Genomic DNA, 72,089 nt, shown 5'->3' on the forward strand with positions numbered 1-72,089 from the left:
TCTAGAGAGCTTCTTCACACCTGTGCATGATCCTTTATCCTGACCTTTTCTTGTTGCTAAGACACCAAACTTAGAACAAGTTATAGTATTGTGGCACAAGATGAAGCTTCTATTCTAGTGATTACCAAGAGATACCAATTACTCAACTTGTGCAGGTACCCAAGTCCTGATTGCTCCATTTCTTGCTTATCTTCCCTTTTTCACCTTGAGACTATATAGGATCACTCAAGAAACAGTTAGTCTCAAAAGACACAAGTTATGTGTGCTCCCCCTAAAGTTGTGCATCAAGTATTCGAATGACTTGCATCTTGCACATTGTAGCGTCCTCAGAACTTGAGGGGATCACAACATACCTTGGTCTAGGCATAATATATCAATTGCATCGCAAAAAGATACCAATTGAATAGATGACATAATACAACTTATGACTAGTGGAAACAATGCATGCCTCATGATATATAACCTTTTAAAAGCAACCTAGGCACGCTTCACACATGATGATCATTGCAACACATAGACTAATTGAAAAATGACAAGATCATGCATATAAAACACAATGTCTAAGCACACCATGATTAAGAAGTATTTTCTTAGGTACACCAAAGGAAACAACATTTTAAAGCATAAGGCACCTAAGCCAAGTTACTACCAATTGAAAGGCAAGAACATAGCTATGACCACAGTCAATGGAACTTCAAGATATTCAATGAAATTGCATAGTTCCATTCTCCATACCTTTGTCTTTTACCTGAATGCCATGAGATTCATTCTTTTAGGTAGTGTGAGCACCTGTTATCACCCATCTAGGGCTCCTTTTGCTCATGCACCTCATAGCTCGAGAGGGTGCATTGGAGACACAACATGGATTTTGGTATACACAGAGTACCAATTCAAAGTAATCATGAACATGGATTAAACAAAACTATCATGCTTGCACATAGGTTCCTGGACTCCTTGACCTTCTCCCGTGCACTTGGTGCCTCGAAGCTCTTCTTGCCTCCATCCTTGGCTTGATCGGTTGTCTCAGAGTTACGCACACAGAGTCTCACTTAAGCAATGTCCATCTTACTTGTGATGTCCGTTATCTATAGATAGTCTAGTCTTTGGACCATCACACTTGTTCACTTGTGTTGAACCCTGTTAGCTTTGCATTAAGCATCTGTTCAACACTTAGCACACTTGTTAGTCCTTTAATTGGGTTGTCATCTAAACACCAAAATCCACAAGAGAGCTTTCACTTAGCCTCGGCCAGTTGCCTCTGAAGGTCTTCAATTTCAATCTTTTGGGCTTCGGCCTGAGCTTTGAAACTTGCTTCGTCTTCTTTGACTTTGTTAACCAGAGAAAGTAAAATTTTATCCTTTTCAAGACCTTCGTTTCTCAAGTCAGTTACCTCTGAACGAAGATTGTTTAGAGCCATCGTATAGCCTTCGTCTTCATTATTTTTCTGTGCCCTAAGGGCATTACTAAGAATCAAGCTCTGCAAGAGGAGGAGAGAATTGAGTATGACAAATGAGATACCTCATTTTCCAATTCAAAATTAACTTTTATACCTTTATGCTATTGTATGCTAGGCTGTCAGCAAGTTCATCCTTCGATAAAATCGAAAGGCCATCTTCCAGCTTCGGGAATCCGATGCTTCTACCTATCTCCCAGCAAACGGATATTTCTTTGTTATTCGGGAGACAGTACATAAAATCTTCTTCGTCACTACCATTGAACACTAATGCCCCTTCGGATATTTTAATTTTTCGGCGTAGTGTCGTGCTTCTAGCATTTCTTCTTGGGATAGTTCTTTTCCTGAAGCATGACGAATAATGTAGTCAATGCTTTTGTTCGAAGCTTCGGGTGCAGAAGCTTCGATCTTTTCAGATGCAATCTGTTCTGTCATTTTTTCCTTTGGATCAGCAGGCTCCATCTCGGTGGGCATTGAAGGACCAGCTTCGGCATCAGCTTGAGCTTGCGTAGCTCCGGCTTCTGCTTGCCCGGTTTTGGCTTCGGCCTATAATTTGGCTTCAGTTTGAGCAACTTTCTTTGCAGGAGCAGGGCTCAGCGCCTTCGTAATTTCTAGAACAGCATCCAGCACGTTGGCCATTATCCTCCTCTTAGGAGTTGCATCAGAAGTTTTTTGCGCCTTCGGCAGTGTTGCCTCTGTCGGAGGGCTCAGAATTTTTGGCACTTGCATCATTTTTTCAGCCTTTGACCCTTCAGCCATATCAATCTTACCTTCGACTGCCTTGACTGTATGCATATTCGGCATCACGGTCGGCTCTTTGGCGCTCTATGTAATCGAAGCAGACTGTGTTGCTTCGGTTGCTGGAGTGAACCCTGCGCCCAATTCAGGCACCACGGCCGGTTCAATGTAACGCGACCGGTGGGTCAGAACCTTCACCTTTTTGCTCTTCGGCATAGGCTCAGTTGGGGTGACCGAAGCAGCAATCTTTCTCTTTTTCTCCTGTCCTCACAGTGAGTAGCGGTAATCGGGGTATATGAAGCCAATCGCATCAAAAACCCTGTTCAGCCTTTTCTTCCCTCGACCTCCGAAGGCTGCTGATAGAGCATTATCTTTGGGCTTGGAGTAAGCTCCAAGCAACTCATCACTGGTAGCTTCAATACACTTCAGCCAATCGTCGTTTGGCTCATCAAACTTCTCCCTGAATCTGAAGGTATACTTCAGTCGGACCAGACCACCTTCGCTAGAATTGGTGGTGGTCTCTTTTGGCATTTCCCAGCTTTCCACAAGCGGCCATACCCTGAAGGCTATATGTTCCTGAATTAAATCTCTTGTGCCAATGAAGGAGCAAATAGTGTTGAAAGCCTCTGACACGCTTCGACAGTGTCATCAATTTCCACCATTGGCCTTCGGAGGCCGAAGCGAGACCAGATGGGGCGCATGATGACTTCTTTAATGTCTTCCCTTGCTTTTAAATCATTCTTCACATAAAACCACTCTTCCATCCAGGCTCCGGGCCATCTCTTCCGAAACGTTGGCACCGGGTGGTTCGCGTTGGGGCGAGCAATAAATCCATAACAACCAAAGTTGTTGTGGTACTATTCTTTGCCAGTAGCCTTCGTCTCATATAAGAGTTCGTGCATACTGCAGAAGAAATTCACACTTGGCTCTAGCCCCTGACTCCTCACAGCCCAGACAAAAATCCCCATCCTCATTATAGCTTCGGGGGTGATCTGGTGAAGGAAGATCTGGTAGATCTTCAGCACTTCAACTACAAACTTGCTCAAAGGAAACCAGAGACCAGCCTTGAAAAAGCTTCGGAAAATAACAACTTCATTTTCTTCAGGGGCAGGGGCGGTGTTGTCTCCGCCAACTCTCATGATAGACATGTCTCGAAAGTACCTTCCTCTCATGTTGTCAAGATGACTCTGTTTAATCGTTGATTTTCCGAAGATTGTATGGCTTGGCCGCCAGAGCCGATCTTCAGAATCTTCGTCTCCACTTTCCACATCATAGTTATCGCTGTCACCAGTATCTTTAGATAAACCTTCCAGTATCTCTTTAGTAATCTTCTCTGTGTTTGTCTTTGCCATCGATTCAATAAATCCAGCAATATAAGGATCCACAACCTTCTTCTCCTCAAACAGCTTCGTCTCTTCAGTCAGCTTCATCTCCGCAACAACCTTCTTTTCCTTGGACATTTTTTCCTCAGACATGGTGAAAACGTGACTTTAAACCGAAGCTCAAGAAGCTTGAAAATCTAGCGAGAGCTAGTAAGCAAGAGCTAAAAGTTTGAGAAAAATAATGCAAATGGCAGAAACAGTGTATCAAATGATGCTGGTGCGAGTTCATATTTATACGCCTAGCGCGCTGCAACTTGGAGGGCCCCGTCTATCATTGATTGTTGCTATTCTAGCAAAGGGAAGGTGTTTTTTGGACCTTCGGCTTAAGGCCTTCGTTCACGTCGCAGTCTGAATTTGTTATTGTAACAAATTAATACTAGAGGGGCTACTGTTGGGGGGCCTTCGTCTTCCGAAGGTCCTCAAAAACATGATTAACAATGTTTCCCAAGTATAATATATGTACAGGAACCTTTGAACTCGGGATGAAGCTGTACATAATATGGAGAGCAGGGTTGGAACGAAGAATGAACCAGCGCCGAAGCTGTGCGTAAGGGAGCTTCGGCTCGATAGCAGAAAAAGGAACCAACTTAAAGAGGAAAAGGCTATTTAGTCCTCGATAGATTGTTCTTAAGCCAATAGTGAACATGAAGTGCATGACTGTAACTTCACACGGGCTGTGACCTGTGCCTATAAATAGATGAATAGTACCCCCGTACTGTTCACGCTGACTTGTACTCGCTCGTGCGTCACGCTTGTATTCGTGCCTTCTGTCAAACCGAAGGTACAAATGTAACTCAATGTTGTTCTTATTCATTCATGATTATATAATAAAAGATATATTAACGGTGTCATATGATTATTCATGTTATTTCTCATGTTTCATATGCTTCGTCTTTCATTAATATATGTTGTGATGATGAAGGTACGTCCTTCATGACCTTCGTCCGAAGATCGTTATATCCTTAGGGGAATAATGCTTCGAAGGACGAAGGGCATTAACCATTAACCTATTTTTGTGTTGCCTTGTTCTTAATTCATAGCATTTGAAAACAAGTCCCCAACACTCAAGTTCCTCCTGCACATCATGGAGCTGGATCTCCATGATATCGATAGTGTTATCCCGAATTTCCACCTACTGCTCTAAGGTCGCGATGCGCTGGCTCAACAGTTCCACCTGTAGGTCTTTTCCACCAATTCTGAAGACAAGTCGACCACGAAGTCCTCTTGACTGTCGAGAGTGATCTTAGTAGCCTGAGCAAGATCAGTGAGGTGTGCTATGGCATCGCTCTGCTGGGCCTGTAGGCGATACAATGCGCTCATACACTTAACAGTGATCCTCCCAACTTGGTCGGGAGGCATAGCCCACACGTCCTTCATGTGGCTCACTCTGTTGCACCACATGGGGTCATCCCTCTTCTTGGCGGGGAAAAGTCCCATTGGGTGCATCATCATCTCCAAGGGATGATACCCGCAGAAGGTTGTCAGGGCTTTCAGCGCTGCAGCCTCAGTGGTGTCGTCCGCCCTGAACTCGATAGTTTCGGAGTCAAGCGAACACCAACCCAGCTGAAGAGGGTGAGACTCCAGGGTCAGCAAAACCCTGCAACGTGGCACCCGATGCTCGTCGTATAGTTGCATTGTATACAGAGGGGGCGTAGGGTAACCGGCAGAGCAAAGCACCTCCCACAAGATGGATGGAAAACCCTCGTGAGAAAGGTAGTTAAAACTAAAACGAGTGTCTCCTCCATTGATGGGGGTGGGTGAAGTCATCTGTGAAAGTGGGTCAGATGTAAGTGTCATGGTAGTGGAAAGAAAAAAAATGTGCCCGAGTTGTTAAAAGGAGGTGGGTTAAATTAGATTCATCTACTCATTTCATTATTAATTATTAACCCTTTTTGTTACATTCATACTTAGATGCATCTTTCCTTGGTTTCTAATTTCTTCATGTTTTATAATGCATGCATGCTGGAAAGAACGTCTTCTCACCGCTCAGAGGGGTGCTTCTAGGGCATCCCTACTATTCTAAGACTTGCCTATATGGCCTACTTATATAGCCACCTATTTTCCCCACTATTCTTAAGGCCTTTCGTCCTAGGTCTAGCGTTCTAGTCCTGACGATCCAACACTGGTTTCTAGGCAAATTTTATTTTTGAAAAGTTGGTATTCACGACTTATTGATTTCTCTGTATTGGAACTCGGTCCGATACCAGATGTGGCAGAACTGCCCGAATTATTCTAGCTTAAGTGCCTAAGTCCTGCCTTAGAGGCAGTGACACACTTAAATCGGAATAAACCGTCGATTCCTCGGATCTGGTCCGATAAAGCCACTTACCAAGGATCGAATACCACTAGCTCACTCGAAAGTGAGGCACAGAGAAAATACAATAATCATGAAACCACAAATTAAGGTACTGGAGTTATTACATAAATCAGAGTTTTGACAAAGATAACAAGTTCATAATTAAACCACAACGGATAATCGATAGCGTCGATACTGAGGAATAGGGCAAGGCCTAGCCCACTACTCCTCCTCCTGGTCCTCTCCTGTCGAGGCAGCATCCCACTCAACCGTCCAACCCGATGGTAGGGTGGAAGGCCAAGTGACACCATCAACCATTTCCTATAGCATACCTGAAAAAAATATGCTACAAGCATGGCTAAGTATACTAATACTCAGCTACACTTACCCGGTGTGAGGACTCTAATCCTTTACCTCTAGACCATGCAGCTGTTTGGCTGAGGGGTTTGGTTTGCCAAAAGCACTAGCTGAGTCTAAAAACAATTTTTAGCTTTTCCAGTTCTAGCATAGTTACTTTAGCTAGGTTTGCTCCCTTCTAAGCATACATGGTAACAACCATTTAACACAATCAACATGTTATCTCAAGTAAAACCTCATTTCACTTTTTACTCAATGTAGTACAAGGGGTCAAGCAGTCTCATTAGCTGCGAGAAGCAGATGATTCGAATCGAGTTTTAACCTTGCAAGGTAAACATAAACACATGACATGTAGGGGCACTCTGTGCCCGCACATATCAACTGTCCCCATCAATTCCCTGGCAACAGAACAGGGCTCATGACCTTGGCGTACAATGCTCCAATTGTCCCCGGCTACCACCGTGCAACGGCCGCACTTATACCCACCATAGCTAGCATGGGAGAACCCATCTCATGTCCAGTGAGGAGTAAAGTCTGCGAGCAGGTTCACTTAGGTACTAGGCTTAACGGTTACCATATTTCCTGACATGTGTCTAGTACGTTCAAACGCTTTACTCAGGTATCCACACATTAGTCCTTAATTCCATTTCTGTCTCATAGACAAGGCATCCACCCTGAATCCAAGTCCATAGACCATCATAGATCCCATTATCAAGATGAATACAATCAATGCCTGACCTCGCGCGAGCACTAGAAAAACTCGACTTCTACTGAGATCCCTAATTAGCAAAACACCTACATGACCTAGCATACTAGTATCCATCTTAGAAGGAATCTTGAGTTCATGCAACTAAGGGTTTCAAGCAACTCCTACACTTAAGTGCACATTACAAACCTACAAACATTAAGTGTAGTAAAGTAGCATATATAAACGGTTATGCATAAAACCGGGGTCTGCCTTCAAAACCTGGGGCTGCGGGAAGATCCTCAGTGGCAGGCTCTGGAGCTGGCTCCTAGAGTTATTCTTGGGCAACTCCTTGCTCGAGGATGAGCACGTACTCTCCTTCAGCGAGGTTGCAATCTAAATGAATGCAATGAATAAGAGTTATGAATGCAATGGTATGTGATTAATCATTGAAATGCGAGGTGAAATACTCAAGTTAGTAGGACAGGTCTTAGTTCCATTATTTTAGATTTTTGGGGTATACTTGGTAATTAGAAATATGTATGGTTAGTTTAGGATGTTGGATTAAGGTTGTATTCAAAATCCTTCAAGGTCTTGGTATAGAGTGATCAAGGTTCCTAGCTGGAATTATCTATGACTTAACTTAGTGTTTCATTACTCCTTTCTTTTCCTTTTCCTACTTAGGCTTTTGTTTTGAGTAGGTTTGAACTACAACATGTTTTAAAAATTTCCAAAAATTCTGTAAAAATTACAGTGGCTTCTTACTGGTTTGCATAATTTAGTCTCAAAAATTGAGGCTTAAAATGATATTGGTTTTCTCTGCACAAAAATATTAAATTTTAGGGCAGAGGGGGTACTTTGAACTACAACTTTCTTCTAACAATGGATTTTTCCCTAAGGTTTATTTTTTGCTGGCATCTAGGGGTAATAATATAACTTTGTACCTAATTTTAGCCAATGATAACTACTGGTTGTTTTATGGTGATTTTCTAAAGTTTTAGGGCTTAGTGGTGCTTTCTACTACTACTATATTTGAAAAATGTCAAACAACAGATTTTCTAATTTTCCTAACTCCTTCTTTGCGCAAGAGCAATCATTCTTGAAGTTGGATAATTTTGTTCATAGGGAAGGGGTGGTAGAATTTCTTGGAGTATATGGTCTTTTTCATGGAGTAGGGAGTGAGGTGTATTACATCATATGTTTATCTTAGTTTCATATTTTTCTCTGGTAGTTTACATCATAAGTATTTAGATAAAAATTTGGTTGCTCACTGTTTCACATTTTTAATCTTTCTTCTGATTTATTTGAAGTATTGGCCATATTCAAGTTCTAATTGTTTAACTCACTGTGATGGTTTGGGGTGTTTACCATTTTTGCAGTGGTATACTAGTGGTTAGAGGTCTACTGAATTTTTCTTGCTATTATTGCATGTGCCCAATATTTTTAACTATGGCCTTTGTTGACTTCTTAATGCTTAATTAAAATCATAACCTTAGATTACACTACACTAGGGTTCCATATATTTTTCTGTGATCTATATCACTTAGGCATTCTAGGAAAATTATGGTCACTCTCTGATTTTTATTTTCTATCCCCTTTTTCATTTTTCTAAAGTTTGGGTAGAAATTGCATTTAATGGATATCTCTAGTACATTTTTGTATATTGGGGTGTTCATTATTTTTAAACAGTGTATATGCTAGGTAAGTATCTCCACAAATTTTCTCCAGTCCAATATAGAAGTATTTCTATTTTTCTCTGTATTAATAAAGTTTGGGTAGTTTTCTAATTTAAATTCAAACTCTAAAAATTAGTACAGAAAACATGGGGTTCAATATTTTTGTTTGACAGTTCATAATTTTTGGAACCTGGCAAAATTGGTTGGACCAATTTTTGATGTATAAAACTCAAGTTATGCATTTTTGAAGTTGACTGCTGTTATTTATTGAAAGTTTAATTCAAAATCGAAGGGAAAATTAGTTTGCGCTAAGACACCTGGTTTCCTTCACTTTTTCATTTACAACTAGATCCCCAGGGCAATATTCACTAGTATGACTTACAGCGCGAAAAACCCCTTAGGATCTACCCTAATCTAACCCACGGTCCCTGGTTCTTGGAACAGTACCCGCGGCCAAGATTACGGTGGCGAGACTCACAGGCGGCGAAATAGCTTCGGCGAAGTGGTCGATGACGTGGGGCGAGGTCGTGGTGTTCACGTCGGTGTGCAGGTTGTCGTTTGGGATGGTCGGAGCTGGTCGGACCTCGTGCGCAGGCGGGGAAGCTCGTCGGCGGCGAGGATTCCGTCCTAACCACGGCGGCATAGTTCAATCCAGTGAGCAGGGGAGCTCCACGAGAGGCTAGGGAGGTTGTGGGCGCAAGCAATTGGAAAATGGTTTACCTGGTAGCCCGGTTTACGTGTGGTGGCGGCTGGCCGAAGTCTGGCGAGGGCGATCCCTCTGCTCTGGTAAGGCAGGGTCTCGATTCTCGCTTGAAGAAGCTTCATGGCTCCACGCGGAAGCTGCCCAGGGGCTTGGGCGAGGCTAGGGGTCGACGGGAAAGGCTGACCACGGCAGCCATGCTCGGGCAGTGATGGCGGGCGGTGGCGCTTGCTTTCCACGGCGAACTCCGGTGGTCACTGGCTCGGGCGGGGCTTTCGGTGCATAAGTGAAGACGGCTAAGGCCTTCGGAGGCACTTATAGGTGGGGGCGAGACACAGGCGCACGGGACAAGGCGACCTCGCGCGGGGCGCGCGCTGCCTCGGCCAGTCCACGCTCGGCCGGTCAGGCAAGTAATCGAACAAGTGGCATCGCTCGGTCTGGTCATTTTCAAACGCTAATTAGCTCACGATCCTCTCGTAACTCTCCCAAATCCCTGCACACAATTTCTTCTTTGTCGTTTACTCTTTGTTTCTCTTACAATACTTGAGGGGATTAGATCTCGGATTTGCAAAATACGAGGGGTTGAAGTTTGGTTTGTCGCCCTGCTGGAATCCGAGACCAAGGTCAAGTCAAATCGTGTCAAACGATTTTTATTTGATTTCAAACTTTGCCAGAGTATGTTCAAGGTAATTTGACGCCACTTTTAAATTTGGGTCTTGTGGATTTGAGTTTTTAAATTTAGAGAACACGGCTGAACTTTAAGAAGTCAAAATTCAGATTCTGAATTTTCTGAATTTCCCATTGAGTTTCCACTTGAGGGGTCATTTTGGAAATTTTGCAAAACTCCTTTGATCAATCTTCCTTACTACATTTTGTAGCTTATTTAGTGCACTATAACTTTGTTATTTGGCCCTCATCATGATTTTATGTTTTTCATAGTCTTTTTACCAATTTTCCCCTTTTGCACTTAAATGGCTTAATTAGGGTTATTCTAGGGTTTTGAACACTTTTCCTCCCTTGAGGTGCATGATGAGTTTATGGTATGTTTCTTGAGATGAAAATTACATGTTTGAGTTTTTGCTTTTCAATTTGGTGCCCTTTTGTTCAATTACATTTACATGTGATAATGTTCACAAATGTGGGTGTGTGGAGAGAAAAGCCTGAGTAACACCTGAGGTGTTACAAGTTGTGTTGCATCTTTCGAAGGTTCAAGGGGTTGTCACGTTGGCCTTTCTTTCGGTGAGTGAGGAAGAACAAGATGAGGAGCGCATAGCTCCGGTAATGAGTTAATTTTTTCTTATTTTAATGGAGATGAGGATGGCAAGGAAGAAGACACCACTACAACTGCTCTAGCGGTGAAGGATGTTGTGTTGCCTGCTGCAGTTGAAGGAAGGCCAAGAGCCTGAAGGCCGAATTAATGCCTCCAATGACAACTCCTTCGACGATGGTAATGGTCGAGAAGACTGGTTGTACTAAGCCTGTTATGGTGGAAGATAAGGGCAAGGGGCCTGCAAAGATTGAAGAGCGTAAGAAGGCCATTGAGGATGACACACCACTTGGCGAAGGGCCCTTCGATCAAGAGCTCGGGGCCAGAAATATAGAGATCGCCATGCAGCTGGGAAGGTTATGGGTGCCAAGTAGTTAGCTGAAGCATTGCCTATGTTGAACTTGGATACCCTTTGGGGTCCACCATCTTCAGAGGAGGCTCGGATAATCTTGAGATGGAAGTGTGCCACCATATGGCAAACAATATTGGATTTCCAAAATTAGAGGCCATGCTATGAACCATGTCCTCCAAAGATTTTTCGGACTGCCTTGCTTACACCCATCTGAATGTAACTTCTATTGATTTTGTTTATAGGCTTTGAGTTAGATTTTTACAAAACTTAGTTAATTTTTTTATTTCTCACATGGCTTGTTCTTGAGCAAAGCTCTGAAAAACAAGAGAAATGTCAAGGGTGAAGCTGTCCAAAAAGAGATAGTTAATCTCAGATTCAAAGTATTTGGGCTTCGGTTTGACTGCAAAGAGAGGGAAAAATCCTTTAAAATTCTAGAAAATATTTTATTGAAAGTTGAACTGAAGTTATGGTTATATCCAAAGTGAAAAGCAAGCTCAAATAAACAATGGGGAATAAAGTGTCAGAGCTTGAAGCTTTAAATGCTGAAAAAGACAAGTGTATTGCATCACTCGAAGATGAACTGAAGCGAGCAAAAGAGGAATACGAACCTGAAATTGATAAGATAAGGCACACATCTGGCAAGGAAACATTTGAGCTTAGCGCTGTTCAAATGAAAATAGGGGACCTCAATGATGAAGTAAATCGTATAAGGCAGCTTAATGAGAACTATCGGATTCTGATGACTAAATTCTACACCCTCGGCAATAGGTGCTATAATGAATTGATCTTATCTTCTACCGGAGCAACATCTCGGGAGAAAAACTTTGTAGATGGCGACTTAGAGGGAATGACGCAGTGGATAGTAAGTCAAACTCGTGCCTACAAAAGCGTTCTCTCAACATGAGAGGACTATTGCGCATGGATAGGCGCCCGAAGCACCGCTTCTGTTCTGTTGAAGGCCGGATGTAATCACGTGAGGACTTGCACTAACCCTAACTTTAAAATTTCTGCCGACCACATCCGTAGGTAAACCATCAAAGCTTCAGAGTGGTCTAAAAAGTTCTTATCCGGTATATGGAAAAATAGCAGAAAGGAAATTAGCATCGAAGAATCCATGTAAAATAGAGAGAAGGTTCGAGTTTTAGTACCTTTGTTATACTTGCACAAAAAATATGTGTGTTATAATGTCTGACCATTTTGCAGGCTCGAAGGGCGGCTGAAAAAGCTGCAAGCATCATGAAAATTTTATAGACCAAGAAGGTCGAAGGTACTTTCCCTCTTTACCTCTGTTGGATTTCTTTGTGTTCATGTGGAAAGTTTGTCCTCTAACTTTTGTTGGGAAGTTTCTACTTCACAAGTCATAATTTAAGTAAAGCATACTAAGGCCAAAGCTGAAGATGCTGCTGTTGAAACCAAAGCAATAGCTGTTAGGACCGCGAAGAAAGCTACAGATGACACTATCTTCAAAATTTGTGAACAAATTTATGATGAGATGATGCAGGGCCATAAAGAAAACCGATGAGATGATGCATGGAACAATTGTTTTTATTGTAATATTTGTGATACGAAGTAATTGGACACTCGAAGCTTTTTCAGTGGCTTTGTTGCAATATAACCATACTTTTTCGCTTCTTTTTTACTGATTTGCTTTCTTCCTTTGTGATGTGTTAGTTTACTTAACACGTCTTTTGGAGCCGAACATGAAAAACACCTTTCCTTTTTTCACACGTTACAAAGGAATGCTCTTTGTAGAGATAGCTTCGGATTAGACTAAATTTTTGCTTCCACTCCCTCTAAAATGGCCTTGAAGCGTTTTCACCATTACTTAGGTGATCAAAACGAAGCTCTGCATTCCCTTAGGTACGATTTCGGTGCTTTTTGCACCGTTACTTAGGTGATCAAGTTTGAGCTTTGCATTCCCTTAGGAACGACTTTAGAGCTTTTTCACCATTATTTATGTGAATAAATCGGGGCTGTGCAGTCCCTTAGGAACGACTTCAGAGTTTTTTCGCCGTTACATAGGTGAATAAATCATAGATTTGCATTCCCTTAGGTAGGGATGAAAGTGGTAATTCGAACTATTAGGAAAAAATTAATATTTTAAAATAGATATGTATAAAATTTGATATTGATCTTTTTTATGTTATCTAGCACATTAGTACAAATATGAATAAAATATTACATAAATTGTTTTATGTGTTATTTGCTCCCTACAACACAAAAAGTTGAAAAAATTACCGAATTTATTTCTGAATCCATACCGAAATTTATATCTATTATTTAAAAAAATATATGATGAATTTGAGGTTTACCTTTTATGAATCTTTAGAAGCTGAATGTTAAAAACAAGAATACAAATTTGTATTATAGATTCTATATCCTATTTATTCGCAATCAAAGAAAAATGACTAAAAAACTGATTACCGAATAAATACCGTTTCTGACCGTTTTCATCCCTACCCTTAGGAACGACTTCAGAGTTTTTTGACCGTTTCTTAGGTGAATAAATCATAGCTCTACATTCCCTTAGGAACAACTTTAGAGATTTTTCACCATTACTTAAGTGAATAAATCGTAGATCTGCATTCCCTTAGGAGCAACTTTGGAGCTTTTGCACCGTTACTTAAGTGAATAAGTCATAGCTATGCATTCCCTTATGAATGAATTTCAGAGCTTTTTCACTGTTACTTGAGTGAATAAATCAAAGCTCTGCGTTCCCCTGAATAAATCGTTTCATCATTACACTCGAAGGTGCCAACTTACTTTATTATATTGAATTGCAGAATAGAAAAGAGTTTTGCAAGTAAATGTAAATGTGAAACAACTTCTGCTTAGTAGCTTCAGGTCTTCTTTACCCAGTCCCTTGGGGTCTTTAGTATATGTGCTTCGTCTTCAGGAACATATTGTTGACAGTATGAGTTCTGGACCCCTCCCTTCTATTTCATTGCTACAAATCTTGTACTAGAATTTGGGATGACCAGTAGGAACTTGATCATAGGGAGGTGGTCCCGAGACGAAGGAAGCAGATGGTGACCATGTGCTCATCACTGGATTGCTTCAAGCATTTGAAGACGAAGGTAAGTGCATCCTTGGCTCTTGTGAATGAGGCTAAACATACTGCGAGACACACGGTGAATAGTATGAAAATGTATTGAACACCACCTTCGACTAGGAAGGTTGAGCAGCTGGTGAAGAAAGTTCTTTTTGCTTGTTGATTGTATGGTGATAGGTTCTTTTTGTGTAGCCCTTGTCCTCACCACAAAACAAGCAAAATGGCTTCCTTGGAGTCGCATTAAACCTGCCACCAAAGCTTCAGCCTCCCCTTCCCCCTCTTGGAGCAGGCGGATGAAACATGTAGTGGGAAGGCTGCTGCTGGGAGCTTGCCTGTTGTTGGCTTGACTAGCCCTAGGATTGGGTTGGCTTTTCTTCAACCTACACCGGATTATGGATGCTTCGGACATGCTTTGGGTTGAGCCTTCCTCCAAAGCCCTAGCCGGCTCCTGTGTATCTGTGCAACTCCTCCCTTCTTTGGTGGAAGTCATTGTCAGCCCTTATCTATTCATCCATCTTCTATAAACTTCTCTAGAGAGTGTAGAGCTTCCTTGTGAAGTATTGGGCTGCTGGTCCTGGTCTGAGCCCCTTGACCATGGCTTCGATTAAAATTTCATCTTAAACTACTGGTGCTTGAGCCCGAAGATGAAGGAACCTTTGGACGAATGACTGAAGGTGTTTGTCTAGATATTGGGTGCACTCGAACAAAGCTTAGGCGGTAACGGGTTTTGACTGGAAACCGGTGAGAAGCATTTGTTTTAGCTTTTGCCACGAAGTGACAGTCCTCGGTCAAAATGATGAGTACCAGGTCTGAGCCACATTCCTGACTGCCATGACGAAGGATTTTTTCTATGAATGTTGAGTTACCACCATATGAAGATATGGTAGCTTTGTAACCCATGAGGAATTGTTTTGGATCAGTTAGGATATCATACATTGGGAGTGTGGGGGGTCTGTACAATGGTGGCCAAAGCATCGTTTGCTACTCTAGTGTCAGTGGAGAAGCTTCGTCATAGAGGAAAACTTGGAAGTTGAATGGTTCCTAACAAAGGTTGTCATGATTAAGGCCCTCATAGTTCTGATCCTTGTAGTTGTACTAATCTTGCGCCTCAATGTTGCGCATCTCTTTAGTTGCTTTATCAATCCTTTTCTGAAGCTCAAAAATACAAAGCACCTTCTCCCTGCACTTCTCCAACTACTGGTGGATTGCTTCGAGGTTATTGATATGTCGATCAAGCTCCTCGTCTTGTGGTTCCCGGCTGATAGCCTTCCTATTTCCATTCCTTGCTTCCTAGAGGAGAGCTTCGTCCCCTTGGTTAGTGTCCAAGGTCCTAAGGATGGAGCTAGTTGTTGTTGCCTTCTTTGGTGGCATGATGTAGGTTGATGTTGTGGTTGTGGAATCACCGAAGGTGGGCGCTAATGTTGGTCACTTGATTTTAATCCCCTGAAGGCATTGAAAATCAAGGCAACACAGTTAAGTTTTTGGACCTTTGTGCTTGATTTAACACTTCTTTGAAGTGTTAGCATGAAACACTAAGATCTTTAAAAAAGGAGATGTTAATAAAAAATACATAATAAAATGAGGATACAAAAAAAGTGTGGAACTCATCTCATATGCCTTAGCATTTTTATTCCATCTTTCTTTGTATCAAATAAGTTTACAAACATAACTTCGGCTCCTTCACACAAGGTGACACGAAGGTTTTTTGAAGGCTAAGCAACACGAAGCTAAGACCCTCGAAAGGTAAATTTATACATGGCATTGCTCATCTATTCATAGGGAAGACAAACAGTCTCGTACAAAATTACATTCATGCCCTTAGGGTTTTGCATACATGATTCACAAATGACCTTGGGACAGCATTATTCTTTCTCTTTCTTTCTTGTCGTACAAGACTTTATCTTCTTCCCCTTTGTCCCGTCGTGTCCAAAGCTTGCCTTTCGCCGAAGAGTAATGAACTTTGGCTTGCGACTTTGCTTTGTGCTTCTATAGACGAAGCCTCCATATTCGAGGTCTAGCTTCGTCTATCCTTTGTATAACTGAAATCACACTTGTTTATTTCAAAGCAATGGATGTCTGAGGACCTTCAGCACAGGTAGGCCCCCAACAGCTTATATAATGTGAATTCTATAGCCCCTCAATATGTCCGCTCATGATTGTTGACTTTGCAAAGTTCACATGCCTCAACTTTGTTGGCTGGATGTCATTATTGTCCTCATCAATGTCCAAATCCTCACTATCATATTCGGACCCCTCTGCCAAGCCATCTAGATTACCTTCAATTTCACCTCTAGCTGCCTTAGCCAAATGGCTGCTTTCAGCAATTACAACCCCTTCCTTCACATCAGCAACATTCTAAGCCATCGCCAGGGCGAGTTTAGAAGCTACTTTCTCTCCTTCCATCTCTAACGAGTTTGAAGGTCGCTCGCGAGTTTGAAGCACAACTAAATAAGTGTTGATTCGAAGCAAGCTTTGGAGGCAAAGAAAAAACCAGTAGCACGACGCAAAAGCAGTGATTGTCGTGCTCAACCACTCAAATTTTTCCTCTTTTTATACAAAAAGGCACGATAATCGATTACCTGCCCATCTTCTCTCACTGCACTTTGGTACCCATAAGCTATAAGCTCAAAGGTTATTTTTAACGACCTATGGGAAGGAGTTTTTGGACCTTCATTATAAGGCATCCAAAGTATATTTCACGACCTGAGCTTGTTATTAAAAATGAACTAATCCTGTGAGGGTCTACTATTGGGGGGCCCTATTGCCAAAGGTCCTCAAAGCATGGTATTATCTGCCAAATATGTTTCTAGGTACTATAAAAGAATAGCAAAGTTGGCCTTCGTTCGAAGTAGCGCGTGGAGCAGAGTTACAGCTAGGAAGCTTTAGCTCCGTAGGACTGGCACAAGGATAGGGACCAAAGGATGCAGCTTCAGTTCTATGGGCATCAATGTACAAAGCAAAAGTAGAGGAGAAGAATCTAGAAGCTTGATCAGCATGACAGAAAAGGGGAAAGACAATGTTAACCCCAAAAGATTTGTAGTTCATGTAAATAGAATCTGTGGGCATGATTGTAATTTTATACGAAGTTGTACCTCACCACTATAAATAGTGGCACAGTGCCATGCACATACCAAGATTTTGGGATGAGAGGGAACCAAGATTTTTCGATGCACATTGCCTTTGAAGCTCTATTGCTCTTATCTCGGGCTCTCCTTTGTAAAGCTGAAGGTATACATGTAATCATTTATGATATGTAACAATGAAGGGTAAAACGTGTAAAGATGAATTATTTTATCTAGTCCCTATGCGGTGACTCGACTGGATTTATATGAGGTCAAGTATGAAAACCATCTACCTGATGGTGATTTCCCACACTTGAACCCATATAAACCTAGGGGTCTAATGAAATCGAGAAGGATCTCAAACTTTTCCTTCACAACCATGATCGTAATGAATTAACATTCATGACATCACATGATACAACATTACATAGAAATTAAAGTAGATTGGAGTAAATAGAGTTATTACAACTTAGTCGGCATGAAGCCCAAATGTGACATAAAAAGTAGCATCACTGTAGTTATTAGTTTTAACAAAAGCACTTATTCAAGTAGCGCCCACAAAAGTTTGGGGTTTTCAAAATACAGTGCTAACATCAGGGTTGTCAACCCACCGAAAGCACGAGAGAAGAATGGAGAAGCCATGCCCATGGCTTAGTCATCTTCCATAACCGGGTATAAGTAGTGCTCACAGTATCCATGGAACATCTGGCCACCTACAACAACATTGGGAATAGAACCATGAGTACTAGAATGTATTAAGCTAGACAGACCCATCCAAAATTAGGAAATAAGAAAGCAAAAGACTCTAAGCATTATGAAAGCTTTATCTGGGTTGGATCCTTGCTTTGTAAGAGTAACATGAGTTAATGAAGTTATTAACAACTTAAAATGGTATCAAGTTCATTAATCCACTTTTAGAAGTTTAGTATTAATACATATTCTGCTGCAAAACAAGGTTTGCACCTGATTCTCTAGTTGTTCATTGCCAAATTTACTATAAGTCTAATTATAACTTTAGCGAAGGATCAAGTTAAGAAAGACTGTTTAAGATTAACCAAACAAGATTAACCCAACCCTTGATTTTAAATCATAAGTATCATCATTCTTAATCCCTATCATCGTTCTCATAAAAATCATAGTTCTTACTATGATGAGATAGCTCAAGTCAAGTGCTCACTATCCAGGAGCGATGAGATTTGAATCGTTTACTGACCAACTGGTAGGTAGTCCTAACACAAATCATACCCACAGTACTTCGTGAGATACGATCACCACCACACTCATTCCAGTAGCAGCCTAGCTGCACATCACAAATTCCACAGGGGTCACAATACCCAGGGACCACCCCACTATTAGAGGATCAAGGCGTACCATACACCATGGGTCATCTCGCCGTCACTCCTCACCCACACCTGTAAGTGCACCGCGAGGTCAAATCTGACTGGAATAGTATTCTGGCTTCGTGGTCAAAATTATTCGGCCAGCTAAGTGTTTAGGCATAAATTCAACATGACTAGAGGGACCATAATTGTATGGTCCTTAATCGACGCAGGCGAGATCACTATGGCCTACATTATCCCCATAAGACTCCACCAGTCTCAAATTTAACCTTTACACTACCATGGATATCACCTGATGACTTTATCCCAACCAAGAATGAGGTAACCACCTATATCTCGCAGGTGACAGGAAATCACCCGACTTCTACTGTTTAAGTGGGCCTAAGCATTTTTAAGCGTACTTAGATTAACCAGGTGGCAAGAATAGGGTAAACAAGGTAGTTAAGGATCAATGCATCAATTGTTTCCAAACAACTCCAACACCTAATGCAACAATCATAGGTAGGTAGTGAATAAATTTGATTACTGGAAATCATAGGAAATTGGATGTCGAGGCTCGCCTTTCTCAAAGGTACTGGGGTGGTGATCAGGACACTCTTGAGCTTCGGCTTCCGGTTCACCCTCTTCCACGAGAACTCCCTGCAGTTCCTCGACAATCCCTACCGGCACTTCTTCCTGATCCAGTATGATGCATGGATGCGGTATGAGGATAGGTGATGCTTAATGCAAGAGATGCATTATGCTTATGGGTGCATGCGGTTTGCAACATTCTTTATGGTTTACTTTTTAGAGGTTAATACAAATTGGTTCTACAAGATAGTCTTCAACATCCAAGAACATGTAGTCTGTCTTTTCTTGGTTGGTCCTGATTACCATTTTAAGAAATCATACAGCCCATTACCATTTACACTACAAGGTATTCCTACCTAGCAGGGTTGGAAGGTATACTCCTATTCCAAATTACACTTACACATACATGTGCACACACAGATTCAATATACTTCATTTATTTAAGAGTAGTTCATCTCTTAGTGAGAAGGACTTACTAATTAAGTTCTACTATCATAACATCAAGTGTTTTCTTAATTAATCAAGTCTTAATCATGACTAAACCAAGAATCACATACAATTGCTTAAATCCCTATACTCTACTTAATTGGACTTACATAGTAACTACTAATTAGACTTCCCCAAAAATACTACAAAAATTGCAGTGAGCAGTGTTCATCTACCATACTTCAGTACAAAAATATCAACTTACTTGGACTATTATTTTTGACTGCAAAAAAATAACAAGAAACAAGATGAAAATTTTAAACTACTTTGTATTACGAAACTAGCCAAATAGCAAGTATTATAATTTTCCATGATTTACTTAGCACAATAACATGGCACAAAAATTTACATAGACATTCTCATTGTAAATCTTTTTCCATGATTTTCTAAAGAAAACAACCTTTTCTGTTTTTAAATCCTAATTCAAAATATTCTTGTACAACCAGTGTATCATATTTAATTCAAGGGGGACAAATCACATAAGTCATGCTCACAAAAAGTTTCACATCGATACGAGAGAGTTTGCTATTTATTTACTAATTTCTAAGAAATTGGCAACTTCACTTTTTAATTCATAAAAGTTAGTTTCTCAACAGAACATACCCCTAATATAATTACCACAGATAGATAATCTTAGGAAAAACTTAACAAAATTAGAATCATATTTTTTACCATTATTCCAGTCACCAAAATTTTTAGAAGAAAAACTTGGTTTCCTTGTTTAAATCAAAACTTTGCATAAAAGTATTAGAAACTCGATATGCAACATTTTTAAACTATAGATCTATCACAGAGAAATACCACAAAATTTATTTCACGAATTTTTGTGTTCTAAAACTAGAGTTATGAATTTTCCAAGGTTATCTGTGGTTTAAACCAAAAGAAAAAACACTTTGCATGTTAGCCCTCAGGTTTCAATCAAACACAGATCTTTCATTACAGGTCCTCAGAAACTATTCCCTTGAGTCTATGATGCTTTTGAGACCCCCCCAAGTTTTACCCTATTCTCGCCCGCTACCCCTGCCAGCTTTCCTAGAACAGAGAGAGAAAGAGAGGGAGAGAGGCTTGAACGGTGGCTTACCAGTGTCGACGCGAGCAACGCAAGGTGCAAGAAGATGCGGGGATCGACAATGAAGCCAATGGCGTCCTTGGTTCCACAATTGGCGTCCACGTGTCCTGGCGAGCGCCACCTGGCAAACGTGATCTGCCGGTCTTGCAGGCGCGAAAGCGACAAAAAAGACAAGCTCCAAAGCATCGGCAACTATAGCCGAATTGCTCCCCTCTGTACTGGCTACAACTTTGTTATAGGGCCTAGGGTGATTAGGTTGTTGAATTATAAGCTAATGACATTCAAACTTGTGTTTGTCAGGGCCGCACAAATCAGAGGAATACTTCCGTCTACCCATGTAAAAACATGTCAAACGACTTCAAAAGTTTGCAAACTTTTTACACGGTGTGCCTCAAGAAATTATCTACAACTTTTGTAATTGGAGCAATTTGATTTGAAGATTATTTTTAGCTGAACATGTTGGCATTTGAAGAGAGGTAAAGAAATGGACTTAGAAAAATCAGGCTTTTCCTATTTTTAACACATTTCTCCCAATCTTTATTACTGTTGAACTTTATTTCTTTTATAATTTGAGTCCATCTACTTAGCAGTTTTATGGAGTTAGATACTTACTCCTTAGGTTTTGGTTCTTAGTAATATCCTTACTTATTAAGCAAAACATTTACTAAGCCACGCATATCACATGCAATTTGAGAAGCTATCATCACATGAAATCAAAAGGTTGAAAGACTAACCAAAGAAAACCTAATTTTCTTCAACTTGGTTTAGTTACATACATAAGTACTTCTTAATTATTTAAGATTCTAGAACATAGGCTTTCTATTAAATCAAGCACCAAATAACTTCACACCAAACAACAAGCAATTCAAGATTTGGATGTAAGTGATGAATGTTCAATGATGCTTATGATGATGCTTTCATGATGCATATGAAATGTGTAAGCATGCTTAACACCAAGGATGTTAATCCCCCTTAAGTGAATCTTGCCCCGAGATTTAGGATTACTAACCATTTTTTGTAAAAATTGGGGTAAACTTCTCGTAAATAGGCATCAGTCTCCCATGTTGCGCCACACTCATCGTGGTGACTCCACAACACCTTATATGTCTTGATATACTAAATCTGATCCAATCTTTAGATCTTTGGCTTCTACTCTTTCTTCGGGTAATCTAAGTCATTTCTTCAGCTGAGAGACGTGGAATACTAGAAAATAATGTTCATGTCTTCTGGCCACTAAATTTTGTAAGCCACTTCCGCTTTTCTCTCAATAATCTGGTAAGGACCTACATATCTTGGTGCAACCTTCCTATTGATCCCAAATCGTTGTACACCTTTCATTGGTGATACCTTTAAATACACTAAGTCTCCGACTTGAAACGTAAGCGGTCTTCGTCTTTGATCAGCATAGCTTTTTTGGTGATACTGGGAGGTTTCGATATTCTAGCGAATGACTCAAACTTTTTCTTCAGCTTTAGCTACTAAGTCACTCCCATAGTATTTCCGTTCTCCGGCTTGTACCCAATTTAACGGTGTCCAGCATCTCCTTCCATACAAAACTTCGAATGGAGCCATCTTGATGCTTCTTTGGTAGTTGTTATTGTAGGAAAACTCAACTAATGGTAGCCATGATTCCCACGATCCTTTCAACGATTGTACACAAGCTCTCAACATATCTTTGAGGATTTAATTTATCCTTTTGGTCTGTCCCGAAGTTTGAGGGTGGTACGCCGAACTATGCACCAGCTTAGTTCCCAAACCCTTATGCAATTGTTCCCAGAAATGAGCGGTGAATTGTGTCCCTCAATCTAACACAATAGTGTTGGTATCCCATGTAAATGAACAATTTCTGAAATATATATATCAGCATACTATGGTGGTCGGTAGGTAGTTTCGATGGGTAGAAAATGAGCTGATTTGGGGAGTCGATCCATAATCACCCAAATTGAATCATTGCCCTTTTGTGTAATAGGAAGTCCTATATTGAAATCCATACTTATCTCTTCCCATTTCCACTTATGCATAGACAATGATTGCAATAAGCTAGCTGGTTTCATGTGAATAGCCTTGACTCTGCAACAATTGTCACTTCTTGCAACATACACTACAATCTCCTTCATCTTGGTCCACCAAAATTTTGACTTTAGATCACAGTACATTTTGCTACTACTCGGATGAATCGATAGTTTGGATCGATGAGCTTCATCCAAAATCTTGGTTCTGAGCTCTTGGTCCCTTGGTACAACGAGACGATTGTCGAACCAGAACACACCCCTTTCATCAAGTTTGAAGCGACTTTCGGGTTCACTCGTCATCTTTTCCTTAATGTGAAATATACCCTTATCAGATCCTTGTTTTTGGATAATTTGATCTTCTAGTGAGCAACGAATTTGGATGTCTAGTAGCACTACTGGTTGTAGCAAATTAAATCCGGCTTCTTAGAGTGGTTGAAGACTATGGAAATGTGACTTCCGACTCAATGCGTCGGCCACAACGTTAGCCTTCCCTGGGTAATAATGTACTTGTAAATTGTAATCCTTGATCAATTCGAGCCATCTGCGCTGTCTCATATTTAGATCTGGTTGAGTGAAGATGTACTTTAGGCTTTTGTGATCGGTAAAGATGTTGCACACAATTCCTAGCAGATAATGTCTCCAAATCTTTAATGTGTGAACAACGGAAGCAAGTTCCAAACCATGTGTTGGATAGTTGATCTCATGTTTCCTTAATTGGTGCGAAGCATAAGCAATTACTTGTCCTTCTTGCATGAGAACACAACCAAGTCCAATTCCTGATGCATCACAGAACACATCAAAGGGTTTCTCAATATCTGGTTGAGCCAAGACATGAGCGGTGGTCAACAATGTTCATAAAGTACAAAAAGCTATTACACACTCTTTTGTCCAAGCAAAGTTATGATCCTTTTGCAATAGCGGGTCATGGGTTTTGCAATCTTCGAAAAATCTAGTATGAAACAACGAAAGTACCCAGCCAATCCAAAGAAACTTCTGACTTCTGTGACCGAGGTAGGTGCCTTCCATTCCATCACTTGTTAAACTTTACTTGGATCCATGGAAATTCCCTTCTCTAACAAAATATGCCCCAAAAATTGCACTTCCTTCAGCCAAAACTCGCACTTACTAAATTTAGCATACAACTAATGTTCCCTTAGCACAATTCTTAGGTGCTCTTCATTTTCCTTTTTGTTCTCAGAGTAGACCAATATGTCATCAATGAACATAACAATGAAGCGGTCCAGTTCAGGCATACAGACTGAGTTCATCAAATACTTAAAATAGGCAAGAGCATTCGTTAAGCCAAAAGACATGATGAGATACTCATACAACCCGTATCTGGTGGAAAACGTGGTCTTTGGAATATCCTGAGGTCTGATTCTGATTTGATGGTATCCCAATCTGAGATCAATCTTAGAAAATACCTTAGCTTTGGCTAGTTGATCAAATAGAATGTCAATACAAGGCAAGGGGTATTTGTTCTTAATGGTTACCGCATTGAGAGGGCGATAATCTATGCACATTCATAAGTATTGATCCTTCTTCTTTACAAATAAAGTCGGACTACCCCATTCCGATGTGTTGGGTCTGATCAAACCCTTGTCGGATAATTCCTTCAATTGGACCTTCAATTCTGCTAGTTCATTGGGTGGCATCTTATAGGGTCTTTGATAGATTGGTGCGGTGACGAGTACCAATTCTATGGCAATCTCCACATCTCGCTTAGGTGGGAGTACTAGTAAATCTTCATGAAAAACATCTAGAAATTCACATACCACTGGAATTTCTTCTATGGTGGTCACTTGGGTTGCAAACGATACACTAGTCAACTCGAGGAGACGAGGTAAGACTACCCGAAACAATCTGGTGCCTCGTGGCTCCCTAAGTGAAAAAGCTCAGTTTGCTGTGTAGAGGATGACACCGCAATTCCTCATCCAATTCATTCCCATGATTACATCCAAGGGCAAATCTTGTAAAACTATCAAATGTGCTTGAAAATCTCTTCCTTCAATCCTGAGGGTTGCCCCTCAAACTACACGACTGGTGAAAAATTGAGCCCTAGCTGAACTTATCTAGTATTTATGTCCCACTTCTACTTATGATTGATTAAATCAATGAGCAAAAGCAGTACTCATAAATGAATGAGAAGATTTGTAATCAAATAAAACAACTACAGGGTGGTGGTACATAAGAAACATACTGGCCATAACAGGTTCTCCATCAGCGGCCTCATCTGCTGTGGTAGGATGCACACGAGCGGGGTAAACATCGTTCTTCTTCTTAGGACGAGGGAAGAACTTAGCGAAGTGCCTCATTTTTCCACAATTGTAGCATGGTCCTTTGACTAGTTAGTGTTGGTTACTTGTCTCCAATTGCTATACACAATTGAAAACAAGACAACATAATGTTAAGAAGATAATTGACCTTCATCGTCAAATAGTTATCCATTCGGGATAACTCCTTCAAAGACGAAGGTTGGACTTTTAATCGAATAAATCAAACAACATTAGTTTATCCCTGACATTTCAACTTTTCATTTCTCTTATTTTGTATCTTAAATTTACAATCGTACGTTCGGCTCAATAGAATGAATTAGAGCGAAGGTGCAGTAAGAAGAGATTGCAAGAATGAGTCGTTTAGCCCTACAAAAGGTACTTTATGCAGGGCACTGTTCACCTGTTTATAGGGTATCGTACTATGGCGAAACCGCCTAGATTATTCTAGTTTAAGTGCCTTAGTATCACCTCAAGGGCAATGACCCACACTTAAGACAGAATAAACTGTCAATTCCTCGGATCTAGTCCTATTGAAGCCACTTACCAAGTATCGGGTACCATTTGCTCACACGAAGGTGAGGCACAGAGAAATACAATAAAGCATAATACCACAAATTGAAATAAGTACTTAGAGTTATTACATCATCATCGGAGTTTGAAAATAGTAAACATTGTTCTTGTTGTTGCGGAATTTAGCTAACAATAAATAAAGAGTGAGGTGAAGCCTGGTCCATCACTCCTAGTGGTCATCACCCACTGAGGCAGGGTTCCACTCGACTGTCTAGCCAAGTGGCAAGTTGGACGGCCAAGTTAACCCGGAAAGCATATCCTCCTCGAAGGTACCTGTAAAAATTATTCCACAAGCAAGGCCGACTATACTAATACTCAACTAGACTTACCCGGTGTTAGCAGTCTACTCCTCTACCTCTAGACCATGAAGCTGTTTGGCTGAGGGGTTTGGTTTGCCAAAAGCACTAGCTGACTCTAAAATCATGTTTTAGCTTTTCAAAGTTCTAGAATATTAATTTAGACTAGATGAGCCCTTAACTACCAATACATGGTATCAAGCATTATGTCAACCAACATCTTTTGCCAGTAATCTCATTTCCACTTATTACTCAATGCAGTACAATGTATCAATAGCTGCGAGAAGCAGACGATTCGAATCGATTTTTTAAACTTGCAAGGTAAACCTAAACACAGACATGTAGGAGCACTCTGTCTCGACACACGACAACCGTCCCCATCGATTCCCTGGCAGCAGATCAGGGACCACTGTCATTGGCAACAATGCTCCACTGACCCCGGCCGCCGCCGTGCAGTGACCGCACTTGTACCCACCATAAACGGAATGGGAGACCCTATCTCATGAACACATGAGGAGGTATGTCCACTGGCAGGTTCACTCAGGTACTAGGCTTATCGATTTACCATATTTCTCGACATATGTTTAGTACTTTCAAATGCTTGACACAAGTATCGACACATTAATCCTTATTCCAATTTCATCTGGCGGACAAGGCATCCCCATGGACCCTTGACCACCGACCATCATAGTTCAATTATCAAAGTGGATACAATCAATTCCTGACCTCACGCTAGTGCTAGAAAAGTCACTCGACTTTTACCAAGATCCTGAATTAGCATAGCAGCTACTCGACCTAGCATACTAGTATCCATCTCAAAGGGAATCCTTGTCACACCCGGTTTTGGAAGGTAAACCGAATGCGAACCATGTACGTGCCAGGATCAGAAACTCACGTACACGGCGATTACAAAAATGACTCATCGTAGCACAATGCTTCGAATAACAATAAAGAGTAAGTAATAATATGAAAGACTAGAGTCATTCACATAATATAATCAAAGTACACATAATAGAAACGTAGCCAACGTAAACAAACCCACCACAGGCAGGTGACTGGGGGAGGTCCCTAGCCTAATCCTCGAACTCGTCGAAGTCCTGGAACTCCTGGAGATCCACCTCGACGCCTTCTTCTTTACCTGAGCATAGATTGCACCAAAGGCAACCTGGTATTTTGTGAAAGCAAGGGTGAGTACACATCAACGTACTCAGCAAATGTTTCGTTTGGCTGAGGTGGACTAGCTTTATGTGGAGTTAAGCTCAAGCAGTTGCTTTTAGTTGGTCAGGTATTTGTTATTAGTGGAAGCCAAGTTTTAGTAATAGCCAACCCGTGAACCATTTCCTCATTGAGGAAAAAACATTATCATCATCGAGCCAAAACCATAAATAAAACCATTGTATCTCGAACCATCTGTATCTCTAATCAAAGAGGATCCCAAGGCTGCTCTTAACAGTGAGCACGACTGATATATCAGTTTCTAATCCTCAATAGAGGTCGAACACTTTACCCATGAGCAGTGATCCCTTTCCAGCCTGGGTTTGCAAGACCCGATCTTCACTACCAAGGTGAAGGGCCAGGGATACACTACGTAGCCTTTACAAAGACTCCCTTGGTGCATAGCTACTCGTTAGGTTTCGCCAGTCGTACAAACGCAGTACACCTCCCAAGGTGGGTGACTAACAAAACCAAATCGAATTAATGAACCTCTGCACCCCCTTGGTAGAGCGAGCACTACGCCCCGGCCCCCATTGACAGCCCTCCAGCAAAGCCAACTATACCCCCAGGTTCATCTAATTAATCAACTAAGGGCGTTCCATTCCACCCTCATGGTTTCACTGTTATCCCGGGTGGTCACTCCACGAACAGGTCCTTTCGGAGAGGTACTCAAGGAAAATGGCCCGAGTCCCCTAAAGTATCACAATATCATCATCATAATAATAATAATAATAACAATATCGTATGATAAATGTTCACATTATGTTCATTGATTAAAGTAAAGCAATAGCATGAAGCTAACCATGATAACACAAAAGGTAAACAAGAATAAGGTAAATACAGACTAGTCAATCTTTAGGTTTCAATAATATAATGCGGGACAATGAATTATGAAGTATGTAGGACATAATAGGTTAGAGGACACTTGCCTTCACCAAACAGATGCTCAGGGTCTTCAATTTTGTGGAACTCGAAGAGCCTGATCACTTGTTCGTCGAAGCTTGACTGTCGATTCCTTGAAGCTTGGAGATGGATCGCACTCTAATCGCAACGTGAAACGAAGACGAACAAGCACAAGCAAACAAATACATATATATGCATAATAACATTACACCATACAAGATAAAATGTTATAAAAACTTGCAACATAAAATAGAGCTTGATTCTATGGTCACGCGAGGGAAATAAACGTCGAACTCGAAGCTATGGTTGAGAAGTTAGCGAGTTAACGTTAAACAAGTATTAACAATAACTTTTAGTTCAAACGTGATCAAATATAAATATTATACATCAGTTAGTTCGATTAATCTTCTACACTAACAATGTCCGTTAATTAAAACATTTAATTAAAACAAGAGATTCTAAGCGAGATAAATTTATGACGCGTGAAACAGCACGACAGCGTGCAAACGACGCGTGGACACGCGTGACATAGCACGCTGATAACACACGAAACAGCGCGTGTGACGAGCGTGAACACACACGAATCAGCACGCCAGCGCGCGCGGAACGGCACCCGCGATAGACGAGAATAATTAAACAGGTGACACATTTATACTAAACGAATGTTAAATAAATAGAAAGCAGTTAAATTAATATTATCCATGTTATAATTTATTATAAAATCCCAAGATAGACACAACACCTTTAATCTGATTGAAATATTAATCTAATAAATATTAGTCGAGCAAAACTTAAGTTAGTTATCTAAAATATGAGACCTGACAAATTAACGTTATTAACGTGAGTGTTCGCAAGCGAAAACAATTTATTATCACGAGCAGACGTCGTGCGACCCGTGTCATCGACACGCGAGATATGTGCGAACGATGCGCAGCAAGGCGAGCGACATGTGTAAGTGACACAGGCGACGCACGCAAACGACGTGTGATAACGCGTACGAACCGCACGCGTGACACGCGCGAACGACGCGCGACAACACGAGAATAACGCCTGAACTATACGCACGAACAACACGGCAACGACGAGCGCCACACGTGCGAACAGCGCATAGACAGTGCAACGATGTGCATGACCCACAAGAGTCGCTAACAGACATCGTGTTTATACTAAATACTAAATAGGTATTAAATACCACATATTTAAAATCGCCTAACTAAAATCATAATTTTGGTCCGATTGAGGATTCAGTTTACTGACCGACAATTAAATAGGAAATTAATTAGCGCAGGAGGATAGACGTGGGGGGGGTAGACGGGAGTCGTCTAGGGGTAGACTGATGTCGTCTAGGGGGGTAGATGGGCATCATCTAGTGGTAGACGGATGTCGTCGGGACCCCGACGACACGCTGTGTGTACGCGAAACAATGCGCACAACAGCGCGCGACACGCGCGAGTCAACACGACTATGCTCGCGAATAGCATGCTGACGCGCAAACGAGAACTACTACATAGATGTCACCTCTATACTAGACAAGTATTAAATTTAAAACATTTGTGTAGTCATTAATCACACTATCATATATTTATAAAGAGTAAGTTAAAATGATAAATTAGTTATTTTAATAACTAACAGGTAAATAATTAATTCATTAATTAAATAAACATGTTTCGCGACCAAACAATGTTCCCAATATCAAATTGACGCTGCTAGAGTTGACGTGACCGAACGAGTTACGCCGCATGAGGCTTAATACATTTAAACCTATAATGAACTTATAAACAACGCGATACACGAGTACTGCTAAATTATGTCGTACTCATACTAACTACGCGTTAAACACAACATTTAAGTTGGCGTACACACACTAATAGGTATCTACAAACGCATAATTAAAATCATTAATTAGGTTCGATTGAATTGTTATTTTAATAATACACAACTAAACAAGTAATCAATTATTTAACGTGAAAGATATAGCGAAATGATTTTACTAAAGCGTGCAAACAACGATTTAAGCGAACGACGATTATAGCGAAGTGATTAACTAATGCGCGCGACACGCGTGAAACAGCATGAGGAAAACACACAAACAACGACGACAGCACGCGCAGTACCCGTGATCACGTGCGAAACCGCACGCGCGATACTTGATGAGTACGCGACGCGCTAAGTAACAATAGTGAGGCACGGCGAGGAGCATGCGAGGGTTGTGCGCAGGGGCTGCACTAGGCACACTTAGCAGCTGGTCGCTAGCCGCGTTCGCCATGCCAGAGCCGAGCCACATAAGTGGACACGAACAGCCGCGCCACGAGCTACACCGAGACGACCGACGGGGACGCGACGCGGCGGTGCTTGGCGAAAGTGGGTGAGGGAGCGCGACGAGGCTCTAGCCCACGGCGCGGGCTGCAATGGCGCGTGGATGGCAAGGGAGCCACAGGGGCGTGGGCTGGGAGGCTCGCCTGGGCACCGGTGGGCGCGCCACGGTGGCCGCCATGGCCGAGCCACACCGAGCTGCCGCACTGCTGCGGGTAGGCTGCACAAGGATGAGAGCTAGCCATGCCGATCAGCTGCACGGACTTGACACTCCTACACGTGGGGCCTGGGAATGGCGCAGCGGGTGTGCGTCAAGGGAAAAGGGCGAGACAAGGGAGAGAGAGACAGGAGGTGGAGTAGTGCAGACGTGGAGCGCGTTTGGCGGCGGGAGACGCGGCGACTGGGCGGATGGCGGCACAGGCAAGATCGTGGCGTCGACTTCCGTTTTCCATGCGCGTCCATGATGTTGTTGAGCATCCATTTCGCTAGGGAGCGCGCGGGGAAGTGGAAGCCACACCCTAGCGTGTGGGCTCTAGGCCGCGGCGGCTGGGTGAGGCTGGGAGCACGGCTGGGCGAGCGTGGGGAGCTAGGGAGCGCGGCGCGCTGGGTGGGCTGAGGCGACGCGTTGCGCTGGCGTGGCTGCCTTGGCTGCGGTGCGCCGCGCGCGCGCTGCTGGGTAGGGGTTGCACATGGGCCGGGGCAGGCCGGCAGAGTGGCGATGGGCCGCGGGAGGCGAGCTGGGCCGTGGGAGGGGAGCTGGCGCTGGGTGGGCTGGCGGGGGGAAAGGGGATGAAACGGTTTTCTCTTTTCTCTATTTTCCTTATTTCTTTTGCTATTGTGTATTTAGGTATTGGTTTATAAATTTTGAAATTCAAATGAACTTCGAGAATTTTGAATGAGTGCCAAGTCACCACATATGAACATACCAAGGAGACTGCTATTCTGACTAGCTATGTAACAAACAATGCCCCTCTAGGGTTTTACTATACTAGGCTTACACATCGATATAAAAAATAATTCTTCACTATTTAGAAAAAGAAAATAAAAGTGAGAAAATGAGAGTGTAACACCTGAATTTGATGGATATTAGAGAAAAAAATTTATACCCCCAAATTCAGGGTATTATAGATCTGACCCCCTTAATAGGAATCTCACCCCCGAGATTCAAGAAGAAGCTAGCAAGAAAACGAGGTTGGTTCATAGGCTGTTCACAACTTTCTTGAGTTGACTTTGACTCTACAAGCTTAACTTGGGGATTGGTTTGCTTTGACTTTCAGATGCTTGAGACCGATCGATGCAATTCTTGAAGATCTCTTGGACATGTGGGTTATGACCCACACACGCTTCCGCTGCGCCACTTTGTTCTTGCTAGTCGATGTTGATCACATTGTCTTCATTGGGGTTAGTGGCTAACCCCCTTAACAGGAGCGTTGGTATGCACTTGGTGAAGATGTTGCCGACTCTGATCTTGACTGATTAAGAGAGGTTGGAGGATGCCAACCGAACAGGCGCAAGAGGGAAGGGTATAGATAGAAAAGGTAAGCATAGATGGATTAAAATAGATAGATTAAAGAGAGAAAAGGGAGAGCACCCAACTACCTAACTCTATAACACTCAGCTAGTAAATTGATGTAATTGCGGACCAAGGGCCACAACACATCAACACTCATCACAAAGAAGCAAATCAGTAATGACACAAAGACAAACAACACAAGCATGCAACAACAAACATCTCGTTGCTATACATAACTTTTTATTAAATGGTGGTGTTAGGGACTTGTCCTTAAATGCTATGAATTAAGAACAAGGCAACACAAAAATTGTCAAACGTTAAAGTCCTTCGTTCTTCGAAGCATTATTTCCCTCGGGATATAATGAGTTTCGGACGAAGGTTATGAAGGACATACCTTCAACAGTACAACAAATAATGAAGAAAGATTCATAAAAGGTATGAGAAATAACATAAACGCTTAAATATTATTATTAGCTCATTTCTATTTTATTATTATGGAAAAATAGAAATGATAACAATTTACAAGTGTACCTTCGGCTTGAAAGAAGATAAAGGTACAAGCGTGACACAAAAGAAAATGCCAAGTCAGCGTGAACAGTACGAGAGCACTGTTCATCTATTTATAGGCACGGGACGCAGCCCATGTAAAATTACACCCATGCCCTTTACATTTACTAATAACTCTATAGTAATTCATCGGGGTCTAAATAGCCTTTTCCCCTTTAAGTCAGTTTCCTTTTTTGCTATCACGCCGAAGCTCCCCTGCGCATAGCTTCGGCTCTGCGCCATCATTCGTATTCTTTGTGCTTCTTCACACTGTGGTTTTGACCTATGTCCGAAGGTACCTGTTCATGTATCATACTCCAGAAACATTGTTAAATCATGTTTTTGAGGACCTTCGGAAGCCGAAGGCCCCCAACAATAGCCCCTCGCAATATTAATTTGTTAGAATGATAAATTCAGATTGCGATATGGACGAAGGCCTTAAGCCGAAGGTCCAAAAAAACACCTTCCCTTTTCTAGAATAGCAACAATCAATGACAAGCGGGGCCCTCCCACTTGCAACGCACTAGGCGTATAAATAAGAGCACACCGCGAGCTCATTTGACACGCTTTCTTGCCATTTGCTCGTGCTTTCCCAATTTAGCTCTTGCATACCAACACTTGCTTGGTTTTTTAAATTTTCTAAGCTTCGGCTTTGAGAACACCTTTTTCCAACATTTCCGAAGATGTCTGAAGATAAAAAAGTTGTTGCCGAAACGAGGTTGAGTCTTTCTGAGGAGAAGAATCTTGGGTTTCTTGAATCAATAGCAAAGACAAATATAGAGAAGATCACTAAGGAGATTTTAGAAGGTTTATCTGAAGACACTGGTGATAGTGACAGTTATGATGTGGAAAGTGGGGGCGAGGACTCCAAAGATCGACCGTGGCGACCAAGTCACACAGTCTTCGGAAAATCAACTATTAAGGAGAGTCATCTTGACAATATGAGGGGAAGATATTTTCGAGATATGTCTCTGGTGAGGGCTGACAATGGAGACAAGACTGCTCCTACTCCCGAAGAGAATGAAGTGGTGATCTTCTGAAGCTTTTTCAAGGCTGGGCTTCGAGTCCCCCTAAGCAGTTTTGTGGTTGAAGTTTTGAAGATATTCCAGATTTTTCTTCACCAAATTACTCCTGAAGCTATCATAAGAATGGGAAGCTTCTTATGGGCTGTGAGGAGTCAGGGCTTGGAGCCAAATGCAAAAAGTTTCTGCAATATGCACGAACTATTATATGAGACGAAACCCTCAGGCAAAGAGCAATACCATAACAATTTTGGCTGCTATATCTTCGTTGCTCGCTCTGGGTCAAGCTGCCCCGTGCCGACTTTTCAGAAGAGATGGCCCGAAGATTGGATGAAGGAATGGTTCTATGTGAAAAATGATTTAAAAGCACGAGAGGATATTAAGGAAATCATCATGCGCCCTATCTGGCAGCGTTTCGGCCTCCGGAAACCAAAGGTGGAAATTGATGAAGCAGCCGAAGAATGCCGAAAGGCCTTTGGCATAGTTTGCTCTTTCATCGGGACAAGGGATTTAGTGCAGGAACACATAGCCTTCAGAGTGTGGCCACTTGTAGAGAAATGGGAAATGCCAAAGGAGACTATCAACAAATCTGACGAAGGTGGGCTGGTCAGGTTGAAATACACCTTCAGATATGAAGGTAAGTTTGTTGAGTCAGATGATGATTAGCTGAAATGTATCGAAGCTACAAGCGATGAACTGCTTGGGCCATATTCAAAGGCAGAAGATAACGCGTTATCTGCGGCCTTCGGAGGTCGGAAGAAGAAGAGGCTGAATAGAGTCTTTGACGCTATTGGGTTTATGTACCCTGATTACCGCTACCCGTCGTTGGGGCAGAAGAGGAAAAGTGCCACTTCCAGGAAGGATGCTGCTCCAGCTGCTCCAAGCGAGCCCGCGCCGAAGAGGAAAAAGGTGAAGGTCCTTACTCACCGGTCGCGATATATCGAACCGGCCGAAGTGCCCGAATTTGGCGGTGAGACCTCTTTGGCTACTGAAGCCAAAGAACTTGCGTTTACACAGAAGATTGAAGAACCGGCTATAAAGCCGAAGGTTAACAAAATTGAAGAGCCTGGAGTCGAAGACAAAATACCAGTTCTGAGCCCTTCGGCAGAAGTAACAGTGCCGAAGGCGCAAAAAGATCTTAGAGTGACCCCAAAAAGGAAAAGGATGGTCAATGTATTAGATGTACTGGAGACGATAAAGAGTTCAAGCTCTACTACAGGAAAAACTGCCAAAGCTCCAAAAACGCAGGCTGAGACAAAACTGACTGAAGCCGAAGCTGCAAAAAGCCAGGCCGAGACTGAATCTGGGCCTACAAAGCCTGCCAAGGAGAAATCCTTGGAAACCGGAGAAGAAGAAATGAAAAAAGAGGCTGCAAAACAAATTCTGCCTGAAAGAACTGTCTCTTCAACTCCCGAAGCATCTTCCAAAGTACCTGATTATATTGTACGACATGCTTTGGGAAAAAGGTTATCTGAGGAGGAAAAGCGAGAAGCTCAATATTATGCCTACAAATTAAAATATCCAAAGGGGGCATTAATATTCAACGGGAGCGGAGAAGAAGACTTCTTGTATTGTCTCCCAGACAACAAGGAAATTTCTGTCTGCCGGGAGATGGGTAAAAGCTTCGGATTCCCGACTCTAGAAGATGGGCTTTCAGTGCTATCGAAAGATGAACTGGCGGACAGCTTAGCATATAATAGCTTAAAGGTATGATAATAAATTTTTTGTATTAAAAAACCAAGATTTGTTTTATTTTCTTACACCTAATACCACACTTCTTTCGCAGGCCTCATTCTTAGCAACGCCCTCAGGGCACAATAAAGTGCCGAAGATGAAGGATGCACTATAGCTTTGAACAACCTTCGTTCCGAAGTAATTGAACTAAGGAACGAAGGTCTTGAAAAAGATAAGATTTTAAAGTCATTGTTGAAAAAAATACAAGAAGACGAGGCTACTTCCAAAGCCCAGGCTGAAGCCCAGAGATGCGAAATTAAGGATCTTCAGAAACAGCTGGCTGAGGCGAAATTAAAATGTGCTATTGCCGAAGCTGACCGAGACGCCAATGACTACTGGAAAAATTACTGGGAAAAAATAGTTATAGAGCTTCGTTCTTCAAAAGAAAGATGCTATGAAAAATCTGTAGCATGTGTACAAAAGATAAAATCCAGCTTCGCCAATATTGGCGCATACTCGAATGAAGACAACTTCGTACTGGGCGATCCCGAAGGTCCAATCGAATGGATCAACGGCGAAGCCGAAGCCTTTGAGGAAGTTTTGAATGGCCGTGGAGATGTCTGCGCCTTCTCAGGTGCCAGGGAAATTACGGCTATCTTGGAGAAGACAGGATGCGAACACGTGAAGATTCTGGCTCAAGCCGAAGCTGCTTTCTCTATTGATGACACGAAGGATCCCTCGGCCGAAGCAAGCTTAGTTGGCGGAAAATTCTTTACTGACATTTGGGAAAATGGAGACTGAGGGATAGCCCATGAGGTAATAAAAAAGAATAAAAAAGATACTCATGATACAAGAGAAGCAACGAAGGCAGCTGAGAAAGCTGCGGAACTCGAAAGACGGATAGGTATTGCCTAATTGTTTTTAACTTTATGTTTTATTTTTGTGACTTCAAACTTATTTACGTTTTGTATCGCAGCTGAACTGTCTCGTCCTCCAGAGCCCTTCGAGTCAATGGCCGACCCAGAAGCAGAGAAAGAAGATGAAATTACTAAAGTGGCCGAAGCTATTATGAACGAAGCTGTTTCTCGACTGCTAAACGAAGCTGCGGAAACAGTTTTAAAAGAAGAATAGCTGTTATTGTAAAAACATTTGGAATGTAATATTTGCTGAACAAAGTGTGTAACATTTTATAGTTTTGAATGTAATATATAAGCTGTTTGCAATTCAATTCTTTACGATGCATGAAACTTTACGTACATACCGTTTTTGAGCCTTCGGCGAAAAACACCTTCCCTTCTTTTCATGCTTCGTGAAGAATATCCATATTCCGTAAAAACATCCAATCTCCGTAAAAACATTATACTTTGTAAGCAATAGATCTCGTTTCATATTAGAGTTGATGAAGTTGTACTTCTTCAAAACTTATTTTGTGCCTTGGCACAACTTCTTCGAAGCAATTTCCGAAGATTAACATTGTATTCCCTTCTTGTGCCATTGATGCAATATGATGAATGATGTTATGTTATGCGAATGATGTAATGATGTTATGCTATGCAGAATGATATTTGTGCCGAAGATACACACACATTCCCACAGCAGAACACACAATCTCTTTGCCGTTTATTTTTCGGCTTCACCGCTTATTTTTCGGTGTATCAGCACTGACTTTTCGCTGTAAGCCTCCCTTAGGAGCTTCTTCACCTTCTATTTCGACGGTATTCGCATTGACTTTTCGCGCTTCGCCTTATACTTCGGCGGAATCATCGTTTATTTTTCGCTGTAAGCTCTGCATTCCCTTTGGAACGACTTTTGAGCAGAAAACTTACGCTGTGCTCCCTTAGGAACGACTTTTTGTTGTTTCGGCAAACTTACACTGCGTTCCTTAGAACGACTTTTTGTTGCTTCGGCAAAACTTACACTGCGTTCCTTAGAACGACTTTTTGTTGCTTCAGCAAAACTTGTAATATAATTGTGAACCCCGCGTTCTCTTGAGAACAACTTTCGTGTTGTACTGACTTTTGGAACTTCGTGAGTCTGTGAAGAAGGTATATTATATCATGACAATGACGAAGCTATTACAAGAAATTGAAAACAACAAAAGAACTAGGCTTTCAATGATTGCTCCTTATTGAAAAATAAAATGATGATGAATGCAAAAACTGTTTTAGAGGTAGGATATCTCTTAGTATATGTGCTTCGATTCTGGCACAGTACTGTTGACTGTGCGAGCTTCGGACTGCTCCCTGAAGTCTCGCTGTTGGTGAGTGTGCTGGCTCCCTTCTAGCTGCTGGCCTTGGGGATATGCGGGTTGCATTGGTGGTTGAGGTGGAGGCTGTTGCCAAGATGCCTGAGGTTGGCTTGCCGAAGCAACAGAAGCTGCAGGATGGTTACCCACATACTGTGGTATGTACGGTGAATGATACGAAGCAGTATGCATAACTTGCTTCGGCTGGTTCTGTTGGGCTGCAGCTTCTGCTATCTCCTTCTGTTTCTGGATGGTGACATGGCACATCCTTGTAGTATGGTCCTTGTCCTCACCGCAGAATAGGGAATAAATTTTCATGGGCTGATCCCCAAACCTTCCACCGAAGCCCCTGGCGCCTCTGCCCCTTGGAGCTGGAGGCCGAGGATAGCTTTGTTGCTGCCCCGAAGCCTGGGAGGAATATTGCGGCCTCTGCTGCTGACCTCCTCTGTCGTCATTCTGAGTAGAGTGGATTGATCTGACGTGCCTTGGGCGGACTCTCCCTCCGAAGCCCCTGGTCATTTCGGAGAACCTGTAAGCTTCGTCCCTTCTCTGTCGAAAGTCATTATCAGCGCGGATATATTCATCCATCTTCTGAAGCAATTTCTCCAGGGTCTGAGGGGGCTTCCTGGCGAAGTATTGGGCCATAAGTCCTGGCCTAATCCCCTTGATCATGGCCTCAATGACAATTTCATTAGGCACTGTTGGTGCTTGTGCCCTCAGACGCAAGAACCTTCGGACATACGCCTGAAGGTATTCTTCGTGATCTTGTGTGCATTGGAACAAAGCTTGAGCAGTAACCGGCTTCGTCTGAAACCCTTGGAAACTGGTGATCAGCATGTCCTTCAGCTTCTGCCATGATGTGATTGTTCCTGGCCGAAGAGAGGAGTACCAGGTTTGTGCAACATTCTTGACTGCCATGACAAAAGATTTCGCTATGACTGCAGTATTGCCCCCATATGAAGATATGGTAGCTTCGTAGCTCATCAGAAACTGCTTCGGATCTGAGTGTCCATCATACATAGGGAGCTGGGGTGGCTTGTAAGATGGGGGCCAGGGTGTAGCCTGCAGTTCTGCTGACAGAGGAGAAGCATCATCAAAAGCAAAATTTCCATGATGGCAATCTTCATACCATTCATCCTCGTTGTAGAAGCCCTCTTGGTGCAGCTCTCTGTGCTGGGGTCTTCGGTGTTGCTCCTCTTGGGTAAGATGACATACTTCTTCAGTGGCTTCGTCAATCTGCCTTTGTAGGTCAGCTAGCCGAGCCATTTTTCCTTCTTCTTTTACACTTGCTGATGAAGCATCTCCATATTCCTGATCTCTTGGTCCAACTCATCCTCTTGGGGTGTTGGACTGGTGGCCTTCCTCTTCTGGCTTCGGGCCTCTCGAAGAGAAAGGGCCTCTTGGTTCGGGTCCAGCGGCTGCAGAATGGCAGCCCCTGTCACTGAAGTTTTCTTTGGCGGCATGACAAAGGTCGATGCTTGCCGAAGGTGGTCGAAAAGGGTTCACCGGAGGTGGGCGCCAATGTTGGGGACTTGTCCTTAAATGCTATGAATTAAGAACAAGGCAACACAGAAATTGTCAAACGTTAAAGTCCTTCGTCCTTCGAAGCATTATTTCCCTCGGGATATAATGAGTTTCGGACGAAGGTTATGAAGGACATACCTTCATCAATACAACAAATAATGAAGAAAGATTCATAAAAGGTATGAGAAATAACATAAACGCTTAAATATTATTATTAGCTCATTTCTATTTTATTATTATGGAAAAATAGAAATGATAACAATTTACAAGTGTACCTTCGGCTTGAAAGGAGATAAAGGTACAAGCGTGACGCAAAAGCAAATACCAAGTCAGCGTGAACAGTACGGGAGCACTATTCATCTATTTATAGGCACGGGACGCAGCCCATGTAAAATTACACCCATGCCCTTTACATTTACTAATAACTCTATAGTAATTCATCAGGGTCTAAATAGCCTTTTCCCCTTTAAGTCGGTGTCCTTTTCTGCTATCACGCCGAAGCTCCCCTGTGCATAGCTTCGGCTCTGCGCCATCCTTCGTATTCTTTGTGCTTCTTCACACTGTGGTTTTGACCTAAGTCCGAAGGTACCTGTTCATGTATCATACTCCAGAAACATTGTTAAATCATGTTTTTGAGGACCTTCGGAAGCCGAAGGCCCCCAACAGGTGGTCTTTCCTTACCAAGGGGAAACTATTCTAAGGCCATCGAAAGGCAAGGGGAATACTAAGACATATAGAATAGGGGCATGAGCACTATAAAGGGTGGAGCTAAAGCAAGGATTGTAACCTACATGGGAGAGAATGCAACCAAGGTCAAGATAGGTAAAACACCATTCTCAAATCAAGATGGGAAAGAAGATATTTCAAAAGGTAGGAATAGGATAAGCATCATGGAAAGATCTAGATATTTTAAAGGTAACAGAGGTAACCGGCAAAAGCACACCAAAAGATCGAGTTAAAACCAGGCTTGCAACGAGATAAAGGAATAGGGAACGAACAAGAGCGGGGTGGGTAAGACATCACTCTTGAACTGAAATGGGAGAGGAAGTGCATGATAAGCATCAAGGTACATATCGAGGGATGACAAGGGTTAAGGTGATAACGGACAAACCCACACAACAAAGGATGTATTTGAGGAAAAACTTGCAAGGTGTCAACGAAGGAGGAGCAACCAATGATGAAGTAGGTGAGGCATTATCCTCGGACAGGGATGGAAAAGAGGAGGTTTTAAAGGGTAGTTTCAAAGTAAGCATGTGGGCAAGGGCATAGGTATCACGAGGGTTTAAAGGTGATAAAGTACCAGGATGTAGGAGAGGAAGTAAATGTGCATAAGAACCAATAATATAAATACCACAAAGGATGGAGTTAAGACAAGAACTTCAAATGGAAAAGGAGAGGGTACGTCCAAGGGCCAGATACGTAAACTGCCGCTCTCAAATTGAGGTGGAAGAGAGGAGATTTTTTTAAAGAGCAAGAATAAAGATAAGTATCAAGGCAAGACCAATGGATGACAAGGTAATAGTGATAACAAATAAAACACACAGCAAAGGATGGAATTAAGACAAAACTTGTAAGGCGACAAGGAGTGAAAAGAAATTAAGGGAGAGATAGGTAACTCGCAACTCTGAAACTAGGTTGAAGGAAATGGAAGACTTTTAAAGTGTAAGTTCAAAGTATGCATTTAGGTAGGATACATCAATATCGCAAGGGTCAAAGGCGATAACAGACAAGGGTATGAGAGAAAATATGAAGGCATAGAAGAGCCAGTGGTATGAGTACAATGAAGAATGGAGTTATGTCAAGGCTTATATGCGGTAAAGAAGAGGATATTACCAAGGGTAAGGTAAGTAAAACACCTCTCTCAAACTGGGATAGGATATTGGAGATTTTAGAGAATGGACATAGTGTAATTACCAAGGCAAGGTCGAGAAATGAGAAGGGTAAAGGTAATACCCACCCGGAGCACAACAAGGATGGAGTTAAAAACTCGCAAGCGACAAGGAAGAGGATACGACCAAGGGAAAATAGGTAAAATACAACTCGAAAATTGAGATAGAAGAGAGAAGGTTTTAGAGGGCAGGTATTATATAATCACCAAGGTAAGATATAGAAGGGGCAAAGGTAGAGGCAATAATAGTGAAAAGAAAAACAACTGATAGAGTTAAGGCAAGATTCGCAAAGTGGCGAAGTGGAGAAAACAATCATGGGTAATATAGGTAAGGTTCCAACAGAAGGGTTCAAGTAAATATTCATTACCCAGGGAAGTTATAAGAAAACAACGAGATCACCAAGGATGTGCAAAATGAAATGATTGCTCATGGATCATCAAGAAACAAGGGTGGTCAAGGGAATGTAAAATGAAATATCCTAAACAGACCTTGGGGTATGAAGATAAATGTACATAAAAATATAAGAGTATGCAAGACTTCAAGGATATGAGCATACCAAGACCAAGTGAAATAGGGATGGTCAAATGGTATAAATTCAATGATGGAAGAGAAAAAAATCTCAAAACACAAGAAGGTTATGGTCAGGGGCATCTACAAAGATGTCGCAAGCACAAGAATGAGATCAGATCTAATAGATTGAGAAAAGTATAGACCATACTAGAATAAAATATTTTTGGCAAGGGGGCATATAGGAGCACAACATCAAATTAGTCGAGGTGACTAATATTTTGAAGCAGAACCAAGGATGAGGTGAAGTAATAATCAATAAGTCCTTAAAACGGCCAATGCTACTCTAGGATAGCGGTCCTACAGTCAGCAAGGCTTTGATACCACTTATGTCACACCTGATTTTGGAAGGTAAACCGAATGTGAACCATGTATGTGCCAGGATCAGAAATTCACGTACACGGCGATTACATAAATGACTCATCTTAGCACAATGCTTCGAATAACAATAAAGAGTAAGTAATAATATGAAAGACTAGAGTCATTCACAGAATATAATCAAAGTACACAGAATAGAAACGTAGCCAACGTAAACAAACCCACCACATGCAGAGACTGGGGGAGGTCGCTAGCCTAATCCTCGAACTCGTTGAAGTCCTGGAACTCCTGGAGATCCGCCTCGACGCCTTCTTCTTTACCTGAGCATAGATTGCACCAAAGGCAACCTGGTATTTTGTGAAAGCAAGGGTGAGTACACATCAACGTACTCAGTAAATATCCTGTTTGGCTGAGGTGGACTAGCTTTATGTGGAGTTAAGCTCAAGCAGTTGCTTTTAGTTGGTCAGGTATTTATTATTAGTGGAAGCCAAGTTTTAGTAATAGCCAACCCGTGAACCATTTCCTCATCGAGGAAAAAAATATTATCATCATTGAGCCAAAACCATAAATAAAACCATTGTATCTCAAACCATATGTATCTCTAATTAAAGAGGATCCCAAGGCCGCTCTTAACCGTGAGCACGACTGATATATCAGTTTCTAATCCTCTGCAGAGGTCGCACACTTTACCCATGAGCCGTGATCCCTTTTCAGCCTGAGTTTGCAAGACCTGATCTTCACTACCAAGGTGAAGGGCCAGGGATACACTATGTAGCCTTTACAAAGACTCCACTGGTGCATAGTTGCTCGTTAGGTCTCACCAGTCATACAAATGCAGTACACCTCCCCAAGGTGGGTGACTAACAAAACCAAATCGAATGAACCTCTGAACCCCCCCTTGGCAGAGTGAGCACTACGCCCCGGCTCCCATTGACGGCCCTCCGGCAAAGCCAACTATACTCCCAGGTTCATCTAATTAATCAGCTAAGGGCATCCCATTCCACCCTCATGGTTGCACTGTTATCCCGGGTGGTCACTCCACGAACAGGTCCTTACGGAGAGGTACTCAGGGAAAATGGTCCGAGTCCCCTAAAGTATCACAATATCATGAATTGGATATTCACTATCACCCAGGCAAACCTAATGTAGTGGCAGATGCACTAAGTCGCAAGGCTTCCTGTCACTGTCTTACGATGAAGACTTCTGACATTACACTATGCCAAGAAATGGAAAAGTTGAACCTAGGAATGATTCAACATGGAACTTCAAATCACTTGAAGCTTGAGTCAGTTCTTCTGCAAAGAATAATTGATGCACAAAGGAATGATGAGGGTATGAAACACATTCATGAGAAAATGAAGGCCGGTAAGGCAAACTGTTTTAGAGAAGACGATCAAGGCGTTGTATGGTTCAACAACCGCATAGTTGTGCCCAAGAATGATGAGATCCGCCAGCAAATTTTAGATGAAGCGCATCTTAGTCGCTATTCTATTCATCACGGAAGCACTAAGATGTATCATGATCTAAAGCAACAATATTGGTGGACGAAGATGAAGATTGAAATTGCACGCTATGTGGCGAGATGCGACACTTGCAGACGTGTCACAGCCATAGATACGAAAACTGCTGGTCCATTACAATCGTCACCTATCCCAACATGGAAATGGGAGGATATAAGCATGGACTTTATTGTGGGATTGCCCAGGACAACAAAAGGATATGATTCTATTTGGGTTATAATTGATCGGCTTACGAAAATCGCTCATTTTCTGCCAGTCAAGACATATTACCCAGTCATCACTTATGCCCAGATATATATTGCTCGCATCCTCAGTTTGCACGGTGTTCCGAAGACAATAGTCTTGGATCGTGGACCTCAATTTGTATCCAAATTCTGGGAAGAACTTCATAAATCCTTGGGTACTAAGTTACTCCACAGTTCGGCCTATCATCCTCAAACTAGTGGGCAAACTGAGAGAGTAAATCAAATACTTGAAGATATGTTGCGAGCATGTGTTCTGGAGTTCCCATAGAAATGGGATGACTGTTTACCCTTAGCGGAGTTCTCATACAATAATAGCTATCAAGAGAGCATCAAAATGGCACCCTTTGAAGCTTTGTATGGACGACGATGTCGTACTCTGTTAAACTGGTCTGAATCAGTTGAAAGATGTTTCTTCAGGCCTGATATGGTAAAGCAAACAGAAGAAAAAGTTCGACAAATAATACATAATTTGAATGAAGCCCAAGCTCGATAGAAGAGTTATGCAGACAAGCGACGCAAACCCTAGTACTTTCAAGTTGAAGATTATGTCTACCTGAAAGTCTCACCAAGGAAGGGTATATCTCGTTTCGGGGTAAAAGGGAAGCTTGCACCCCGGTACATTGGTCCTTTTCCAATCCTTGAAAGATATGGACCAATGGCCTACCGACTCCAGTTACCCGAAACATTGTCTGCGGTGCATAATGTGTTCCACGTATCTCAGTTAAAGAAGTGTCTTCGGGTTCCAGATCGAACTGTTGAAGTAACAGATTTTTCCTTAGAACCAGACTTGACATATTCCGAACATCCTATTCGAGTCTTGGATCAAAAGGACAGAATTACCCGAAGGAGAACTCTCAAGTTGTATAAGATACAATGGAACCAACACACGGAAGACGAAGCTACTTGGGAAACTCAAGACTTTTTAGACAATAATTTCCCAGGTTTTTTAGCTTCGTGTAAATTGTAAGATATGTACACTTGTGTAATAGAGGAATGAACCCCATACCACCCCTGCCTTGTACCAAAAATAAGGAAATAAAAATATGGCACGTTTCCTTTTCCATTACTTGCCCTAGAACTTTTAATCTTGGGACGAGATTCTTTTATGGGGGGAAGGATTTAACACCCCTGGTGTTACTGTCACTAAAACTTGAGCATAACATCATAAGCATTGGCATATCATGTGTTTGTCACACCTAGAATTCATTCACTAGGCAAAAACTTCAAACAAAATTGTATTGATGTGACATGTCATGAGTGAAACCGTAGGGTAGAGTACTTAACCCTAAACTGGGCTTAAAAGAGTAAACAAAGTCTAAATAATATAAAACTTCAAAACTTATTAGTAATGATCATAAAATGTCACCATTGATGAACTTAAGTGGAATCCAAACCCTAGAAGTGCGAGAAAGCCTAATTAGAACCCTGGAAAACCCTGGGCTGAAATCCTAGGGGGTTATCTATAAAAATGTGCACACTTTTGGACCTAAGTGCAAAAACCATGGAGTTAGGGTACCTTAAGTCATATAGTTCACATGTTTGAAGATTTGCAAAAGAAACCATGAGTTTGGGCTTATTTGCAAAAAGGCCACCCTAGTGCTCCAATGGTTAAGTCTGAAAACAGTTGGAGAGGGTTGACTTTAGACCTCTATAGATCTAGAAATTCAAAGAAATTGCCTAGGGTCAACATAGCAAAGTTGTAGAGCCATCATAGGACAACAAGTTTGATTAAGTAACTGAGCACTGGTGCTGAATAGAAATTAGAGAAAAATGAGCCCAAAGTTGGGCTGTCAGTCAGCCTAAAGTCTGAAGATTGATTAACAGTGTGCAGGATCAACTTTGGGACCATGGGGAGCTCTGGTTAATGGATGTTTGGCAAAAACCCCTGTGACAAAGTTCAAGGTGGATTGATAAGCTACACCTTTGATGCAGAGTACTGGGTTAGTCACCACACAAAAGTTAGAGAAAATTCGCCCCAAACGAGCTCTGTCAGACCATCTGATGAAGCCTCTGATGGTACAGTGGCAAAAAATCTACAGATTCTGTAACACCCCAGGTGTTACCTGAAGCCCTGGCACAATGCATGCACTTATGGCCTTTTATCACATGTGTTTAAGTGGGGGAGGAGGGTACACCAAAACTTTAGAAACCATGGATTAATTAAGGAATGATCATGACAAAAGAAATACCCAAAATTTTCATACATCTTAACCTTGGAACAAGTGGCTCAAACCCTAGACCCCCTCTTGGGCCATTAGACCTCCAAGTATGGGATTAGTGGGAAAGCTATGCAAATGACCATTTCATAACTTAAACCCTTTACCAAAGTTGAAATACATTTATATATCTACAAGAAATAGTAAAGAAAGTATTCCAAAAAGGCCCCACAAAATTCTCAAATTCAGCCCCCAAGTGAAGAACACTCAAGAGCAACCAATTTTTCTCTAAGTTAAAAATCAGCCCTCTTCCAAAGATCAGGGATGTTCACCTAGTTGCTGGTGCCAAATCCATGAGGTCCAATTGACAAAAGGGAGCCAAATTACTTAAGGCACACACTGGAAAAGTTTGAACCAAAGCCAAGACCTTTTGACACGAGTTGACATCCGTTTTGTCTCGGAGTGAACAGTGCCGACACACCCAACTTGGCGCCCGCATATCTCCCAAGCTAGGGCATATCTTCCCTTGGAACTTACATGAACTAGGTAGCCCTAGGTGCAGGGAAGAGATCTCACAAAAGTCTTATGGCGAGATTCGCACGTTTGGCTGCTCAGCAAGGGCTAGAACACGGGTAGAAGGAAATGGCCACATGTTTGACGTGCCCTGGCGACGCTAGAGCACGCCCGAGCGCTCGGCCCCGCGCGCGCCGCACCGCGCCAAGCAAGGCCCTGTGCCCATTCCCGCGCCCACGCCTATAAAGCTGACCCCGGCCTTGACCGTACACCCCCGCTCGCTCTCAACCCCGCCGGAGCGCAAGTTCATCGGCGATCGCTCTGCGCACGGCGTGCCAGCGGCCGCCCAAGACCCAACCACCGTAGACCGGCCACCCTAGCCATTCCCCGCCCTGTCCGACCCCCTGGATAGCTTCTACGGACCTCGGTGAAGCTTCCAGAGCCGGGGATTGAGCTATACCTCGCCGAAGACACCGGATCGACGTCGCCGGACTTCACCCAACCGCCTGCACATGTAGACCGAACTCCACGGTGAGCCCTTCTTCGATTGCTTGCACTGGCAGCACCCTTAGCCTCCTGTGAAGCTCCCCGTGCGGTTTAATTGAACTCTACCGCCATGAGCAGGCCAGAGCATACGCCGCCGACGAGCCCGACCGCCTGCGCATGTGGCCCGACCGATTCCGGCCATCACCGTCGACGGGTCGTACCTCGACGTAACCGCCAGGACCTCCTGGAGCTAACCCCGCCCTTCGCCGAACCTTTCTCGCCGCCGGTAAGCCGCGCCACCCTGTTTAATCCCTGCGGTTACTGTTGAAAGGGGGAGGGAGCTCGGGGAAAAAGAAGAAGAAGCCGAGGGGGTTTTTGAACAGTCAGTGACTCATGTGAATAGTCCCGCAGGGGTATAAATTAAAGACTTGGTTTAGGAAAAACCCAGGGGTCTCGGTGTAAACTGGTTTTTCATAAAACCTTTAAACATTATTCTTTTAAATGTAGACAGAGCTTGTAAAATTCATAACTTTTGTTTTATCCAACCAAATCTGGTCAACTTAATTTTGCTAGGTTCTAAATAATATGGACTACTTAAGAAAAATACCAAACACCCTAAGTATTGCAGGAAATTCTAAAGTTTAGATTTAAATAATAAACTGGCCAAAAAATAAAATAAAGAAGGGAAAAATAGCTACACTTTTACACTGGGGTTAAAAAAAATCAGAGAGGTACTAAACCACTACCTAGCCTGTTTAAAAATAGTAAACCACTTAGTTCACCAAATTAGAGAAGGGTTTACCATTTTAATTTACTTTGGTTCAAAACTAAGAAAAATAGAAAAGGGAGTTTAAAATAAGAACCAGGGGACAACCACATTTTTGCTAGCTTACTTTATTAACATAGTTCACTGGAAAATTTTGTTAAGACCTCTATTAGTACAAAAGAATTACACCACATTTTATTTCATGAAAACACTGAAAACTTAGAAAAAATCCTAGAAAAATAATCCTGAAGAGAACCCACCCCAATCCTTGGGATAACTAATAATATGCTAGTATGAATCTAGGAAAAATATAAGTTCTGTTGTTTGACATTTTTCAAATAACAAGTTAGTTATAAGTACATTTTTGGCATTGAACTTTAGAAAATCACAACTAAATACCCAGTGGGTCTTTTTCTGTGATTTTTAACACAACGAGCTATTATCACCAAGGAATCATGGCAAAAATAAATTTTAGTACAGAAACCTAACCTAAATCAGAGCTATAGTATAAATTAACCTTTTACCCTTACTTTTGTTAGTTTTGCACAAGGAGTATCTGAATTAATTTCAACCTCAAATTTTTAGAATAACTCACAGAGGTCAATGTTTGCCCACTGTAATTTTTATAACATTTTTGGAAAATGTTAACTTGCCATGATAGTGTAAAGGCACTCACTAAGAAGCTTAATAGAAAGTAAAATTAGAATTTGGAAAGATTAGTGGGGTGCAACCTTAAATCTTCCAAGAGCCAAAACAAACCTCTAGAGGGTGACTGAAATTTTAAGTTTATTCAAGACCCTAAAATGAATGTATAAAACCCTTAAGGCAACCAAAGGAAACCCTAGTGTACCCCTAATTTAGTATTGTTTTACTATGCATAGCATTTACAAATTGCCATGTCATTAATATGCATATATCCCATTCATTGCATTCGATAGACTGTAATCTCGCTGACGGAGAATACATCCTCGTTCCGCAGCAAGGAGTTGCTCAGGAGGTAGCCTAGGAGCCAGCACCAGAGCCTGCCATCGAGGATCTGCCTGCCCCAGCTTTAGAAGGCAAGCCCCGGTTTTATGCATAACCAACTCTATATGCTATTTTACTGCACTTAATGATTGTAGGCTTGTATTGTGCACTTAAGTATAGGAGTTTACTGTAACCGTAGTTGCATGAACTCAGGACTCCTTTTGAGATGGATACTAGTATGCTAGGTCAAGTAGCTGCTTTACTAATTGGGATCTCGGTAGAAATCGAGTGATTTTTCTAGCACTCGCGCGAGGTCAGGACTTGGTTGTAAACATTTTGATATCGTAATGATGATGGTCTGTGGACAATGATCCATGGGGATGCATTGTATACGAGACGGAAATTGGAATAAGGATTAAGGTGTGGTACCGTGTATCAAGCATTTGAATGTACTAAGCACATGCCGAGAAATATGGTAAATCGGTAAGCCTAGTACCTGAGTGAACCTGCCCGCAGATTGCCCTCCTCACGCGACCTGAGACGTGGTCTCCCATTCCAGTTATGGTGGGTACAAGTGCGGTCACTGCACGACGGCAGTCGGGGTCAGTGAGGCATTGTACGCCAAGGCGGTGAGCCCCTTTCTGTTGCCAGGGAATCGATGGGAACGGTTGATGTGTGTGGGGACGGAGTGCCTCGCCTCGTCGTGTGTTTAGGTTTACCTTGCAAGGATAAAAACTCGATTTGAATCGTCTGCTTCCCGCAACTAATGAGACTGCTTGATCCATGCTGCTACATTGAGTAACAAGTGGAAATGTGTTGATTTGGCAAAAGATGTTGATTGCTAAATGTTTGATACCATGTATGATTAGCTAGGTACACATTTAGTCTTAAGAGAGTCACACTAAAATTTTAACAACTAAAACTTGATTTTAGACTCAGCTAGTGCTTTTTGGCAAACCAAACTCCTCAGCCAAACAGCTGCATGTATAGAGGTAGAGGAGTAGACTCCTCACACCGGGTAAGTCTATCTGAGTATTAGTATACTCAGCCTTGCTTGTGGCATAATTTTTTACAGGTTCTCTGGAGGACATGGTTGCTGGCGTGACTTGGCCGTCTATCTTGCCACCGGGGTGGACAGTCGAGTGGGACCCTACCTCGGCAGAGGAGGAGCATGAGGAGTGATGGGCCAGGCTTCCCCATCCCTCCGTTTATTTACCGTTAGTTATATTCTGCTGCATTATGAACAATGATCACTACCTTTGATAAACTCCGATAATGTTGTAATAAATTAAGTACTCCTTAATGTATGGTTTTATGCTTTATTGTATTTGCTCTGTGCCTCACCTTCGAGTGAGTATGTGGTACTTGATCTTGTTAGTGACCTCATCGGACTAGATCCGAGGGACTGACGTTTTATTCCTATTTAAGTGTGGTCTAGCCTCCAAGGCGGGACTTAGGCACTTAAGTTGGAATAATTCGGGCGGTTCCTCCACACCTGGTATCGGAGCTTGTACCACCACAAAGGAATCAATAAACTGTAATTTCCATCCTTTTCAAAAATTAAAACTTGTTAGAAACCAATGTTGGATAGATCGGTAAGGCGATAAGGATGGACATAGAGCGTGAAGCCTTAGGATACTAGATGGGTAGCTAGGTGGCTATTTGAATGTGCCCTACATGCTACTATAATGGATGGAGATTTCTCTATCCCTATAGGTTGATGTGAGGTCGCTTAGAACGAGCATGCATGCATCATTATGTTCTAACTACTTAGTAGGTGGTCAAGAATTATAAAAGCTATGTAATCCTAGAGGCACCGTAATAAAAATTAAGTATGCCTCAATGATCTCACCGTAATAAAAACTTTTTCTTTTTCGCTTACGCTTACCCTTACACAGATGACTACTCATGAATCCTCGGAAGGAGGGAACACACATTCCCACATGGATGAACTTGCACGCGAGGGTTTTCCCCGCATTTTGTGGGAGGTGCTGCAGGGAGCCGGTTATACGACGCCTCCCTAGTATGCGGTGCAGTTGTTCGAGGAGCACCGGGTACCCCACTGTAGGGTGAGGATGACCTTGGAGCCTCATCCCTTGCAGCTGGGCTAACGTTCGTTGGACTCCAAGTCTTTCGGGTTCAGGGCTGAAGATACCATCGAGTCCATTGCTCTCCACGGGCTAACGACCTTTTGTGGCTTTCACCCCTTGGAGCTGTCAACTCATCCCATTGGCTTGTTCCCCGCTGAAAAGGAGGACGACCCAATGTGGAAGGATCGAGTGGAGCATGCCAAGGATGTGTGGGCTCTTTACCCAGGGCAGACTGCTCACCTGACAGTGTGATGCATGAATGCCATGTATATCGTCTGCAAGCAGTGCGAGGAGAGGCAATGTCACAACTGATGGGATTGGTGGAGTCTACCAAGATCACCATGGATAACAGGGAGGACCTTGTGGTAGACCTGTCCACCGAATTGGTGGAAAAGGACCTCCAGGTGGAGCAGATGGCCACCCAAATCCAAGAGCTTGAGGAGCAAGTAGGAGCTAGGGAGAACACCATCGAGGTTCTCGAGGATCAGCTCCTGACCACGTAGCACCAACTTGAGGAAGCCAACCAGCACTTGGATATGCACCACCAGGAAATTCAGGACATGGAGGCAGAAGGAGCTGACGAGGATGTCGACATCGAGGGAGGAGAGGGGCCGGAGCCTGCATCCAGTTTGGACACTGCTGGCTCAAGAAGACCACCTTCCCCCGAGTCTAGTGTTGCCTCGTTTGCCCATTAGGTTTCAGAAATTGGGATAGAAGAGTGCGGTAGTAGAACTCCTTGGAACTAGCTTAGGTTTTGCACCTTTGGGGTACTAGGCTAGAGAGAGTCGAGTATTTTGAACACTGTTGTAACTATTAGCAAACTCTTTTGGACTGATGAGGGATGGATGATCTCTAATTAAGTTATGAAGAAAGTTTTATGTCATGTGGTATCTTTTATGAAAAATGCAAGGAAATGTTTGGAATTTTACAAACTTTGTCCTTTCAAAATCTTTTAACATGTGTGAACCCTGATGTCAAAAGTATGATATTAAGAGTATCCTAAATTTTCAGATGGCAGGAAGAGCGCGCCATGGACAAAATGAGCGCATTCCTCCACCACCGCCACCGCCTCCTACCCTGCAAGAACTAATGGCTCAACAAAATGAGATTCTGCGACAGTTGGCTCAGCGTCAACCACCACCTCAGCACTATGGTGGTGGTGATCACCATTAGCGTCCCCCAGTAGCGGCCACCTATCTGGAGTTCCTCAGCACTCAGCCGCCATTGTTCACTCGGGTAGACGATCCACTTGATGCTGATGTGTGGATCAGGGTAGTGGAATCCAAATTCCCACTGCTTAACGGAGTTTGTTCAGATGTGGCTAAGGTCCGGTTCGCCACCCAGCAGCTTCGCGGACCCGCGCGAACATGGTGGGACCACTTCCTCGCTATGCAGCCAGTTGACCACGTGGTGGAATGGGGAGAATTCAAGGCAGCATTCAGAGGACACCACATACCCGTAGGCATCCTGGACCGCAAGCTCAATGAGTTTCTGGCACTCACTCAGGAGAATCGTACAGTGTTGCAGTATGCTCAAGCTTTTAATGACCTGTGTCAGTACGCAAGCTGTCATGCTGACACCGATGAGAAAGAAGAGGGACAGGTTCAGGAGGGGCCTTAGTACTAAGCTCTGCGACCGTATCAACACAGTCCGGGCCAATAGCTATAATGAGTTAGTCAACATGGCCATCTCTCAGAAGATTGCATCACAACTCGCTAGGCAGAAAAGAAGAGGAAGACCCCTATGGTAGGATCTTCAGCTCAGCCTCAGCGCTTCAGGATTGTGTCTGACACTCAGAATAGGGGACCTCAGCAGCAGCATGGACGGTGGGTGATCCAACCACAACAGCAGTAGCAGGCACCCAACCGCTCTTAGCCCTCAGTTCAGAGGAACAACAACCAGCCACAGCAGCAGTACCGTCAGGCCAATGACAACAGATGTTTCACTTGTGGTAGCAGTGGACACTACGCCAAGAATTGCCCCAAGAACTAGTAGAGGCAGGGGCAGAATTCTAATCAGAACCAAGGCAAGAGGCAGAAGGTGCAAGTGAGGCAAGGCAGGCTGAACTTCACCACTATGGCTGACATTCTAGAGGGAGCACCCATCATGACTAGTATCTTTTCCGTTTTGAATTATCCTGCAGTCATTCTTTTTTGTTCTGGTGCATCACACAGTTTTATCAGTGCAAAATTTAGTGCCAAATGCAAGTTACCTTTCCATTACACAAATGGGGGAATTACAATTTCAACAGCAGGAGGCAGGGTTGCCACCTATCAAATCAACAGGCAGGTGCCTATAAAATTTGGTAGTCTTGTAATTAGAACCACCCTCCTCATCTTGAGATTGGATAGTGTGGATATCATATTAGGAACTGACTGGTTATCAAGGAACAAGGCAATGATTGATATCGCAGCAAGGACCATTGAGATACACTCACCTACTTGTGGTGAAATTTCGTTATATTTGCCTAACCAGGGTTGTACCCGTTCCTGTGCCTTCACCCTGATAGTCACCCGTCGAAAGGATTCCAGTGGTCTGTGAGTACCCCGATGTTTTCCCAGATGAATTGCCAGGGATACCACCCTACCGAGATATAGAGTTTGCAATTGAACTGCAACCTGAAATTGACCCTATATCCAAAAGACCCTATAGGATGCCTCCAGCGGAGTTGGTAGAATTGAAAAAGCAGTTACAAGAGTTGTTGGACAAGGGATTCATTCGCCCAAGTACTTCACCATGGGGATGTCCAGCCTTGTTCGTGAAAAAGAAGGATGAGAGTTTGAGATTGTGTGTTGATTACCGCCCTCCCAATGTGGTAACAATCAAAAATAAGTATCTGTTTCCCCGCATTATGTATTGTTTGATCAGTTGGTGGGAGCCAAGGTATTTTCCAAGATAGACCTTCGCTCCAGCTATCATCAGATCAAGATCAGGGCCAGCGATATTCCGAAGACGATGTTCTCTACCAGATATGGGCTTCATGAGTACTTGGTGATGTCTTTCGGGCTGACCATTGCCGCGACATATTTCATGTATTTAATGAACTCAGTGTTCATGCCAGAACTAGACAAGTTCGTGGTGGTTTTCATTGATGACATTCTAGTATATTCAAGAAATGAACAGGAGCATACTAAGCACTTGCATACAGTACTTCAGAGACTGCGCGATCATCAGTTGTATGCAAAATTGTCCAAATGTGATTTCTGGCTAAGGGAAATTAAATTTTTGGGTCACACCATTTCTCAGGACGGGATATCAGTTGATCCTGAGAAAGTACAAGAAGTGATGAATTGGAAGCCTCCTACCACAGTACGGTAGATTCGGAGTTTTCTAGGATTGGTAGGATATTATCGGCGATTTATTCTAGATTTCTCCAGGATTACAAAGCCAATGACTGAATTGTTGAAGAAAGGAGTAAAGTATGAATGGCGTCAGAAATGTGAAGATGCCTTTCATACGTTGAGGCAGCATCTGACAACAGCACCCGTGCTAGCACAGCCTGACAACACCAAATCTTTCTATGTTTATTGCGATGCTTCCGGCACTGGATTGGGATGTGTCTTGATGCAAGACAACAGAGTTATTGCCTATGCATCCCGAGCACTCAGGCCTCATGAGCAGAACTACCCCACACATGATCTGGAGTTAGCAGTCGTAGTTCATGCTCTGAAGATATGGAGACATTATTTGATGGGAGCACATTGTAATATTTATACTGATCACAAGAGTCTCAAGTATATTTTCACTCAGGCTGATCTTAATATGAGGCAGAGAAGATGGTTGGAATTAATCAAGGACTATGAATTGGAAGTGCATTACCATCCTGGCAAGGCCAATGTTGTGGCAGATGCCTTAAGTCGAAAGGCCCAGTGCAACTGTGTAACTATAGACTCCAAGGTCGCCACTCTGTGTGATGAGTTATGCAAGCTGAACATGGAAGTTGTTTCCTCAGGTACCTTGAATTATATCTCGGTGGAGCCCACCTTACATAAGCAGATAATCATGGCCCAGATTGGTGACAAGGGTGTTCAAGTCATTAAAGATATGCTCGAACAAAAGGTGGATAAGTACAAATGCTTTCGTTAGGACAGCAAGGGAGTTCTATGGTTTGAAGACCGATCGGTTGTTCCTAAGAATCCCAAACTCAGGAAGAAAATATTGGATGAAGCTCATCTTTCCAAATTTTCCATGCACCCCGGCAGTAACAAGATGTATCATGATCTCAGATCCTTGTATTGGTGGACCAGACTGAAGAGGGAAATTGCTAAGTATGTATCTAAATGCGACACTTGCCAAAGAATCAAGGCTAGTCATTTGAAGGTAGCAGGTACCTTACAACCTCTTCCCATACCATCTTGGAAATGGGAGGATATTTGCATGGATTTTAATGTGGGATTGCCCAACACATTCCGACACCACGATTCTATTTGGGTCATTGTTGATAGACTGACCAAAACAGCTCATTTCTTGCCAGTACATACCACCCACAGGGCAGAAAAGTATGCAGAGATCTATATTGACCAAATAGTGCATTTGCATGGAATACCGAGGACCATTGTGTCAGAAAGGGGAGCACCGTTCGTAGCACGTTTTTGGGAGCAGCTGCAAGAGTCACTGGGAACTCAGGTGATAAGGAGCTCAGCATATCATCCTCAAACAGATGGTTAGACAGAAAGAGTAAATCAGATTCTGGAAGACATGTTGAGGGCATGTGTTTTACACTATGGTAAGAATTGGGATAAGTGCCTTTCCTTGGTGGAATTCTTGTATAACAATAGCTACCAGTCCAGCCTAAAGATGGCATCTTTTGAGGCCTTGTATGGGAGAAGGTGTAGGACACCGCTAAATTGGTCACAAGCTGGAGAGAGGTAAATATTTGGGCCTGACCTAGTACTTGAAGCTGAGAATAAAGTCAGAGTCATTAAGAAGAACTTGGAAGCTGCTCAGGCCAGACAAAAGAGCTATCATGATAAGAGACGGAAGCCTCTACAATTCGAAGTGGGGGATCATGTATAACTTAAGGTGTTACCCACCAAAGGTGTTCAGAGGTTTGGAATCAAGGGCAAGTTAAAGTTGTGGGCCTTATGAGATCAAAGAGACTTGTGGACCTGTAGCATACCAGTTAAAGTTGCCACCTCATATGTCAGCAGTTCATGATGTGTTCCACGTATCTCAGCTACAAAAGTGTGTCCGCTTACCCAGGGAAGTGCTACCTAAACCAGAATTTGAGATAGAGCCAGACTTGTCTTATCAAGAGCACCCCGTCAAGGTATTGGACCGGAAATAAAGATCAACTTGAGATAGGTCAATCCAAATGTATAAGGTTCAGTGGAGCAACCATTTAGAAGAAGAGGCTACGTGGGAGACTGAGGATTTTCTACGTTCTCGCATCCCCGACTTTCTGCCTAAAGGAGTCGGTACGTAACCCAAAACACCCACCCCCACCTGCCCTTTGAATCTAAATATAAGAGAAACCTAGTTAGAAGGGGTAGAGTAAGTTGTGGAAATAACTCTAGGACTTCCTTCTGAAGTTGCAAAGAGGATTACATTCGAAGAGCAGTTAACTAGAGAAACTTGGTTAAAAGAAACCGCAACACACCCACACACACCCCTTCTTGGTACCCCTCTAAAGGATCCCTACCCAAATCTCGGGGCGAGATTCCTTTAAGGGGGGAGGGCTGTAACACCCCAGGTGTTACCTGAGGCCCTGGCTCAATGCATGCACTTATGGCCTTTTATCACATGTGTTTAAGTGGGGGAGGAGAGTACACCAAAACTTTAGAAACCATGGATTAATTAAGGAATAATCATGACAAAAGAAATACCCAAGATTTTCATACATCTTCACCTTGGAACAAGTGGCTCAAACCCTAGACCCCCTCTTGGGCCATTAGACCTCCAAGTATGGGATTAGTGGGAAAGCTATGAAAATGACCATTTAATAACTTAAACCCTTTACCAAAGTTGAAGTACATTTATATATCTATAAGAAATAGTAAGGAAAGTATTCCAAAAAGGCCCCACAAAAGTCTCAAATTCAGCCCCCAAGTGAAGAACACTCAAGAGCAACCAATTTTTCTCTAAGTTAAAAATAAGCCCTCTTCCAAAGATCAGGGATGTTCACCTAGTTGCTGGCGCCAAATCCATGAGGTCCAATTGACAAAAGGGAGCCAAATTATCTGAGGCACACACTGGAAAAGTTTGAACCGAAGCCAAGACCTTTTGACACGAGTTGACATCTGTTTTGTCTCAGGGTGAACAGTGCCGATAGACCCAACTTGGCACCCGCATATCTCCCAAGCTAGCGCATATATTCCCTTGGAACTCACATGAACTAGGTAGCCCTAGGTGCAGGGAAGAGATCTCACAAAAGTCTTATGGCGAGATTCGCACGTTTGGCTGCTCAGCAAGGGCTAGAACACGGGCAGAAGGAAATGGCCACGTGTTCGACGCGCCCTCGCGACGCTAGAGCACGCCCCGGCGCTCGGCCCCGCGCGCGCTGCGCCGCGCCAAGCAAGGCCCTGTGTCCGTGCCCGTGCCCGTGCCCGCGCCTGCACCTATAAAGCCGACCCCGGCCTTGATCGTACACCCCCGCTCGCTCTCAACCCCACCGGAGCACAAGTTCACCGGCGATCGCTCTGCGCACGGCGTGCCAGCGGCCGACCGAGACCCAACCACCGTAGACTGGCCACCCTAGCCATTCCCGCCCCGTCCGACCCTTGAGATAGCTTCTACGGACCTCGGTGAAGCTTCCAGAGCCGGGGATTGAGCTCTACCTCGCTGGAGACACCGGATCGACGTCGACGGACATCACCCGACCGCCGGCGCATGTAGACCGAGCTCCACGGTGAGCCCTTCTTCGATTCCTTGCACTGGTAGCACCCTTAGCCTCCCATGAAGCTCTCTGTGCGGTTTAATTGAACTCTACCGCCGTGAGCAGGCCGGAGCATACGCCGCCGACGAGCTCGACCGACTGCTCATGTGGCCCGACCGATTCCGGCCATCACCGTCGACGGGTCGTACCTCGACGTGACCGCCAGGACCTCTCGGAGCTAACCCCGCCCTTCGCCGGACCTTCCTCGCTGTCGGTAAGCCACGCCACCCTGTTTAATCCCCTCGGTTACTGTTGAAAGGGGGAGCGAGCTCGGGGAAAAAGAAGAAGAAACCGAGGGGGTTTTTGAACAGTCAGTGACTCATGTGAATAGTCCCGTAGGGGTAAAAATTAAAGACTTGGTTTAGGAAAAACCAAGGGTCTCGGTGTAAACTGGTTTTTCATAAAACCTTAAACATTATTCTTTTAAATGTAGACAGAGCTTGTAAAATTCATAACTTTAGTTTTATCCAACCAAATCTGGTCAACTTAATTTTGCTAGGTTCTAAATAATATGGACTACTTAGGAAAAATACCAAACACCCTAAGTATTGCAGGAAATTTTAAAGTTTAGATTTAAATAGTAAACTGGCCAAAAGCTAAATAAAGAAGGGAAAAATAGCTACACTTTTAGACTAGGGTTAAGAAAAATCAGAGAGGTACTAAACCACTACCTAGCCTGTTTAAAAATAGTAAACCACTCAGTTCACCAGATTAGGGAAGGGTTTACCATTTTAATTTACTTTGGTTCAAAACTAAGGAAAATAAAAAAAGGAGTTTAAAATAAGAATCAGGGGACAACCACATTTTTGCTAGCTTACTTTATTAACATAATTCACTGGAAAATTTTGTTAAGCCCTCTGTTAGTACAAAAGAATTACACCATATTTTATTTCATGAAAACGCTGAAAACTTAGAAAAATCCTAGAAAAATAATCCTAAGGAGAACCCACCCCAATCCTTGGGATAACTAATAATATGCTAGTATGAATCTAGAAAAAATATAAGTTCTATTGTTTGAAATTTTTCAAATAACAAGTTAGTTATAAGTACATTTTTGGCATTAAACTTTAGAAAATCACAACTAAGTACCCAGTGGGTCTTTTTCTGTGATTTTTAACACAAAGACCTATTATCATCTAGGAATCATGGCAAAAATAAATTTTAGTCCAGAAACCTCACCTAAATCAAAGCTATAGTATAATTTAACCTTTTACCCTAACTTTTGTTAGTTTTGCACAAGGAGTATCTGAATTAATTTCAATCTCAAATTTTTAGAATAACTCACAGAGGTTAATGTTTACCCGCCGTAATTTTTATAACATTTTTGGAAAATGTTAACTTGCCATGATAGTGTAAAGGCACTCACTAAGAAGCATAATAGAATGTAAAATAAGAAATTGGAAAGATTAGTGGGGTGCAACCTTAAATCTTCCAAGAGCCAAAACAAATCTCTAGAGGGTGACCGAAATTTTAAGTTTATTCAAGACCCTAAAATGAATGTATAAAACCCTTAAGGCAACCAAAGGAAACCCTAATGTACCCCTAATTTAGTACTGTTTTACTATGCATAGCATTTACAAATTGCCATATCATTAATATGCATATATCTCATTCATTGCATTCGATGGACTGTAATCTCACTGACGGAGAATACATCCTCGTTCCGGAGCAAGGAGTTGCTCACGAGGTAGCCCAGGAGCCAGCACCAGAGCCTGCCATCGAGGATCTGCCTACCCCAGCTTTGGAAGGCAAGCCCCGGTTTTATGCATAACCAACTCTATGCTATTTTACTGCACTTAATTATTGTAGGCTTGTATTGTGCACTTAAGTATACGAGTTGACTGAAACCGTAGTTTCATAAACTCAGGACTCCTTTTGAGATGGATACTAGTATGCTAGGTCGAGTAGCTGCTTTACTAATTAGGGATCTCGGTAGAAGTCGAGTGATTTTACTAGCACTCACGCGAGGTCAGGACTTGGTTGTATACATTTTGTTATCGTAATGATGATGGTCTATGGACAATGATCCATGGGGATGCGTTGTCTATGAGACGAAAATTGGAATAAGGATTAAGGTGTGGTACCGTGTGTCAAGCGTTTAAACGTACTAAGCACATGCCGAGAAATATGGTAAATCGGTAAGCCTAGTACTTGAGTGAACCTGCCCGCAGATTGCCCTCCTCACGTGACCTGAGACGTGGTCTCCCATTCCGGTTATGGTGGGTACAAGTGCGGTCACTGCACGACGACAGTCGGGGTCAGTGAGGCATTGTACACCAAGGCGGTGAGCCCCTTTCTGTTGCCAGGGAATCGATGGGGATGGTTGATGTGTGTGGGGACGGAGTGCCTCGCCACGTCGTGTGTTTAGGTTTACCTTGCAAGGATAAAAACTCGATTTGAACCATCTGCTTCTCAAAGCTAATGAGACTGCTTGATCCATGCTGCTACATTGAGTAACAAGTGGAAATGTGTTGATTTGGCAAAAGATGTTGATTGCTAAATGTTTGATACCATGTATGATTAGCTAGGTACACATTTAGTCTTAAGAGAGTCACACTAAAACTTGAACAGCTAAAACTTGATTTTAGACTCTGCTAGTGCTTTTTGGCAAACCAAACCCCTCAGCCAAACAGCTCCATGTCTAGAGGTAGAGGAGTAGACTCCTCACACCGGGTAAGTCTAGCTAAGTATTAGTATACTCAGCCTTGCTTGTGTCATAATTTTTTATAGGTTCTCTGGAGGACATGGTTGCTGGCGTGACTTGGCCGTCTATCTTGCCACCGGGGTGGACAGTCGAGTGGGACCCTACCTCGATAGAGGAGGAGCATGAGGAGTGATGGGCCAGGCTTCCCCATCCCTCCATTTATTTACCGTTAGTTATATTCCGCTGCATTATGAACAATGATCACTACCTTTGATAATGTAACACCCCGGGGTCCACAAACACCCCGGAATGCTACTGAACTACACATCTGACATCCATATATAAAATTTCGGCAGCATCTCCTTTGAAAGATTGCATAAACGAGGGACAACAATGTATAAACATATATCATGACAAAAAACATACTAAGCTTTATTAATATGCTAGCAAAGGAAAGTTAAACATAACGACATGAACTGAATTAACCAGTGCACACGACTAGAAAAAAATAAACATCATTTGACATCGAGTTTCTAATTAAATCATGGCTGCAACTGGGCAGCGTTATTATAATAGTGAAGGTGGACGTGCTGCTACTTCCCTCATTCCCAACATGAATCAAGTACCTGCATTGAGTAATGAAGAGTGAGATGATACATCTCAGCAAGCAAATTATTTTGACGAGATATTTAAACCACAAATTGAATTAAACAACATTTTAAAGGAATCACAATTGAGATCAGAAATACTTGTAGATATAGAACTCAACAGTCCCAATATAACCAATACCATCTCATTTCCTCGAACAACCACAATAGGTTGTATAACCCTTCCCTGCGTCAACAATACCTGCAGATATCACTTCAATGTATGCATAGGAATGCAATGTGTAGGTCATCTGCCCTCATACCTCTGAGAGTATAAAACCACATCATCTGCTAATATCACTTCAATGAATGCATATAAATGCAATGCATATGTCCTCTGCCTTCATACCTCTAAGGGTATGAAGCCGCATCGTACCCCTCCTCGGGCAACGTACGATGCTAAGTTGTACCGGTACGGTCGGACCATAGGTCACGACCAAACTTCAGATGCAAATGAATAATGTAATGCATATGGCATGCTGCATTTATCAATATACTTCACTTCCTTCAGATACAAAACAAACCTCAAATAATACTTCATCTGCCTTCAGATACAATACAAACCTTAAATAATACTTTATCTGCCTTCAGGGGTGTAAATTAATCTCATGTGTCATACTCGAACCATAATCATCATCAATATATGATTGAGCATCAGTATAATACAAGCAAGTAAAGCATCACCATAGAGTTCAATTATGAAAGAATTCCATAATTCTGAATATTAGAGCGTAGGCGATAAAAAACAACAAGTCAAAACGGTAGCAACCACTGCTACATTCACTTGCCTTCATCGAAGAAGAAAGATGTACTAGGCATGATCCGGAGTGTAGCCACCTGCTAGCGGGCATAAAAATTAGTATAAATATTTCACAAACATTTGCTATCAATCAACAAATCGCTCCTACACTTGAAACCAAGTCCCGGTGGAAAGACTCCCACCCTGAACCCCATGCCAAACAGTAGCAGCGCTGTTTGTTAATTTTGTATCTTTAAAATTATAACAGTGGTGATATTAAACAAATACTCTATGAGTGTCTGCACAAAATACTCTATAACTTCGGTATTCAATGGATAATTAAATTCTGCTATCTATAAGTTCTAAAACATCTGATAAGATAAATGTCTGAATTTGTTTCAGACAGCAGCATAGTTAACTTCAAAATTCAATATCTACCAAACTACTCAACCAAAAAATATGAAATTCTGCTGGCAGTAAGAACTTTTATCCCTCTACAAATGTCTTTATAGTTGGAACAGCCAATTCGGCTATTTACTATAAGAAACCCACCAGTGAACAGACCCGCTCATTTTTGTCAGGCAAACAGGAACATCCACAGTAAAACAAACATAACTGTACTTTCATAATTCATATGAATGCGCTCTTTAACAATCTGGAAAGCTTATGAAATTGTCTACAACGTCTTTTACAATCCTAAAGTTTAATTCTGTTGATAAAATTGCCTAAATCTTAAGAGAACAGATTCTGCACAGAATTATGAGACTGAAAAACTGCTGTAATCAAACTACAATAACTTTCTGATCTGATGTCCGATTGTAGTGTTCTTCGCGGCCACGGAAAGATCTACAAATTATCTACGACTCACAGATAGACTTTTTATTTTTTTGAGGCCACTAAGACTACGGAAAACTGGTATGAACAGAAACTATTGAATCTGCCATTCTGCAGAAACTAATTTCGAGATCAAAATCAAATCTCCCATCTAATCCAACCAAAAAAACTAATTGCAGGGCCTAAAACTCATCCAAAACAAGGGAAAGCATTCATCAAGTGGAGAAAAGAGAGAGAGAAAAGGAAATCCAACCAATTCTTCGAGAGGAACGACGATGATGGGCGACGGTATGCCCTCATCTCCCCTCTCTTCTCTTCTTTTTTCTTCCTCTCTTCTCTTGGGGCAAGGCACAAAAGGGTGACGGCTGCTAGGGGTGGGAGGACGTGGCTTCTAGGGTTAGGGAGGTATAAATAGAAGAAAACTTCCACAATCCTAATATCCAATGGCTCAGATCAACCGGCACTCAAAAAGACTCATCCGGACTCCAAACAAGGCAAACTAGTGATTGATCGGAATCATCTTGATGAGATCTATACATCTACGACCTCCGATCATCCATAGGACACACCATATTTGGATTATAAAAATGGTTTATTTTTTTAGGGTGTTACATTCTACCCCCCTTAAAAAGAATTCGTCCTCGAATTCGACCACTCCAAGCAAAACATCCAAGGTACCCCAAATAGCACCACCATTCAAAACATGAGTCCATTATTGGTATTAATCAACACAAGAACTTCTACCTCGGACTAATGGTCTAAGGAAGCTACACAACCTGACAACAAGCATGAAACAACCTGCAATGAAGCTCAAAGCAAGTCATAGATGTGATCAACACTACGATTTCACAACATCGAATTTGGATGCAGCCATACATCAGCATCAATGTCTTAAAACGACACTCTTTTATGAAGGGGTAATATGCACTAAGCAAAACCCTTACCAACTTCAACAATTCATTTTAATTCAATGGTAAAACATCCACACCAGATGAGAGTATATGAAGATCAAACACCTCACCTCACAGCACCACAAAACAAGTAGTTCTATTGAAACAAAACTCCTAATCTTCCTAAACCCCGTTCTTGCCATCATGAAAAGATAATCATGTAATCTAACATTCTTTGCACCCCACAAAAGGGAGAAAGTCTACAGAACTAATGGAGCAATAAAGCCGACAAGAAGCCCATAACATTCTACGCGACACATTTCATCGAAGAAATGCCAAAAACTCCACGAAGAGCATTGATAGCACAACAACAACACAATACTTGCTTAACCAATGTTGCTATACTTCATCCAACAACTCAACTAAGAAAAATAACCAAACTAGTAAGGTTAACCTACAAATAATATAAGTCTTCATCTACTGTAGTTCAGAAACATACATTTCATTCTATCATATGATGCACTCAAAGTACCAGATATACGAGGTCAATAATAACCCCGTAATCCTTCACACATTTGACAAACATCTCAAGTTGTTGTAAAAACCACATCATTTAGGAATAGGTGACTAACCACACACAACCAACTCTAGGCTAGGCAATGACTTCATTCAAACCATTAGATAGGTGATCCAACAATGGCTCCACCAGCATGCATCGGGGAGAGAACCATCTGATCCCAAACGTATTAATACATAATCAATGGATCAAGAAAAACAGAGATTTATTCTACAACTAGCATGACTAACATTCAACCACTTTAAACCACCTCTAGGCTTTGTGGCTACTAAAACACACAATAGAAGAGAGACATGTAAGCCATTCTGGCTATGTAAAGACTTCCCCAAAATTCATATAAAAGTACCAATGTTGGAGACTTGCTCTCAAATGCTATACATCAAGAGCAAGGCAACATAAAATGTTAAATAATAACATCCTTCGTCCTTAAAACATTATTCCCTTCGGGATAATGAATCTTGGACGAAGGTTAATAGGAGTATGATTACGAAATTGAACCTTCGTAATCATATTTCAATAGGCATTTATAAGATAATACAAAAAGGTATAATATGTGTAAATAAATCATATACTAATTATATTACATTTATTTACTATATTGAATCATCAAATACCATAATACCTATGCCTTGGCAAAGGTTGAATTCCGAGAGATGCGATTGCAATCGTCAGAATACGTGAACAGTAACGGAATACTGTTCACTATTTATAGGCACAGGACGCAGCCTGTGAGGAATTACAAGTATGCCCCTTATAAAAACTTACAACATTGACTCAGACCTTTATGGACTAAAAGGTCATTCTATCTTTAAGTCGGTTTATAATGCCGAAGCTTCACGAAGAAAAACCATCGGCTATCTTATACAAACAGCTTCAGCCGAGGACCACTTCTTCTTATAAGACCTTCGGCGACGAAGCATAAACCCAACAGTAGCCCCTTTCGCGGTGCTAGATCGTTTTTCGTAACGAGCTTGATCCGTGAAAAAAGTCTCTTAAGCTTCGGGGCGCCGAAGGTCTAAAAAACACCTTCCCTGAGCTCGTTGTCGAGAAACGATTCAATCTCCCAGCGTGTAACGGCCCCACCTTGCAGAGTTACTGTTCGGTCTCTGCGGTCCACCATGCAGCGAGTGCGAGCGGGTGTCCGCCTGGTGTAAAAATTCTGGCGCTTCGCCTTCTTACCTGCAGCACTATATAAACAGATGAGTAGGTGTGAAGTTACCACAGCATTCATTGCTATTTGTACTGTTTTGCTGCCAAAATTTTTAACCATCGCCGAAGCTTGTCCGTCGGAATCGAACGAAGCTCCAGCTTGAAACCTGCTTCGGAGGAAGAAAGTATTAAAGTTTCGCAAGTTCATAGTTAAATGGCCAGAGTGCGTTCTACTGCCAGGGTTGAGCGTGAGGGAGGCGAAACTGAAGCTTCGGAGACTGTTCCCATCTCCGAAGCCATGCAACGATCCGGGCTGGTAGTTTCTGAAGATATTCCTGGTGAGGGTGCAGAACAAACACAACAAGCAGCTGCCGGAGTAGAAGAAGAAGTTATTGAGGAAACTGATCCCGAGGACGATTATCGTATTGCCATGCCAAGTAAGCCCAGCCACTTGGACTTTGGAAAATCCACCGTTTCGAAGGCTGATCTCTCCAAAATGGTAAAGTCAGGCTTTTTCAATGAGGATCAGAAGAAGCTACTACGCTTCGGGGGAGAAGAGACTACCCCGAAGCCGGAAAAGGATGAAATTGTCATTTTTAAGAGCTTTTTAAAGGCTGGATTAAGATTCCCCCTTCACGGGATTATTGCAGAGGTGCTGAAGAGGTTCGGTATCTATTTTCACCAGCTGACCCCTAACGCTATCGTTAGGCTCAGTGTTTATATCTGGGCACTCCGAAGCCAAGCAGTGGAGCCATTTGCGGACAGCTTCTGCCGGGTTCACGAACTGCATTATCAGACGAAGGCTAGAAAGGATGGCTTGCATGATAATTTTGGTTGCTACAACTTTGCTTATCGGAAGACTACGAAGTTTCCTGTAATCAGCTATCGGAGTAAATGGGCAGCAGGATGGAAGTCTGAGTGGTTTTATGTTAAGGTTAATGATGACAAGGAGAAACTCGTGCAAAGTCCACTGGAACTAATCTTCGGAGAACCCCGGCCTCTCTGCAACATGTCAGTAGACGGTACCACACAAAAAGCAATGGATGAATTCAGAATTGTTGCAGAGCATGTTAGTACAAGAGACCTGGTTCAGGAGTTCTTGGCTTTCCAAGTCTTTCCTAGTTTAAAAGAATGGGAAATGCCGAAGCTGAAGGGGAAAAAGAAAGAAGGTGAACTTGTGCGTTTGCCTTACTATTTTAAATTTAAGAAATACTTTAAAACACCTTGCCAAGAATGGTTGGAAACAATTGAAGCAATGTGCAATGAAATACTTGGCAACTATTCCAAAAAAGAAGATCAATTGATGACCGCAGCCTTCGGAACCCGTCCGAAACGAAGGCTAAATCGAGTGTTGGATGCCTTGGGCTTTGATTACCCTGATTATGAAAACCTGAACAAAGGTGCTGGGGGTCAAAAAAGAAAAAGGATAACTGAGGCCGGGAGTGAAGAAAAAGAACCATTAAAGAAGAAAATTCCGAAGAAGAGGAAAACGTCTCCGAAGCAACAAATATCCGAAGCAGAAGAAACCCCCGCATCACCTGCTGTTGCTGACGTTGAGGAAATTCTGAAGGTAATGACTGAATCCTTACCTGCGAAGCTAAGTCCACTGGGTCCTCAACTGACAAAGTTTTTTCAGAAGGACAAGGAGCCCGAGAAATCGAAGAAAACAATTAGGGCAAAGAAACAAAGAATTATCACTGTGACAGAGGTGATTGACAAGACGCCGCCAAGAGCTTCGGCCCAAAAAACACAAACGGCTGCAGAGGGGGTAGATATTGAAATTGCACCTTCGGAGGCCGCAGCTGTCGAAGCTGCCTCAGCTGAAGATTTGAATTTGGAGAGCACAATTGAACATATTGACCAAATACTGTTAGACATGGCTGCAGAAGAAGCTACCACTGCTGCCGAAGAGGTCGTGACCACAGCGTCAAAGAAAGGAAAAGAAGTTGCCGATGAAGCTTCAGAAGACGAAGCCTTCGTGTTCCAAAACTTGGTTGGAGAACATCTATCAAAAGCTGAAATAGAAGAACTTAAAGAGTATGCCAAATCCTGTGGATACAAACCTGGGGCACTCCTCTTCGGAGGCGTTGATGATGAGAAATTAGATTGTATTCGAGACCAAACAGGGGCCAAAGTTATCAGTACTCTGTCCAAGAATATTGGATTCCCGAAGCTAGAAGCAGACATCAGCCGCTACCGACGACAACATGTCGTTGGTAGTTTATTTTACTCCAACTTCAAGGTGAATAACTTGTCCCTTAACTTTTATTGCTTCTAATAAAAACATGTCTGACGAAGGTTGTGTTCGTGTAGAGTATGCTGTTGAGTAAAGCCTTGCAAATGCAGCAAGATCTTGAAGATAAAAAGCATGAAGTTATAATTGGAAATTTGGAAAACAAAATAAAGGAGCAATCAGATGCTTTCGAGAAAAAGAACTTTGAGCTCCAAGCAACCGAAGGTTTATTGGCGGAAGCTGAAGCAAAAATATCAGAACTGAACACGAAGCTTCTCCGTCAGTCTGAGCAGTTCGAACAAGAAAAACAAGATCTTAATGCAAAACTTGAAGCCGAAGCTCAGCAAAATTCAGATTTGAGAAAACTACTGACAAGTCTTCAAGAAAAATGCTTGGAATTTGGCAACAAGTGCATTCAACGATTAAGAAAGATTTTTTACTCAGTTGGAGCCAGCAGTGAAAAATTCACCCCCTCAGCTGAAGATTTACCGAAGACCTTCGAACATATTGAGGGGGAGATTGACGAGCTCGACGAAGTCATAGCTGGGCATGGTGACTTCTGTGCCTGGGTGGCTTCTCGAGGGACTGCTGCAGCTTTCCTGAAGGCTGGCTGTGATCATGGGAAGATTGTCAACAGGCCAAATTTCACTTTATCACCATCAATCCTGGACGACATTCCCGATCTTGCCCGAAGTATCTCGAACAGATTTGTAAAAATGATATGGACAAAAGGAGGGCGAGAGAAGGCTGGAGACGAAGCTCGTAGTCACCTTGAACCAGTAAGAAACCATACCTTGCGCTTACCTTTTCCTGTAAACTTGATTTTGACTTCCAACGACCTTATTCATGTAGGATGACGAAGCCGAAGCTGATGATTAAAAATAACGCCGAAGCCGAAGCTCCTTGGAGATTTAGATAGTAGACTGTAGACAGTACTTGAAAAACTTTTGAGATAACTTTTGTAAATGTAGCCAAAACTTGTCTTTAATGAATTCTGTTCATACCTTGGTATATATCCTTATCCTTCCATTGGTGTATGAGAAATGCTTTGATGTGGACGAAATTTTCTTTTGAGCCGAAGGCGAAAAAACACCTTCCCTTCTTTTCGTACGCAGCGAAGCATAGAAAACAACATTTTCCTTTCTTCTTTATGCACGAAGCTCTCTTTTTTTTTTATTTTTTTTTCTTTTTTCTCTTTTTGCCGAAGCAACCATTTATGCGATGAAGATGATTATCCTACATATGCCTAGATGAATGTTTATGAATGCAAATGCTATGATGTAATGTGATGTGCAAATGATTGGCCAAACACGTATCCAAAGCCATATTCATAGCCATTATTTTCTTAAAAACAATCACACCTCAGCTCTGCATTCCCTTAGGAACGACTTTGGAGCTTCTTCGCCTTTACTTTTGGCGGAATCAGCGTTGACTTTTCGCTGTAAGCTCTGCATTCCCTTAGGAACGACTTTGGAGCTTCTTCGCCTTTACTTTTGGCGGAATCAGCGTTGACTTTTCGCTGTAAGCTCTGCATTCCCTTAGGAACGACTTTGGAGCTTCTTCGCCTTTACTTTTGGCACTCGATGGTGCGCTCTCAGCTTTTACATTTACATTTTTTGGGGGATTTTGCTCTTATAGAACTAAAAAAGAAAATTACATATGCTGGCCCCATTAAAAACCTTTCTCCCCCTTTGGAAAGGAAAAGGGTGCCATGAAAGAAAAAATAAAAAATATGAAAAATTACATCGAATTATACATAATATCGCCGAAGCTCATCCGCATTCCAAGACCTAGGAATGTCGTTGCCGTCCATATCCTTCAATCTGTATGAACCGGGTCTTGACGAAGATGCTACTAAGAAAGGTCCGTCCCATTTCAACTGCAATTTGCCCACTGTTTCTGGGTTGGCCACTCTCCGAAGCACCAAGTGCCCTGGCTCAATATTTTTTAGCCGAACCTTTCTATCCCGCCATTTGACTGTTTCGGCTTGATATTTATTGATATTCTCCACGGCTTGCAGTCTGATCCCTTCTAAAGCATCTTTTTCTATAGAATAAGCAGCTTCGGAGTCTGATTCTGCCGAAGCTACTATCCTTATTGATCCGGTTTTAGCTTCCTCTGGAGTTATTGCTTCGTCACCGAATAACAACTTGAATGGAGTGAAGCCTGTAGACCTTGATGTTGTCGTGTTGTGGCTCCACACCACTTTGGTTAACTGATCTGGCCATTTTCCTCTGGGTTGATTGAAGATTAACTTCATTATTCCTGTCATTATAATGTCGTTGGCTCTTTCAACGAGTCCATTTGACTCCGGGTGCCTAACTGATGCAAAATGGATCTTCGTACCAATTTGGTCACAGAAATCCCTGAAAGCTTCGGAGTCAAACTGTGTTCCATTGTCCACAGTAATAGCCTTTGGCACCCCGAAACGACAAACAATATTCTGCCAGAAAAACTTTTGGACGGTGGCCGAAGTTATTGTGGCTAAGGGCTTCGCCTCAATCCATTTAGAAAAATATTCCACAGCTACTACAACATATCTCAGGTTCCCTTGGGCCGGTGGTAACGGACCTAACAAGTCAAGGCCCCACCTTTGCAATGGCCAAGTGGGTTGTATGAGCTGTGTTAAGGACGAAGGTTGTTTTTGATCTCTTGCACATTTCTGACAACCTTCGCACTTTTGAACCAATTCTGCTGCATCCGAAGCTGCCTTCGGCCAATAAAACCCTTGACGGAAAATTTTTCCAAGCAACGGCCTAGATCCGATATGAGATCCACACAGGCCTGCATGTATTTCTTTCATTAACTATGTACCTTCGGTTCTGGATAAACATTTGAGCAGCGGAGCACAAACTCCATGCTTGTACAACTCCCCTTCTATCATGACATATGGACGAGCTCTTGCCTCTATCCTCTTGTTATAAGCTTCGTCATCTGAAAGGAATTTACCCTGAAGATAAGAGATGATCTCGGTTCTCCAATCTTCGCTAAAAACAGGAGATATGTTAAGGACTGCTCTTTCAAGAAGTTCCACCGAAGGTGCTTTTATTGTTTCGAAGAACACATCCGAAGGTAAAGGCAGCCCCTGTGCTGCTGACTTAGCCAGCAAATCGGCGTGCTCATTTTGTCCTCGAGGGATATTTTTGACAGAAAACCCTTCGAAGGAAGCTTCAACTCTTCGAACCATATCCAGATATTTTTCAAGCTTCGGATCCTTAGCCTTGCAACTCTTGTCAATATGACCCGAAACAACCTGGGAATCAGTTTTAAGTATGGCCCTTCTGATTCCCATTGCTTTTAACTTCCGAAGACCTAGAATCAATGCTTCGTACTCAGCAATGTTATTTGTGCAATTAAAATCAAGCTTTGCCGCATAACAAGTTTTGACTTTGGAAGGTGAAACCAACACAGCAGCCGCTCCTGCTCCAAAGGTTCCCCAAGATCCATCACAAAACACTGTCCAGGCTTCGTTGTCTTTATTCGTTTCCTCCTCCTGAGCCCCTGGCGTCCAATCAGCAATAAAGTCTGCCAGCGCCTGTGACTGAATCGAAGATCTATGAACATATTCAATACAAAATTCATTGAGCTCTGCAGCCCATTTTCCAATCCTTCCAGTAGCTTCTCGGTTCCTCATAATATCCTTCAGAGGTTGTGATGAAGGAACAATTATGTTGTAAGCTTGGAAATAGTGCCGAAGCTTCCTGGAGGCCATCAAGACAGCATACAGTACCTTCTCCAACTCTGTATAATTTTTCTTTGATAAACTAAGAACCTCGGAAACAAAATATATTGGGGCCTGCCTTTTGACTTGACCATCAAGCTTCTCCTGGACAAGCGCTGCACTTACCGCTGAGTGCGAAGCTGCCACATATAATAATAAAGGAGCCCCTGGCATTGGTGGAGTCAATGTGGTTAGATCTATTAAATACTGTTTCAGCTCTTCGAAGGCCTTCTGCTGGAGTGGTCCCCACTGAAAGACTTCGGCCAACTTCAGCACTTCGAAGAATGGTAAATTTCTCTCTGCTGATCTGGATATGAATCTATTGAGAGATGCCAATCTTCCTGTCAATCTTTGAGCCCCCTTCTTTGTAGTTGGTGGTTCCATCCGAAGTATAGCTTCAATTTTACTTGGATTAGCTTCAATTCCCTTTGTTGAAACCAAGCATCCAAGAAATTTTCCCTTCTTTACTCCGAAGACGCATTTTTCTGGATTTAACTTTAAGCCAGCTTGCCTGAAACTGGCGAAGGTCTCCTGGAGATCAGCAATATGATTCTCCTGTTTCGTGCTTTTTACAATGATGTCATCAACATAAGTTAGCACATTTCGGCCTATTTGAGATTGGAGAACCTTCGCAGTCATTCGGCTGAAACTTCCTCCAGCGTTCTTGAGCCCCTCAGGCATCCGAAGATAGCAATATGTGCCACTTGGAGTTATGAAGCTAGTCTTCGGCTCATCTTCCTTCTTCATCCAAATTTGGTGATAGCCTGAATAACAGTCTAACAGACTCATGAGCTCTGAAGAAGCTGCTGCATCAACTAAAGAGTCTATCCTTGGTAGTGGGAATTCATCCTTCGGACAAGCCTTGTTAAGATCTGTAAAATCAATGCACATTCGCCACTTGCCATTGGCCTTTTTTACCATAACAGTGTTAGCTAGCCATTCTGGGTACTTCACTTCTCTGATAACTCCTGCACTGAGGAGTCTTTTGACTTCGTTGCGAGCACCTTCGGCCTTATCATCTGACATTTTCCGAAGCCTTTGCTTTCTAGGTCTGAAGGATGGATCGACATTGAGCGAGTGCTCAATAACATCTCTATTGACTCCGCAGAGATCATTGGCCGACCATGCAAAAACATCTTTGTTATTGAACAAAAAACTTATCAAAGTTTTCTCCTGCTCTTCGGATAATTGAGAGCCTAACAGCACCTTCTGCTCTGCTATGTCCTCACATAAGAGCATAGGCTTCGGCTGATCTGCTGAAGCTGCTTTCTCCCTTCTGAATTTGTACTGTTCAAAAGCTTCAGCTCCATCTATGTTATGGATTGCTTTTGAGTCAGTCCAATTGCCTTCGGCCCTTCTTGCAGCTTCCTGACTTCCATGGATAGCAATGGGTCCGTGATCCGAAGGTATCTTCATGCAAAGATAGGCAGGATGAAGGATTGCTTCGAAGGCATTGAGGGTACCGCGACCAATAATTGCATTGTAAGGGTATTCCATATCGACAATGTCAAACACAACTTGCTCAGTTCTAGTGTTGTTGATGAACCCGAAGGTCACTGTCATGGTAATCTTTCCCAGTGCTACAATCTGTCTTCCTCCGAAACCACAGAGAGGATGTGTAGCATCATGAATCTTATCTTCTGGCTCTTGCATCTGTCTGAAGGCCTTAGC

Source organism: Zea mays, chromosome 3, assembly GCF_902167145.1.
Source record: "Zea mays cultivar B73 chromosome 3, Zm-B73-REFERENCE-NAM-5.0, whole genome shotgun sequence".
In the NCBI taxonomy this organism is placed as follows: Eukaryota; Viridiplantae; Streptophyta; class Magnoliopsida; order Poales; family Poaceae; genus Zea; species Zea mays.